Source organism: Chiloscyllium plagiosum, unplaced genomic scaffold (genome assembly GCF_037043375.1).
Source record: "Chiloscyllium plagiosum isolate Xiang-an unplaced genomic scaffold, Cpla_swu_hap1 HiC_scaffold_29, whole genome shotgun sequence".
NCBI classification, from domain to species: domain Eukaryota; kingdom Metazoa; phylum Chordata; class Chondrichthyes; order Orectolobiformes; family Hemiscylliidae; genus Chiloscyllium; species Chiloscyllium plagiosum.
In genome coordinates, this window is record NW_028270167.1 from 18,303,035 (window position 1) to 18,375,123 (window position 72,089).

At 38.6% G+C, this 72,089-nt stretch overlaps 1 long non-coding RNA gene across 1 annotated transcript; it reads left to right on the forward strand.

Annotated features, from left to right (window-relative positions):
• The first annotated feature begins 25,444 nt into the window (after positions 1-25,444).
• On the forward strand, positions 25,445-44,749 carry LOC148142259 (uncharacterized). The gene is made up of 4 exons (XR_015752045.1): positions 25,445-25,554; positions 27,146-27,209; positions 41,828-41,929; positions 44,412-44,749. It is a non-coding gene; the product is annotated as an uncharacterized LOC148142259 (long non-coding RNA).
• Positions 44,750-72,089: the final 27,340 nt, after the last annotated feature.

Here is a 72,089-nt window from a genome sequence, read left to right on the forward strand (position 1 = left end):
CCTGGCTTTCTTAGGATTAATTTCTTTTAATAAATAAACTCAGTCATTGAGGCTGTCTTGTTCTTATCGTGAACATAAAATTGATAAACTAATAGAAAATATTGTCCAAATAATTTAATCAAATTGTGTGTATATAGACAACTGTTTGACACTAGTTTGAAAAGGATAGAGAAGGACAAGATTTAGAGAAGCCGGTGTCAGACTCGGGTTGGCAAGTTAAAAAACACACAATACCAGGTTATAGTCCAACAGGTTTATTTGGAAGCACTAGCTTTCAGAGCACTGATCCTTCATCAGGTGGTTGTGGAGTTATATTATACTCTATAACCATCTGAAGAAAGAGTAGTGCTCCAAAAGCTAGTGCTTCCAAATAAACCCACTGGACTATAACCTGGTGCTGTGTGATTTTTAACTTTGTACACTGCAGTCCAAAGCCAGCATCTCCAAATGATGACTTTACCTAAGCAGCTGAAAATTAAAGTCATTGTCTGTCCATTAGCAATAGCACAGGAGAACAGATAATTTGCTATATGTGTACCAGCTTTATCTTAATGTACGCTGCACATGCCTTCTAAACTATTTTATGAAACAAAAAGTCTCCACCTTTCTGAAAGGAGATTCCAGTCAGAGCTCCTTCAGAAATGTGGAGTTTTTTTTGTTTCAAAGAAAGAATTAGAAGGCAATTGGATGCAATTGCCAACATTTGGAAATCCCTGCCTAATTTTTTTTCTAATCACTCATGGGGCATGATCATTGCTGACTGTGGAGTGGTTATTGCCCATTCTGAGTTGCCCTTGAGAAAGGGCTGGTGAGCTGTATTGTTGAATTGCTACAGTTGGCATGCTGTATGTTGACCCATAATGCCTTTAGGAGGGAATTCCAGGATATTAACCAACAACAGTGAAGAACGATAACACATCATTTTTCACATCGACAGTTAACATAGTATTTAATTTAAATATTAGGCACCACAGGCCTTTGACAGTTCCTATGACAGAGTCTGCATGTAAGCATAAGATTAGGGTGTTGGGACATTTGGGTACCAGATGGATAGGGTATGGGGTTCCAGGTAAACAAGATGACAGGTAGGAAGGTATAGGGAGCTATGTGGGTAATGTCTCAAGTGCTGGGATGGTACAGTGCCAGGTACATCAGATACAAGGGGGCCAGTTAAATGATGGAGTATTTATGGTAGGTCAGAGTAAATGAGAGATCCGAAGCATTGTGAAAGCGGAGCAAGAAAGGAGGTATATTGTTAATGTTTGTCATGGGTCATGAAGTTGTTGAGTTCAGACTTTGGGAAAGAAGAGTTAGGCCAGAGGGTGAGGCAAGAGAGGGTCAAATTCGGAGTGGAGAAAGATTGATCAGGACCGGTAGGAGAAGGTGAGGTCAGCTCTGGAGGTGTTGTAGGAGGTATACAGCCTGGTGGCAGGGGATGGAGAGTCAAGTTGAGTTGTCATTGGGTGTCAGGAATGTATGATGCCAGGTAAGTAGTGTACAAAGTAGCAGGGGAGCTGGTATGGGTGAGTCATCAGGTGCAGGGGGCTGTAGTAGTGGGTGGGGTATGGAAGTGGGGTGATTATTGGGGTCTTGAGGTTGGACGATGTTCATGTCTGGCACAAGTGGAGCTGATGTTGAGAAGAAGGAGTTGGATCTGGCAGCAAGGGAAGTGTGTATTGGGTCTGGAACTGGGTTATGAGTGACCAGGTCCGACAGCAGGGTAGGTGAAGATGTCTCTGGAGTGGGAGATGGGTGGGGGGAGGGGGCTTCAGACCCACAGCAGGGGAACCAATCAAGCCGCAGGCATAGGAGGCCAGGTACGAGGGAGAAAGGAGGATGTCATGTCCATTTGGTGGAATGGGCAGTGTCATATATCAGGACAGAATAGACTGTTGAATCTGGGATGTGGACTCTCAGGTTTGGTGACAGCAAGTGTTGGGTTCTGGGGGTACAGTGTGAGAATCAGATCAGAGGCTAGAAGTTTTTCTGGTTTGCAAGAGATGCAGTTGAGGATGTATTATAAACTGGGGATTGGTTTAGTAGTTATTTGGATGTTAGATGAGGTATTTAATATTCTAACTTTTCCTGAGTAACAATTAACTGCAACAAAGTAATCCAAACTTGCTAATTTAAACAGATACTTTAGGGGAGGGTCCAGGCACTGAGGAATTCTCCAGCACAAACTTCAATTTCATGAGCGATTCCTTTGGAGTCTGCTGTGATGGAACTCCACAGGGTCCCCATTCACTACTCCTATCTACTCTGCAGAAATGATTATCTAGCAATCAAAACATCTGGGCATTATCATCAAGCTAGATCATTACAACTGATGTATACTTCCAATATCTGGACATCTCATAAAAGTGCAAATTAAACCAGACAGGCAACCTTCATCGTTGACTGGTTTCAGTCTATTTGATAAAAATATTGATTTTAGTTCAGACTGTTCTCTTCATTGATGACTTCATGAAGCTTGGCTCATCCTGAGGTCAGATGATTACTGCAGCCATTTTAAGAGAATGTTAATTCTCTTTGAAATTACTTCAGTGCATGAAAATTCATGTAGTAAAAATTATCTTCCTGATGGACATTGAAAATTGATAGTCCATACTATAATAACAAAACAACACTCTGTGATCATCAATATTTGTTTATATAACAGGATACACCTGTCTTTGGAGAGTCATTGATCTCAATGCTCAGATGTTTTCCCCAGTGACTGTGGAGCAATAGGAAATACAGCCAACATGGCTCCAAGATAACTATATACGACATATGTGATGTTAATTACCTCAAATGCAAAGGGTATTAGTGTACTGCATCCTTTTGATTATGTGACTGTACACATAGGATCTGTGCAACCTATAGTTAATGTTCTGACTGTATAAAGCTTCATACTTGCATTTTTTGTCAACTTCAAGAAAGCTAATACGAAGATTGTTTATAATGTAGTTTCTGTATTAATTTCAAAGCATCTTGCAGATCTTTCTTGCATGTTAAAGAACGATCGAAACTTCATATGATCCATGTTGCTGCTCCTGAGACCAAATACACTTAGAGCAATAAAAGTAAATCATAAGGTCAAAGCATTAATGGAGGTGATGTGTGACTGGTCTTTAAATCAGCACTAATCCTGTAAAGTACATTGTAAAACGAGTTAGACATATCTGTCCTTTACAATCTATATGCCTGCAATTTCAAATTGGCTGTGTCCTTTTCACCCAGGGCAGCTCAGTTTTAATTTTATTCCTTTATGTTACATCACACTGTTAACAGAGAGCTAATAGAACATTAAACTTCACTAGTAGCTACCAATAGGAGGAAACTACACAGCATTTCACATTTAATGAAGATGTCAAAAACAGCAACATGTGGAATATCTAGTAATTACATTCAATATTCTGAAAACAAATGGATTTAATCAGTTAATCAGTTACAATTTGAAACAGATACTGTGATGTAAAACAATGCCATTTGCAACTACCAAAAGCAATTATGTGAAACAGCAGTTAAATTACAAAATAATGTTAATTAAAAACAAAATGCATATTTCTAGTTATTACTTATTTTATAATAGTCTTCCTGTGGTGCTGCTCTCTACTCGGTCTGGAGCACTGTTCTATTCTTAGTTAAAGGATGTTTCTCCAAAGCCACTATGGTTCTTATAATAAAACATGAAGTTCCCACATATCAATAGGTTAATGGCGCAAAACAATTTGCACTATTGTCAATTTCAAAGTTGTTTTGCTAGTTTTTTAAAGCAGAAACAGATGTCGAGTAAGTAGCTTTCATCTCATTGAGATGTCTGTGCTTATGAAAACTGAGGGCCTTCTTAGCTCATTTGCCTCATGCACTAGCATGTGGATAGGGCTAACATCAACAGCAGAGGATTCATGCCCCCATTCTGGCTAAAGCAGACTTGAGTGTTTTTTATTCATTCATGGGATGAGGGCATCATGAGTTAGGCCAGCATTTATTGCCCATCCCTAATTGCCCAGAGGGTACTTAAGGGTCAACCACATTTCTATGGGCTGAGGAGTGGCAGATGGAATTTAATTTGGATAAATGTAAAGTATTGCATTTTGGCAAAACAAACAAGGGCAGGACTGATACAGTTAATGGTAGGACTCTGGGTAGTGTTGTACAATAGACAGGTCAAGGGTTTCAGGCACATAGTTCTTTGAAAGTTGCATCACAGATAAACAGGATGGGTAAGAAGGTGTTTAGCAAACTTGCCTTCATTGCTCAGACTGTTGAGTATAGGAGTTGGACTGTCATGTTGAGGTTGTACAGGACATTGCTGAGGCCACTTTTGGATTTCTGTATATAGTTCTGGTCGCCCAGCTACAGGAAGGATAATATTAAATTAGAAATTGGTCAGAAAAGATTTACCAGGATGTTGCTGGAACTAGAGAATTTGAGTTATAAAGGTAGATTGGATAGGGTGGGACACTTTTCACTGGAGTGAACGAGTTTGAGGGGTGACTCATAGAGGTTCATAAAATTGTGAAGGGCATAGATAATGTGAACAGCAATTATCTTTTCCCCAGGAAAAAGGGATCTGGGGGGCAATTTTTACACAAAGAGGGCGGTTCATGTGTGGAATGAACTGCCAAAGGAAGTGGTAGATGCAGGTATCATTACAACATTTAAAAAAGACTTTGGACAGGTATGTGAATAGAAGGGTCTAGAGGGACATGGGCCAAATACAGGCAAGTGGGACTAGTTAGGTTTGGGAAACTTGGTCATTGTGGACTAGTTCAAACCAAAAAAGAAGTGAATTGCTGCAGATGAGGAATCTGTACTGAAAACAAAAAAATGATGGAGATCGCAGCAGGTCAGGCAGCTTCCATGGAGAGGTAAAAGCAATGACTGCAGATGCTGGAAACACGTCGATTTTCCTGCTCCTTGGGTGCTGCCTGATCTGCTGTGCTGTTCCAGCACCACTAATCCAGCTTCCATGGAGAGAAAGGTGACTCTTTATCAAAACTAAAAGATCTTTTTCTATGCTGTGTGACTCTGTGACATTGCATGTAGGCCAGATCAGGTAAGGATGGTAGCTTCCTTCCCTAAAGGACTTCAGTAAAGTAGATAGGTTTTACCATAATAATTGGCAATGGATTCATATTCATCATTAGATTCGTAAATCTACCATCTGCCATGTCAGGTTTTCAACCCCAGTTCCCAGAGCATGGATTTCTGATTAACAGGCTGGTGATAATACCACTGGGTCATTGCATCCCCTTTGTCCTGCTTTCTCATTGTAATAGCAGTAAAATATCACAGCTTTTTGCTATGGATCAGTGAATGATCACCATGGACTACTTTTTGGCAGGGAACTCAAGAAGGAAATGACTAGGACAATGACAAAGCAGTTCAGGTGCTGCTAATCCAATTAGCTTTTAATAATAGATTTTTAAAAAATCGTCTTTTAGACCATAAGATGTAAGATTAGAATAGGCCATTCACCCCATCAAGTATGTTCTATCATTTGATGAGACCAAGACTGATCTGATAATCCTCAACTCTACCTTCCTGCCTTTTCCCCATAACCTTTGATTTACTTACTGATTAAAAAAATCTGTCTGTCTCAGCCTTGAATATGCTTAATGGCTTCGTTGTTTCTCTAAAGTTAAAAATTCTACAGATTCTGAGAGAAGAAACTCCTCTTTAACTCTGTCCGAACTGGGTGACAATTTCCTCTGACATTATGCCCACTAGTTCTGGTTCTCCCAGAATAACATCTCCCTAAGTACCCTGTCAAATCTCATTCTATAAACTCCATGAGTACAGGCCCAACCCAATTAACCTTACTTCATATGACAGCTTGTTCATATCCAGGATCAACATTGTGAACCTTATCTGCACTGTCTCCAAAGCAAGTATATCTTTCCTTAGGTAAGGGGGCTAAGATGTTCCAGGTGTGATATAACATTTTTGATGGTTGTTTATCATGTGTTTACCCCGCCAGCTTTCAATAAACTTAATGCTCCTCTGCTACTGCTGCTGCTGCTACTACCTTTATTGTTTATATGCAGGCAATTAATAGGAGAGAGTGGAGAGTGTGGTGCAGGAAAAGTACAGCAGGTCAGGCAGCATCCGAGAAGTAGGAGAATCGACGTTTCAGGCGTAAGCCCTTCATTGGGAATGAGGGAGATAGGAGAGAGGCAAATTATGGCAAACAAGCAAAGCAGGTTATATCAGAATATGCCCTTTCTCTGTCAGTGGACATTTTCATGGGTTTACTTGTAGGAGTTTCCTTTGTTCATTTTAAATAATGACAGAACTTACTGATTGTGTAACCATCCAACAAACAGACAGGATAAAGCATGTTTATTCCTGATTGTAATTGAGGACAACAGATGTAGATTGTAAATTCCTGGCTCCCTGTAAATCATTGCACTGGTTCTCTTTTTTAATAGAGTCATTTTGTACCTGTAACAATTCAGAACACTTTCAAATGCGATGTTTGCTGTGTTCGGGATATGGAACAGATGAAAGCATTTAATAGGAGAAAGCGAGGACTGCAGATGCTGGAGATCAGAGTCAAGAGTTGGGTGCTGGAAAAGCATTCAATATACTGGCAGCACTCTTGTGAAGTTGTTTTCAATGGAGTTGGAGAATGTACGTTTTCTTAACAAAATGAATATTGGCTATGTCATGCATGATGTTTTCTCAGAACTACTCATATGTGATGACCAAATAAGTGAAGGTTTGTTCTGTCAACATCAAGGCATGATGGACAAAATGTTGGAGGAAATACATGTATGCTACACATTAATTCCCATGAAAAGATAATTGTAATGATCATTGCAAGATGTTTAAACAGCACTTTTATAATCAATATACGAGCTATTTGATTACACAATAATGCAGTAATAATGTTTTAGATACAGACGCTCCATATTACATTGACAAAATGACACAAGTTATTACTGGTGCATAAAGTATGGGGCTCTGAAAAGGTTAATGCTGAGGACAACGTTAAGTACCATCCAAAATGATGAGATCACTCGGACTGGAGTAAGAGAACAGCTCTTGATTTTGAAGGTGATGTATTTTCGATCTGCATATCCCATATATTAGTGGTAATAATTTTTCTCATAAAAAGGTAACTTGTGCCTCATTGTTATTGGTGTCACAACCCAGTTGGGAAGAGTGTGCTGATAATTGAGCCCCTCTATTCCACAAGACATGACAAATGTGTATGAATCTAATGAAACCATGAATATTAATTAACCTAACTGACTGCAATTCGGAATCAAAAAATTATGTGCACCAAGTTTTATCATGAACAGGATCACTAATTCCATGCATTACAAATTCTTTTTATTATTTGCACTTTGATGAAATGAGAAAAGAAAACAGATTATTAATAACGAATCCACTATTATTAAACTTTAGCTTATGCCATTTTACCTGAAATGCACACTCATTCATGAATAACAAAAAAGACATCAGTTTGACACAAATATTATGGGTAGGAAATAATATATACAGTCAGGGAAAAGACAGGCTAATATCATAAGTTCAACCCACAAAAGTAGAATAAGCTTTTCTTGCAATCTTCTTGATTCTAATTGATGTTATTATAGTGTTTAATTTACGCATTAATTGCTTGGACTTTAGTAGTTCCTTTCCCATTTATGTTTTAAAATTATTTCTTTCAGTGTCTCTGAATGTAATTTCTCCTGCTGTTTTGATAGAGTGAGAGACATCAAACTACAGAGGAAGGGGACAGAGAGATGGTGTTGTCAGTCTTTGATGAAGATTTCTGTTCATTTCACTCACTGAATCAACATTAAACTAAAGCTGGATCAATCCAAAAGTTGTTGCCATGCTGAAATCCCCTGAACCTACTACAGATGGTACCAACTTGTCCAGTCTCATGGTATCAAAAAATAACATTGGGCTGAATCTTACATGTTTTGGCTATGTCAGTTGCACAGACTCCCATGGAGGGGTTCTCTCCTTGAGTTCAAAAGGGTTTTCTTTGCCACCATATGTGGCCATTTTCCTTCTCGTTGTGCATTTTTGATTTCCAGCATGAAGGCTTTGAGACATGCTGCCAGCTTGCTGCACATGCAGTGAGTTTGCTGCATAAACTGCGAGCATATGGTTGAAAAGTGTGGTGTAGGAATGATGAAGGGCTTATGCTCAAAACGTCAACTCTCCTGCTCCTCGGATGCTGCCTGACCATCTGTGCTTTTCTAGCACCACGTTTTTTGACTCTGATCTTCAGCAGCTGCAGTCCTCACTTTCTCCTTCCAACACATGGTGCATTTGTGAGATTAACATACCATGGTGCCTAAGAACAAGATGTCCTGCCACTTGTTTGAAGACTGCTGACCACAAAGCAAGCTGTCTGCTTTTCTCCAGCTTTGACAAAGGGTCACTTAGACTTGAAACGTCAGCTCTTTTCTCTCCTTACAGATGCTGCCAGACCTGCTGAGGTTTTCCAGCATTTTCTCTTTTGGTGCCTGGTTTTGTCACTGTCCCAATAGGCATCCAAAAGTGAGGCAAACTGAAACAAGGAGACAATAGGTGTGCAGATAGGTGTTAAGTGAGCAAGTGCTTAGAGAGCAAGTGAACAGCCCTGAGATGCAGTCTGGTCCAGTCCATGAACTGTGTGTGCATCCAGGAGTATGAATCGTCTGTGCTGCAATCTTTCAATGATAGTTACCAGTTTGCCCTGAAGAACCAGCCTTAACTTCGTAAACATCCTGCAAGTGAACTGGAAGATCCTGAGATGAAGGCAATTATTGGATGCTCATGCCCATACAGTTGGTGTCCATGGATTGTATCCTGAGATGCCATGTCATGATGACAAACATGGAAGCTTCTTCAGAGTCAGTGGAGATCTGAAATCACCAGGTATCCGCTATGGTTTCCATGAAGCAAATTTCCAGTGTCTAGTTTGCTTTTGGCGGATGGTAGGATAGAAAGTTGCATATTAATGAGGTAAGATTTGCATTTACTAAGGTTGTTAATAAACAATAATTCTTCTTAAGACCAATTTACCTCTGCCTGATGAGAATCTGTCCTCAACAGATCGAACCTAGTTCTGTAATGCGGTGAGTTGTTTCCATCATTGAGATTGGCCTTGCTGAACTTTACCTGTGATTCTCCCAGATTTATCAACATAACTGATGCCATTCAGGCCCCCATAAGTTTTACTGTTGTCTCAAAATCATCACTTAGCTTCATTTAGTTTTTTTCTGAGTTGCAAACTAACTCCTTGCAAACTTTGGAATATTCATCAGCGCTGAACAATCTGGGCATTCAAGAGGAAGTTCAAAACGTCCTGTGAGATGGCCCAGCGAGGAGTTGCTCTACATTGAAAGAAAAATGTCCCATTTTCCATCCAAGTGTTGAACGGTAGGATAAGATTTTTGGTTGTCAGTGATGAGTGGGCTATTTGCATGCATTAAAATCCTCATTAATATGTCACATCTCCTGATTGATATGTAATTTCCCGTTCTCCCTGCCACCGGGTAGAACAAGACGGCAATAATTCTCAGCAGGTAAATCAGAGCAGTAACCTGATGACTCTAGCTAACCAGATCAGTCACAAACATCTCAGGGCTCAATCCACAGGCAGTGGCCACGCAAACCCCACCCACCAGGACCTCCAGATCCCTATTAGCAGTGGAGAGTTAAAACTTCCCTCTGTCTAACATGCCTGGGGCAATTGATGGGAATTGTACAGGGAGGTTGCAGACTGACAGCACCAGGCATACAGCTGAGCTTTAAAGATGGTGCTGGTGCTAGGAATCTCAGGCCAATACATCCTCTGTGAAGGCTGGGAGAATACAATAGACAGGATGCCATAGGGGCGTGGTTATAGGTAATGAAGTCGATTTTTGAAGCTAGGATGAGAAAACCTGCTAGACTTGCAGAAAGAAATCCTCTGTGAATCTCAACAAAATTGACACTTAGTCGATTTTGAGTAAGATGCTACCCTTATATTTTTCCTTTTTTAGCAGTATTTATTTTATTCCCATTTTCTTTCTACAGAGTAAAATAAAAATGTGATCTTTACACCGTGCAAGAGCCACATCTTGTTTAAAATAAGAGTCTTTTCTCGTTAGACTACCAAGTAATTGTCCTCCATCACACCAGATCAATCAGGCTCTTTAGATCCTATGAGGACAATGACCGTGAAAGTACTTGGTGCATTTTTAAACAAGGTGACTGTGGTGAGGATCCATTGGACAAAAAATCCATATAAAGTCCACATAAAATTTCCTCAATTCTCTTCAGTAACTGCAGCTTAATTATGAGTTGACAAGAAACAACACATTCTGACTATGATGCATATGAGTTGTTTGTGAATAAAACATAATCGAATCATCAGAAGTCTATTGTTCTGTTAGAATTGAGCATTTAGAATTGACTTATTGGAGACATCATTTTGTAATAAGACACAAAGCTTCCATTTCATTTATAATATTAATTTCAAATGACATAAGTAACTCCTGAAGCACAAATTCAATGTAACTGAATAAAAACAAGCATGGCATTGTCATTCTGGCTATTTATTAAAGGGATGGTACAAAGTCAGTTAAATAAACACAAACAAATTTATTCAACAAAAGTATAACAATTGCACAAATCAATATTTTGGAATGATCTCTGGGATTTTTTTTATAACGAATACTTGTGCACAAATACCTCTTTTTATAACCCAGAGCAATACAAATGACAAAATACAGCAGTTTTATGGAATTTAGCAAAACATATTAGTAAGACACTATCAAATATCCAATACAGTATAAAATTATTTGCTTCCCATCAAGAATTTTTAAATTTAGTGGTTGAATTAACGTATTTGTGGGAGTGTTAAAAGGTTAATGTTAAGTTGAAGTAAGAGTAAAATTAAGCAGGATTTATAACTAGCTTAGTACTTGATCCCATGAGTTTCCTGATTGATGCGTTAGGATTAAGTTGGTATGCCCACTCCACTGAACCCCTAATGTCAGGTTAATCCAAAGTAGAGGGGTTGGACTTGTCTGTAAGAAACCAAGAACATTGGAATGAATGTGTAGACAGTATTCTAGAAATAAGCTTCCCATTCTCTCCAGCTGCATAGACCAAAGCAAGATGGCCGGTGTAACACATTAAGCAACAGTTTCCAAAGAAAAGAATTACTCCTTTATACCCAAACTAATCTACAAATTTTACATTACACAACATTATTTTTGACATTACATTCCAGTATACAGTTGTTTGACTTGGTAATGGGAAAATTGACCCTATTGAAAGAAAAATATAGCTGGTCTACCACCACTAGTGCTAAATGCAGGAAATCTGCAGATTTTTGTGGTCAAGTAATTGCAATTAATTTGTGAATGAGGTCAGATCTCTTTCAATTATTGAAACCAAAAGTATTTTTAGATTTTTTTTTATTCACAGGTTATTCATTGTAAGAGATTGTATCTTACATTGTTGGATTGGGCTTTTTGCAGCATTTTAAAGCTATGATAGTTTGCCGATTTAAGTTCTGATCTTTGTCAATTTTTTCACATTTTATGCCGGTATTTAGTGAGTAAAAACAGAATGTTAAGGACCACTTTGCAACATCTTAGCTTTAAACCACATGGTCATTCAATGTTAAAAAATTACCAAGAACTGATAGAGATAAGCACACGTTTGGGTTCTGTAGAGCATCTTAGAGCCATCCTCATATAAAGTGTTTTTGCAATTATCACAAAACCCAAAAAATACTGTCATTGTGTAAGTAAGGTCAAGGTTTTTGTGTCCCAGCCTGAAGTGATTCAGGCTCAACATTCGGATGAAAATGTAGAAAATGTTTTAGATCATATTGGAATACAGTTAATCAAGAATACATTTTAAGTTTACTAATGTTCCTTGGAACAAATCTGGTCAGTTTCTGAGATTTGTTTGAATATGTACTTGATGCTATGAGTCAAATTGTAATGAACATTGTTCAATCTGTCAGGTTCTAATTACATTGTCCAACTCAAACTAGAGGACAACAGTAGCTGTGTAATCATATGGAGAAAAACTCACCTAGACATGGACTCAAAAAACTAGGCCTGAGAAAACAAATCTCATGTAAAATCCTAAACACACACCTTATTCACAGTTCATTCAAAGTGACAAGTGGAAAATCCACATGTGTGCACAAGCTAACCATTTACTTGATTTTCCATTCATCTTGTGTTATCCGAGAAGAATATTTCACCTCTGTTCAGTATCTCTCTTGATGGCACTGAGATTAAAAATTCAACTCTTTGAAAATAGTGAGTACAATTCATAACTTATCATGTGCAGCATTTTGGAAGCCTGATGTACTTTCTCAAGACCCTGGTAAGCAATTTATCTGCTGTTATTATGGTTACCTTTTTTTTTCTGCATTAAATCTATATGGGCCAGAGTTTAATGAGGAAAAATAGAGACAAAACAACCTATTCCAAATAAATTTATGTCTGGCATAATTTATGCCATCAGCAGTTTAACAACATTCAATACCATAAATTTTGCTATGTCTCAACAAAGGACGGAAACAAATAATAAGAAGTGCTTACTGCAGCATGTGGAGTTTAGAAAAGGAGTGTCATTACATTGTTTTACTTCATACTATTAAATACTGTCAATTAAATAAATAGGTAGTTTACGTAACTGCTTGTTAATACTTTCAATTTCCTGGAATGAAAATAAGCTGGAATAATAGAAGCCTTGTAGTGGAGCAATTAGAATTGCCTGAATCGTAACATGTGTAGTGAGTGATAATGAAATGTAATAAGCAGGAGGGAGTGCTATGTGTATGGATAGAAAATTGCTTAGGAGTTTTCAATATCTATTATTTGATCAGAAATACTCATTGAATATTGACGAAAGTATTTTTACACCGTTAAACCTGATCACCTTCACGACAAAGCAGTAAGTTATCATCTTTAATATATATCTTATCTAACTGCTATGCTATCTCTTGGGTTATAAGCAGCTGTTACATTCTGGAAACAGCCACTAGCCAGCTCTAATCATCCTAATAATTCAATTCCTACCAACATTTTCTCGGTCAGGAGGGAAGACATATTCTTAGATCCTAATATTAAAGTTGTTGATTGACAATGTCTGGATGTAGAATAGCCAAGTGAGTTGTGCAATGTTTAGCCAAAATGTGGTTAGCAAATTGAAAGGAACAAAATGTTCTAGACTACTTTAATAATCAATTTTCTGCTACACTAAAGAAATTGTGCTGGTTGAAATAAATGGAAGTGTGAGCTTTTGAGGTTGGATGTTGTTGTTCCAAACAAATTAAGGAAATGCAGATTTTTCAGTTCTGTAATCTGTTTCTTAATTATTTCATTTCATTCCCATCAAGCCGGCTAAATAGTGGCAGTAATGGGCTTCTTCCTGATAAGATAATTAACAATGGACAATTTGGACTAATGAGGAAGACAATTGATGTCATCATATCATCATAACAATGACATGATTTTTCCACTGGAGATTCATTTGCTTTTCTGTATAGTTAATTGTTTTTGGCTTGTAATTTTTATGAAGTGACCCTATAATGTTTTATGAAGTGTGTTTATAATAACCAGTTCCCACTAATAGGTTTAGAAGTTGAACTGAGTTAGATTTTAACCACTGCTCCCATTCTCAGGCAGCTGGAAGATGTTGTGCTCGTCCTAAAAGGACTGGGCGGGAGCTTGTGCACTGAATCTTCAGGTGGGGATTGCTAATCAGGTGATCCTCACCCTGGGGTTTTTCTCCCTATTGGTGGTTTTTGTTTCCTTGCTCAGTTTTTCATGATTTCTATGTCCCACCTCCACTCTTTTGATGTAACCGTTTATACCATATTAGTTCATTCACTTGCTCTGTTTCCCTTTTGACATGCTATCACTCCAACTATAGTTGTTTTTCTTCTGCTTGACTTCACTCCCCTTTGTCCCCATGCTCTGGAAATGTTCAAAAACTTGAACATATTCCAGTTCTAGTGTAATGAAACAAAGGAATGCGAATGCTCGAGATCTGAAACAAAATCAGTAATTGTTGGAGAAACCCTGCAAGTCTGGCAGTGCCAGTGAGAAGAAAGCATTGGACTTGAAACATTGACTCTACTTCCTTCCTACAGCAGCTACCAGACCTTTTGGGTTTCTCTAGCAATTTTGTTTTTTATTCCAGTTCTAGTGAATGGCCATCGAGCTGAAATGTTATTTTTGTTTTTCACTGCACCAATGCTGCATGGTGCATGAGTTTTCCAGGATTCTATCTTCTGGCCTGACAAATGAAAGATGATTAAATCAAAACCCATACATTTTTTAGGGGCTTTACAGGGTAAATAATGAGAGAATATTTCCCATGGGGACATAGTCTAAGAAATAGGGCCAGACTATTTAAGAGAGATGCTAAGAAGTACTTTTACACACAAAAGGTGGGACAGGTTTAAAACTCTCTTCTGCACATAGCAGTTAATGCTGGATTAGTTGTTATTTTAAATCTGAGATGTGGATTTTTTTTTATTCAGCAAAGATATTAAGGATATGGCCCAAAGGCAAGTATAAGGAGATAGGCCATGGATCACTCATGATCTAATTGAAGGCAGAAGAGGCTCAAGATGCTGAATGGTCTACTCCTATACCTATATTCCTACTGTTCCAGTCTATCTGAGTCAGGGAGCCAATTATTTACTTGACGATTGCAACTTTCATCCTTGGGATGCTGGAAATGGCTGCTCATCACTTGTAACTTAACCATGTTCAACAGCAAGACTTTTACCAGAGTAGACATTATAACACTGACCATGTAATTACAAATGTGTAATGCAATGATGTGTCACATGCCACCTATGTGTTCTTGGTTTCTTTTCTACTTCTGTTCCCCACTACATTTAAGTCCAACCCCAACACCTGCCCTGAGGTTATAATTGTTGGCTTCAAGAGTTTGGGCAATCATCCTCACCCAGAGTCGGCTGAGAGTTTCCTGCCCAAATGCAGGCTGCCCCTCCTCAGTTTAGACTGCTGCAGGTTTTGGGATCACAGGTGGAGAGGGCCAATGGAAGTCTGGATACTTCGGAAGTATTCTGGGACTCTGGGGGTCCTGTGTGTGGTGCCTCCTATGTATGGGTGTCTATTGGCACCACTTATCTCCCTGAGAGAAAGGATTAAATGAAGTGAAGATCCCTCATCCCTCTTGTGGCCTATCATTGATAATAAGCATCTATAACTGCTATAATCTCCTGAAGAAGGGCTTATGCCCGAATCGTCGATTCTCCTGTTCCTTGGATGCTGCCTAACCTATTGCGCTTTTCCAGCAACACATTTTTAGCTCTGATCTCCAGCATCTGCAGTCCTCACTTTCTCCATCTATAACTGCACACCAATCTTCTTACACCATTGAGCATTCCACTTCACTTGGAATAAGCATTGACCTGGGCTGCAATATGAGTCCAAGCTGGCTTGGTCAGGTGGTGTGGTCTCTTGTGGGTGTCAGCTGGATAAAGGTCTGCATGTATGTCAAGCAGTCTTAGTGTACTGGTCATATCTCTGCATGTTAGCCCATGCTATTGAAAAATATTGATGGACTACTCCATCCACTGGTCTAGCTCATCCAGTCACTCTGACAAACCTGCATGATGTCCATGAGTCTATCTATGCAGTTTAACAAAGTTATCAATGGACAAGAACCTGGACTCACCTCTTGCTGGGGCTGAGTAAATGTCTTGTCTCTGGCAGTCCTCTAAGTGCCAGAGACCTCAATCATTTCTTCCGGCTGCAGAGATATGTCAATTATGTGCTCACTGGATTGTGCTCATAAGTCTAATTTAGATAAGATTGAGGTGAAAGTCTCTGAGCTGGTGGGGTTGCAGGTGAAAGCCTTGCTGATGTATCCTGTTAAGGTTCAGTGGCTTCTTCCTGGGAGACAGAGGTGAAGCTGAGGGTCTCCAGGACTGGCCTCTTTATAATGGCTCACTGAGAGCTGCATGTTGTTGCATAAAAGAGGGAATTGGTTGTCTAGGAGGGATAAAAACTGGTGCTGGTTAAGAATGAGTGAGCACTGGTGTTAATGGGAGAGCATTCTAGCACAGTATAATGAATGTCATTGGCTTAGATAGCCACTGAGATCTCTGCATCCTCGCATGAGCAATAGTCCTCTTCTCCATGGCTTACTCCACGGTTTTGTGAATGCGAGAATCAGCTTCACTCTGCTCTCGGACTATCCCCATTCACAGGCCCCGCCAACTATCTCTACATTTCTGCATGGATTTCATTTAATTGGATAAAACAGTGCTGTTTAAATCTTGATTCGCATTTTTCTTCAAAAGCATATATTTTTTCGCAGAAAATGTTTGATGTTGCTCTCAGATGTAGCTGCAATCACAAACTGCTTTTAATCACACACCATTTGGATTTTGGGAGACTACCTTTCATAAAATGTTGCATTGCATATAAACCATTAAATCTCCTACTTAGCTTTGAAGTGAGATCAAAGGCCCATCCAAAGGCCCATCCAAAGCTGTCTATGGGATTCACCTGTATTATGTGTTTGTGGATGGAGTAGTTGGGCTTCTTCTAAGTTGATTGCCCATGACCTTTGGCCAATGTGGATGAGTAAACATTGAAATGTTGTCACCTTAGCCTTGTCAGAGCTGAAAGATACACCATTTCCAGGTTGGCTGTTCCTGGTCGGGAAATCCTAGTAAAGAATAACGCTTCTGAATCATAGATTTTGAAAGGTCAAGTGATGAAGTTCTTAAATGATAAATCCATAACTTTAGAAATTGCACAGAAACAGTCACTGGATCTGAAATTGTCCAGCCATGTAGTTAGCAGTGAAACATAAGGAGCAAACTCACGAACACTAACCATCAGTGCAGAAGTCTGGGTTCACTTCCACCTGTTCCAGAGTTGTATCACAACATCTCTGAACAGGTAGAGTAGAAAATATCAAGAAGCAGCTCCATATGGTTTGTCATTTGAGATATTATATTTTGCAGTAATTGATTTTTTCTGCAGATTACTGTTTAAAATGGCAGTTCTAACTTTATTACACTGATGCATGCCTTTCTACACTGTTATGTGGAATGCTAACCTCCCTGAGTTTCCATTGTTCAGATATAAATAGCATTCAGTTCAGAATAGAATGCATTGTTAATAAAGAAAACCTTAATAACAAGAGCCGATCTCATTTATTTATTCCAGTTTTGTGCCAAATGTAATCCTGACAGCTGGTATGGCCATGTTGCATAGCAATAAGAGCACACAATAAAGAGGAAAGGAAGTGTCAGTGGCTGAAAATTCTTAAAGATAAATCTGATAAAGAAGCCAAACTACACAGTACAGAACACCTCTACAAAAGAAGTTAAATCTGAAGACAAGATAAACCAGAAAGTTTTAACTAGGCTATGTCAAGTTTGGGCTAAAAAACCTAACATTTGCAGGCCACAAATCATGAGTTGGTCAGAAATTCCACAGTTCTAAGACCTGCAGTGATTAATAAAGAGAAGGCTAGAGCAGAACTCTTTGTGATGAATTCTATTTTAGTTTATGGCCTGCAGATACGTGGACCCTGGGTCATGTATCTGCAACCACATCTTATCGATAAGAGCACTAGCGTCTTGTATGGGATTCTCCTCCATAGTATTGGCACACTGTGGTCAATCAAAGAGTTTATGAATGCTACAGGACCACCCTTGGGGGAGTCTTTTGTGCCTCTACTAACATAGTGTTCATTCCAAATTGATAGGAGATTCAATCAGACCTTGGATGTCCATTCTCCAGTACATTTGTGGAGTAAAATAGCACAAGGGTCAGTCATACAATGCGTATGAAGTGCATTATCAACTCATAAGAAATTAATGCACATGTACCTTCAACATCCCCATAACCAGAAAGCTATGCACAGGAGCATATCCTTGCAGCTACATTCTGCTGCTACATTCTCAGGCATGGGCTTCAAGAACAGTTTTCTTAGAGAGGGGCTTGAAGAGAAATGTGGATTTCTTACCTGCGATCTACAGACTCTGAGGAGTGTAAGGTTTCCTGTAATCATGTCTCCTATTAACTGAGGTCCCTGTAGTTCCAGCTCCATTCCCTCCTTCTCCTCTTGCTATTTAAGTTTTCAGAACATTATTCAACCACAGCTTAAAAACCTTTACAAAGCTGAATATGAAAAGTTAACATAAATTGTCAGCAAAATTATTCCCATATTTGTGAGTATTCTATGTGCGCGCCCTTTATCCAGAAATGGAAATGACCAGCTTCTGTTTATTATTGTACACAATACACAAAAGGTTTTGGTAAGTAAGTATGGCAGCACTACTTTACACATAAATCTCACTGGGGTCTTAATAGTGGCAGCTGAGCCCCAGTTCAATAATTTCATTAACAGTCCCCATTCCTCGCCTGCTTTTGGCCAGTGCACTGACCAAACTAAATTAAGGTCTTCTTCAAATTTAGGATGAATGCAGCATTGCCAATGAAACTTTATAATTGTACTTTTTGTTCCATTGCTCTCCAAATTAAAGCCATAAATTAAGAACAGTAAGACAATACAGTCTGTTTTATTCAACTTTGAACAAAAAAGAGAGAATATTTCAAAGGATCTGTGATGTAAGTGGTATTGAGACATGGCAGTTACTTGATTAATTGCATGTTGCAAAGAGGGTTCATTAAAGGACAAAACACACGTAGCTGAATGTGTTTGATCATCTGTTATATTAACAGTGCATGGGATAAATCTTATAAGGTACATTGACTGCTACCCTACATTGGCCTAAATTACAGCTTTCTTTTCATCGCCTCAGTCAGAGCTGCATCATTATAAGGTTATGATAGTAAACCTGGAGACCCAAATGGGTTGTTCTGAAATAAATTTGGCACATTGCCTCAAGATGCCTATGATGGTTCCAGTAGCTGCAGAGGTCAATTGATGTCTATAGACTGCTTGAGGATTTTGGGAATTGAGGAACCATGTGGCACAACATCGTGGGCTGAAGGACCTGTTCTGTGCTGTACTGTTCTATGCTCTATGTCTTGAGTCCATTGTTGAGTTATCCTTCAAAAAAAAGTGATAAAAATCAGTAACTTAGAATGATAACAATATAACTATTACCTATGTGCCTGACAGAAACCTGCAAGAATAATGAACATTAATAGTCAATAGTGCATTGATCAATTGAAATTCTTTGATGACTTAATAGCTATAGGGACACCAATGATCTATTACTCCTCGCTGAACCTTGATATTGACATTCTGTAGCTTTTCCAGGTCAGTAGGAAATTTAATGAAAATATTGATTTTCTCAATGACCAATATGATATATCATTCTGTTGTAATTGCTCTGTATTGTGGATATCCCATGAGATAGACTTGAAGTCTTACTTTAGGAAATCCCTTGCATTTATTATTGTTATTGACTGTCCTTTAATTCCACTCAGGATTGGGTTTCTGTTGTATGTCTTCATGTGGTTGAATAAGGCAATTCTTGATCCATAGCTCCTTGAGCACATCGAATAGGAGAGTCCTAATGTGGTTGATTTAACAGAGTTTTGACAGAATGTTTGCAAAGCTGGTATCAAGATGTACAGTTGGCATTTATCTATTGATCTTCCAGAACTGAACTAAAGTTTCAACGAAAAAATGATTGCACGGTTTGTACATATTATAACTTGCGGATTTTCCAAATTAGCAGACTTTCGACTGATGAGCTTTGAACTCTAATGAGATTGTTAGCATTATGCGCAAGAACAAGGAATGCTAGTTGTTAAGTCCACAGTTTCTAACAATAAAACCAGAAAATTCTGGAAAATCTCAGCCTCAGGCAGCACCTATCTACAGGATTAACATTTCAGGATGGTGGCATTGGGCATTTCTAACATTTTTGTTTTTTATTTCAGAGTTCCAACAACCATAATATTCTGCTTTTTCAATAACATTTTATGATGAATTATGGAATCAGCTGAATTCCTTAGCATCCAAAATTCTTATTGAATTTTCTCACTTTACATCAGTGGATCCATTTCTACCAACTGGAATTTTACCATTAGAAATAAGAGATAAATCAGATATTCAAGGGTGAATTTCTCATTGTGTCCAATGTTATAAGATTGTATTAGAATGGTCTCCCTAGGTATTGAGGGAGCATTTGATGGTATCATGTAAACTTGCCTTTGAATTTTATTTGATCGCCAGAGACAGCTTTCACACAATATTCTACTATTTATTGACCTTGAACAAATATTCCTTTACCACAACTCATAACAGGTGTGGGATATGTTAAATTCCACTTAAAGATGGCTTTCATTGTACTCTCTTTATTAGAATATGGAATTGCTCTTTTGAATCATAGAATCTCTTCAGGGTGGAAACATTCAGCCCATTCAGTTCATACCAACCTTCTAAAGACCATTCCACTCAGACCCACCCCATTCCTGTAACCCTGCATTTCATTTAGCCTACACATCCCTGGACACTATGGGCAATTTAACATGGCCAATCCACCTAACCTGCACATCTTTGGACTGTGGGAGGAAACTAAAGCACCTGAAGGAAATCTGTGCAGACACGGAGAAAATGTGCAAACTCCGCACAGACAATCACCTGAGGCTGGAATTGAACCTGGATCCTTGTCGCTATGAGACAGCAATGCTAAACACTAAGCCACCGTGCCATCCCACGATGCATCTTTGGCAAGGCATTGTGTTGTTACCTAATTAAAGGCAAGTGCTCATTTCTATCCTGTAAGTTTTTAAATTCTTCTATTTTACGAAGCAAACATTTTAGTCAGTTACACCACAATTGAATCTTTTACATCTGTTGCATTTTACACTGGTTTTTGTGGTGTTAATCAAAGATTAGTTCGTCTATCATGTTTACTAGTCATTTAAATGACACACCAAACAACCTGCTTCCATGGTTTGTTAATTCTCTTTTATACCTGGAGGATAGTTTGCCTTGTGCAACTTGAGTCTGCATTATAGAGAAAAGAACTACATGCCCAGTGACCTAGGGAACTCTCTTTATGGCACCCTTAAACATGTGTCTCAAATTCCATGGTACAGTGTGTTACGGTTGACCTGATATTCTAAGAGGTTATCTGGCAAAATGCATAGTTTAAAATGAAATGGAAGGACAGTTAAAGGCACACATTTCCATGAGGAGTTTGTTAAAAATTCCTTTAATTTCTTAGTTCCTGCAGAGAATTGAAATCTTAATTGCAATTCCATATGTTTTTGAGAAGTGTATGATTTTAACATAGATCTTGTAATGTTTTAGATTGAATTACAGATTGTGTTATATAATTACTCAACATATTTTCTTTAAAAAAATGCTATTTTCACTTCCTCAAGGGATACCTCCTTCATGCTAAGGATCCATATTAGCACCAATTAAGGTAATTAATCATGCAGCATCTTTGAAAACAATTCTAAATTGCTGTACACAGTAGGAACCAGCTATCCTGGAGTAACATACTATTAGTTGGAATATTAAATTTATCAAGATATACAATGATAGCATGTAAAATCTTCAGGCTTAGCACCTCATTGTTCGATTTACCAGATTGTAGCCTTTTAGCCTCAGTATTAAGTTCAGTCATCATAACCACTGGATCTCCTAAAATAATACACACTTCCTCTTGATGCATCTTTTGCATCTTTATTTTTGCAGGAACGCATTTTTGCTTTGCAGTATGTTGATTGTGTCATTAGTTTCTGCTGCCCTCCATGTAGACACTGATTTCCTTGTCATTCTTTATTCACGTCACCAGCTCAAAGTTTAAGAATTATTTGTGATTAAACTGGCTGATGTCACAAGTTTCAGATGCTCAGGGTTTTTTTTCTGAATAAAGACAGAAAGTTTACTGAAAGACAAATATATTGAGGTAAATTGGAATGCGAATGGGGCAAGAGTTACCTTCATAATCATTTTTTTAAAAATGTAACCTATTTTTCCAATCATCCTGTTCACAGGTACTATTACACACCTCAGGACCTGGTGAGACTTGAATGCTGGCCTCCTGGTCAGGGGCAAAGACACTACGATTGCACCACAAAACCATCTCCGTAATCATATTATTAACAGTCATGCAGAATGTATGCTGTTCACATGCTAATAGATTACACATCCTTGAAATATAACAATTCATACACGCTTGAAAATGGCTCTGTTTATATTAATATAATATATTAATATATAAAATGGCAAAACCCACCATGATGTCACAATTATGTGGTTTAATTTAAAGAATAAAATGAGCACATTTTATGGTATTTAAAATGTAAAATGTTTTGACAAACTACTGGGAGATAATCCAGGAGGGCTGGAAAGATATTATCATGAAGGAGGCTCCATCAGGATTCATGCTGACATAGTAGAATGAATTAGCTGAGTTGTCACTTTAGCATTGACTGCTTACCTTCTGTCATCACTGGCTCAGCTGAAATGGATATTGGTTGAGGAGAGCTTCAAGTTGTTAGTTTGTCAACAATCATTGCTTATGGTAAAACATTAAAATAGGGGAGGCAAGGAACTGTGCCTAAATAAATGCCTTCAAGAGAGGAGAGTAAGTTGCGTAAAAAAAAGGGAAAATTTGCAAATTCTTTTGCCATATCTATAAATGAAAGAAGACAGAAATATTGTGGTTTCAAAAAAAAAAACAAAAATGGTTTTAAGAACTGACAGGGTGACTGAAGTTTTACGTCTGTACAGATAAATCAACTAGATTCTGATCAAAAGCTGGAATCCAGGATTTGTATTTACAATGGCAATTGCACACAATTCTTTGGCCTAAACAGCTCAAACCCAGTGGGAGTCTTGGAACTCAACAGGAGGTCTAATTTCATAAATATGGGACAACATCTAACTGGAGGAAGCAGCATTTTGGAATGTTTTAAATCAACAAAACTTTTGTAACCCAGAAACCAAGATAAATGTTAGCAATTGTTAATTTGTCTCTTGTATTTAAAAATAAATTGAAATGTTACACAGTGGGATAGCTTCCATTGTAGTCAGTCTGAAGTGAGCAGAATTGGATTTAGGCATTGAGGCAAAGCACATATAGTACAATGGATACATATCTTCGAAAGTCTCTACTTTGTCTAGTTTGGACATAATGCCCAAGACCATTATAACCACATTTCTTAGAAGACTGAACCTGCAATGTTGAAGTAACTATTACTGTGAGATTATTCAGATCTGAATGGTTGGAGAATGTCTTTATTTAATTTTAATTTAGTCATTTCAAAACAATTTCATGAATTTATGTTGTATCAGTAACAGGAAAATGCATTGTATACATCAGTCCTTAAACATTATATAGGGTGGCTTCTCCACATTGGGAAATTGTACTCGAAACACACAGGTTGCATATGGTTGCAATCTAAACTTTTTGATAAAAAATTACTTGTATATTCAAAATCTGTAAAGCTTCCCCAAACCTGAACAAGAATATAAATCATTTTACATTATGTTCTTTAAATCAATATGTTAAAAAGTAGTAACCTGGTCCAATTTTGCTGAGACAGCTGAAAATGAATTTATCATAAAATAAACATTTTAATAAAATATTGTGGTCCTCCCCTGTAAATAACATGATTCAAAATCATTACAAGTAACTTGGAAACAATGTATATTGCATTATTTACTTTTTAATTAATGTATGATAGTCATTTTTTTCAGTAAATTGATTTTTTTTATTTGGAATCTGAAGACTTTTTCTCAGCCAACATAATCTGCAAGGTACCATTGCCAAGAGGACATTGGCAAGTTGGGTCGGTGGAGTCTGACCTGAATCTTAATACAACACAAATATACAATAAGGCAAAAAATTGATACAGGTTATTTCAAGTGTAGTACACTTAGATAACAAACTTCCTGAAATAAAGGTGAAATACTGTGGTTGCTGGGAATCAAAAACTAACAAAGTACTGGAGAAACTCAGCATATCTGGCATCATGTGGAGAAAGAAATAGAGTTAATGTTGTGAATCAGAACTGAGAATGATTGAAATAAGTTATACTGGACTTGGAAAGTTAACTGCTTCTCACACCGCGGATGCTGCTGAGTTTATACAACATTTTGTGTGTTTATTCAAATTTCCTGATCTTCTGAGCCATATTTGGAATTAAGGATCATTGTTGAAAAATGAGAGGTCACTCATTTTAAACAGAGATGTGGCAACAGAGGGTCATGAGTCTTTGGGTCTCTTCTGAAAGGCTGTTGAACCACTGGACTATTTTTAACTCTTGATGAGCAAGGGAGAAAAAGATCATCCGGGTTATACAGGAATGGGGTGCAGTCAGATTTGCCTAGATCTTATTAAATAGCAAAGCAGGCTTGAGAGGCTGTGTGTACTACTCCTGTTCCTTGTTTGTACAGATATTTCTGGTATACCGCGATGGTTGTATTCCTGTGCAGCCTTGCCCTATAGAAAATTGCTCCAGAAAATCGCTATACCTGTGCAGTAAAAAGATTGTGCCATCCAAACAGTGTGCACTATTCGTCAATTGTGCTACAGCCAGTTCGCATTGACGAAACACACAAGAAACACTTGTATGTTCATATATTTCACCCATTCTATCCACTTTGTTCTGGTTAACTTTATGCCAGAAATAAGCAAAAAAATGTTGTTTCCCTTACAATTTGTCACACTGGTTGTATACTGTAATTTATACAACACAATTTCCCTCAGCCATGTACCAGTCTAGCCCAGTTAACCTTTGCAGATGCATTGGCTCTCTATTCTTTAGGTGCAGGTTTTCAACATATAATCATTTTTCAACAACTGATAATAGCCATTCCACAAATATATAGATTATGAACATGTCACAAACAAATATTCAGATTCGAGGAGGATCGTTATATCATAGCATCATAGCGACCCAGGGATTTCTCAAATATTTCATTTGGTCCTAAGCTCAGGTCAACTAATGCTCAAGAATAATTCAGGTTTTAGCTGTTAATATGTTAAAGAAGTTTTATGCACAATAGGAGCGGAATTGGCCTTCATCCAAACTGCTCCAACAAATTTATCCTAATGATGGACTCTTGTAGCATGTAGAAAATGGTTGTGGTCTTATAGGAGTGGGGATCATTATACTTCAAAAGTTAAATGATTCTTTAAAAATTAAAAATCAATAAATCAAAGCATTTGTATTTATTTTGCTATACTTGTTCCCCCAGAATATGGCTAATTCAATAGAAACAACACCTATTTAATTTTGCTGTTGTATGAATGCTTCATATGGTGGTTATAGATCACCTGAGTATGTTTACTTTAAGATTACTGACTTGGCAATATTTAGCGTATGACTCATTCGATTTCCAATCACATGTTTGGATAACAAACAAGAGAAATTGCTGGGGAAACCAAATTCTGGCAGCATCTGTTGAGAGATAAACAGAGTTAACATTGAGTCCAGGATGACCCTTCTTCAGAACTGACAACAGTGAGGAAAAAGTGAATTTCGTATTGATGACAGGGGTGGAGAAGAAAGAGAGGTTTATGTCAATGGGGATTATGAACAGTTGAAAATGTGTTCTGAAAACAACTCATTTTATCCCAGGATCTGGAGTTGAGGGGTAAGTAATAAACAAAGAAGGAGGTTTTTTGATCTGAAATTGTGGAATGCCAATGTTGAGTCCTGAAGGGTGTCAGGTATCTAAAGGGGGAGGAGACATTGTAACTTTTCATGGAAATCTTCTCGTTCACTCTGCCCTCATTTTTCATTCTTCTTTATCTATTGTACTTAGTTTGGATCTCAACATCCTGTTCGTAATGCATGCCTTGGCAAATTCTGATATCTAGACAACCAAGGGATTGCAGCTAACATTTTATTTCTACTGTTGAACCTCAGAAGCCCTCTTTGAGAGCCAATTGCCACGGTCGTCATAGCAATTTTCAAACTCCAGCGTAAACATCTAGTGAGGTACTGGAAGAGTTCAGCATCCACCATCAATCTATCTTATCTTCTTTCAGTGTTAGGGAGTCTAAAGCTACAGATAACATATTGCATAATGGGTATATTGCATAAAAAAAGGTGGAAGACACTGATGTAAGTAACATTTACGGCCATAAGCAATTTATTGCTTGCATAGTTTCTGGAAATTATCATTGACCTTTTCTTGTGATAATTTATCTAAGGAATAAGGACAGAAGGTGCTGGAGATTCACAGCAGGCTCAGATAAAATCTGAAAAGAGAAGCAACAGGTTATGTCATTTTCTGTGTACACTCTTTAATCTCAGAGCCTCTTCTGTTCAGATGAAGGGTAGACATGTGAAACTCTTTTTGTTTATGGATTCTTCTGACCTGCTCTATAACTGTAACACGGATTGTTTTACATTTTTATAGTCAATTAATCCTCTGTGCTTTAATGTTTAATTCGTGGTCTCATCCATCTCCCGATTCCATATCCAAAATACAGTATTAATTTACTGTGATGATATCGACATAAAATTCTCTGGCGTTTAAGGATTTTTGCCTTTTGAGTCATGATTTTTAAAATGAGTTTATGCTACTTTAAATCCTAGAAACGAGATTGGCCAGATGTTTTGCCAGACCCACAACTGGACATTACAATTTGGACATTTTTTTCAAGATAAGTCATTTTGCAGAATGGGTGTACAGGGAGTACTGATTGTGTTTAGGATTTGTGTGACCATTGTTTAGAACTTTTTATTTCTTGATCTGAGGCTTGCAACATCTAATAAGAATAATAAAGTTTGAATACTATAGGATATATTGAGCCAAAGATAATAGTTCAAGCACAAACAGTACCATTCACTTAGCAATCTCTATATTTGATCTGGTGAACTGTGAGACCGGTAATGAATATGGAGAAGCATTTGGATTAGAAAAAGCACAAAAGCCGTGGCTTTTCCTTGTAGTCCAAAGCAACACTGGCACTGACTTTGTGGGAAACACCGAAGAAAGTCTGTAAAACCAGTTTTTCTGTACTAATCGGCCAAAGTTACCTCAGGGATATTGGATAAACTCAACTTTTAGTGTTTTGCTTTGATTCAGAGGAGATGATATTTGCCAACATTTGAATATGATAGCCCAGATCTTACAATCTGTAGCAAAGCAAGGGATCTTGCTGCTAACCTTAAAGTGAACTTTCTGCAACAATCTAGTAATTTTGGTGATGCATGTTTCCTTTTTCTGATGACAGTTTAATTCTGGGTCCAAGTAAAGGGAATGCCATGGTGTGCAGCAGCAATGATTTAAGTAAGCAGGTAAGAACCAATCACATTGACATACTCAAGCACAATAAGGCAGGAATTTGATGAAAATTCAATCTCTTCACTTTTAACTTATCTCTACAAACAGTGAAAAGAAATGATAATGATTCGAATTAAAATGGAAGTAAAATAAAATTTTTAAAAGTAAAAGTTTATCATGAGGAATTTGACATCAAAAATCCAAAACAAAGATTGGGATCTGGATATTTAATGGGAACATAACATTTAGGAAGGATAGGAAATAAGCAAAAGGTAGAAGTGAAATTCTGCTAACAAAAAGTATTAGACTAGTACGGTGGGGTGTGAGTGTAGAATCATTTGGTTTCAGAAGGGAAATAGTAAAGTTGGAAAGTTGCCTTTTGGAGTGACATGTTAGCCCTGAAATAATAGTTTCATGACAGGAAAGGACATGCAAGATGAAATAGTGAGAGTTTATGGAAAAGGTATGACAATAATCGCTGGTAATTTTAATTTGTATGTAAATTGGATGAATTGAATTGTGAAAGGTAGGTTGGACAATGAGTTTGTGGAGCATTTTTGGGACAAAGTTAAAACACCAGGTTATAGTCCAACAGGTTTAATTGGAAGCACTAGCTTTTGGAGCGCCGCTCCTTCATCAGGTGGTTGTGGGACAGTTTCTTAGAACAGCATATCCTGGAGTCAACCAGGGAGCTGGCTATATTGATTGTGATAATGTTCAATAGGATGAGATTAACTAATGATCTCATAGTAAAAGCACCCCTGGGTAGCAGTGATGATGGAATGATTAAAATAACATAAAATTTCAGGGGAGGTAAAAGGGTGGATCTAAAATGAGTGTTTAAACTTAAATGATGGCAATTATGGAGGGATGATGGTAGAACTGGCTTTAGTAAATTGTTAGATCATGGTAGATCAGTAAATATTAAACACTTAAAGGAGATATTTCAGAATACTCAGAAGCATACTCTCATAAGAAAGAAGAACTTGAAAGAAAAAAAATTACAATTTGTCACTGAAGAATTCAAAGATAGCATCAAAAACAAAACATGTGCTGCAAAAGGTCACAGTTGAGAAGCAGTCCGCTCATCACCCCTATGTTATAGGTAATAGATTCTCTTAGAATCATAGAGATGCACAGCACAGAAATAGACCCTTTGGTCCAACTCGTCCATGCTGACCAGATATCCCAACCTAATTTAGTCCCAGTTGCCAGCACCCAGTCCATATCCGTCCAAACCCTTTCTATTCATAGATCCATCCAGATGCCTTTTAAATGTTGGATTTGTACCAACGTCCACCACTTCCTCTGACAGCTCATTCCATACGCGTACCACCCTCTACATGAAAATGTTGCCCCTTAGGTCTCTTTTAAATCTTTCCCCTCTCACCCTAAATCTATGCCTTCGAGTTATGGACTCCCCCACCCCAGGGAAAGACTTTGTCTATTTATCCTATCCATGCCCCTCATGATTTTATAAACCACTATAAGGTGACCCCTCAGCCTCCAGCACTCCAGGGCCAACACCCCAGCCTATAGCTCAAATCCTCCAACGTTGGCAACATCCTTGGAAATCTTTTCTGAACCATTTCAAGTTTCACAATATCCTTCCGATAGGAAGGAGACCAGAATTGCATGCAATATTCCAAAATTAGCCTAACCAACATCCTGTACAGCTGCAACATGACCACCCAACCCCTATGCTCAATAGTCTGAACAATAAAGGAAAGCATATCAAATGCCTTCTTCAGTATCCTACCTACCTGCAACGCTACTTTCAAGGAGCTATGAACCTGCACTCCAAGGTATCTTTGTTCAACAACACTCCAGAGGGTGGTAGTGGAGGGCTGTTTTTCAGATTGGAGGTGTGTGACCAGTGGAATGCTACAAGGATCAGTGCTGGGTCCACTACTTTTCATCATTTATATAAATGATTTGGATGTGAACGTAAGAAGTATTGTTTAAGTTTGCAGATGACACCAAAATTGGAAGTGTAGTGGACAGCGAAGAGGGTTACCTCATACTACAAGAGCATCTTTATCAGATGAGGCTGAGGAGTGGCAGATAGAATTTAATTTAGATAAATGTGAGGTGCTGCATTTTGGGAAAGTAAACCCAGCAGGACTTGCGCACTTAATGATAAGTTCCTAGGGGGTGTTGCTGAACAAAGAGATCTAGGGGTGCAGGTTCATAGCTCCTTGAAAATAGAGTCGAAGGTAGATAGGATATTGAAGAAGATGCTTGGTATGCTTTCCTTTATTGGTCGGAGTATTGAGTACAGGAGTTGGGAGGTCATGTTGCGGCTGTACAGCATGTTGGTTATGTTACTTTTGGAATATTGCATGCAGTTCTGGTCTCCTTCCTATTGGAAGGATGTTGTGAAACTTGAAAGGGCTCAGAAAATATTTACAAGAATGTTGCCAGGGTTGGAGGATTTGAGCTATAGAGAGAGGTTGAATGGGCTGGGGTTGTTTTTCCTGGAGTGTCGGAGGCTGAGGACGGACCTTACAGAGGTTTATAAAATAATGAAGGGCATGGATAGGGTAAATAGACAAAATCTTTTCCCCAAGGTGGGTGAGTCTAGAACTAGAGGACATAGGTTTAGGGTGAGAGGGGAAAGATATAAAAGAGGCCTAAGGGGCAACTTTTTCATGCAGAGGGTTGTGTGTTTATGTAATGTGTGTATATGCCAGAGGAAGTGATGGAGGCTAGCACAATTGCAACACTTAAAAGGCATCTGGATGGGTATATGAATAGGAAGGATTTGGAGGGATATGGGCCGGGTGCTGGCAACTGGGACTAGATTAAGTTGGGATATCTGGTCAGCATGAACGAGTTGGACTGACGGGTCTGTTTCCGTGCTGTGCATCTCTATGACTCTATGACTCCCTTGGACCTTACCATTAAGTGTATAAGTCCTGCTAAGATTTGCTTTCCCAAAATGCAGCACCTCACATTTATCTCAATATCTAAATTACTGTGTGTTGGAAGCCAACTAGCTAGTCAAATGGAGACAGAAAAAGCGAAAATCAAACTTTCATTCTGCGTACTTTCCGTGAATCACCATCAAAAATGAAACAAGTCCCCCTGTAAGAATTTCCATTATCCTGCCAAGTCCAAAAATCTGATACAACAGTTTAACTAACAATATCTTTATTACCTTCCCGAACAATACAGACTGACCTATGTATCTTGTAGTTTTAACTTTCTTTTGAACTAAATTTTGATTTCTAATCTGTGCAGGTGTTGCACTATTATTTAGAAACAAATAAACTTACTCATTGGTTAACTCAAGAAAGCCTGGTTTGATTAAATCCTTTTGAAACAAATTGATTTGGTCTTGAAACAAATATGAACAATGAAGGGATTATCTTCTAAATTAACTTTGAGACATTGAAAAGCCAAATTCTTAAGTGAGTAAAAGACCACACATCAGTGTGCAAACAACTTTATGTCAATATTGAAGACTCAAAAAGAAGCAAGAGAAAACAATTCAAAATCCTGTGGATCAGACCAGTGCAATATAATTGTGTTTTTCCCTCACTTTCCCCCAACTCTGAATATTCTTCTTTATCTCCAGGTGTCAATTTGTGGAGGGGGATATTTAAAAGGGGTAGAGTTTAAGTTATTAGTTAGAAATTGGAATTCATATTTCCTTTTTCCCATTGCTTAAAAAAATGTTCACAATGAACAGTTATTTTCTTGTCAGGTGCAAATACTGGTAAGCATATTCTTTTGCCTGACTTTATCAGACAAGTAAAGTGGGGGCATTAGATAGTTTACTAAATTCTTTTTCATTTGTGATGACTTTGGGAATGACTGTACACATTGCCAGATCACAAAGAAAAGGTTCTTATTAAAACGCAAATGGATTACTGCAGTCATTTAAGAAATAATCACCTCTTATCATCCTAAATTGAAAATGAAACAATATTAATTACTTTTTGTGTCCCCAGTTGAATTAACTTCATCATCAATATTTCTTTTTCATTTTCCATTCTTCCACTCAATCTGGGGCAGCACGGTGGCACAGTGGTTAGCACTGTTACCTCACTGCACCAGAGACCCGGGTTCAATTCCCGCCTCTGTGTGGAGTTTACACATTCTCCCCGTGTCTGCGTGGGTTTCCTCCAGGTTCTTTAGTTTCCTCCCACCATCCAAAAATGTGCAGGTTAGGTGAATTGGCCAATGCTAAATTGCCCGTAGTGTTAGGTGTAGGGGAATGGGTCTGGGCGGGTTGTGGTCGGTGTGGACTTGTTGGGCCGAACGGCCTGTTTCCACACTCTAAGTAATCTAACTGTGGATTAAGTTGTTCCCAATGTTCACTACTTTTAATTTGCTTTATCTGTTATCCGGAATGAAATCAAATATTTCATGGTGGCTGACTAACATATCGATAAATCTAAGTGACTTGAGCTCATTAAGGATGATTGTCAATTTAGACAAACAATTAATAGTAGACACTAAGAAATGTCATTATAGTGGGAGTTAATCAATCTGATTTCCCCATGCAAATGATTCATGCCAAGATGTACAGAAGTTAAGCTCAAGAAAGGCAGTAAAATTGATTGGTTTAGTCGACAGGGCAACTATACATGTGCGCTTTTAAATATACATTTTAAAATTAGCTTCTATATTAGACTTGTTGCTGTATCAAACTTATCACCTGAAATTGACTCATGGTATGTTTAATATCAAAGTACAATTTAATCTAGGATTGGATTTTCTTTTTCCTTTCATTACCCATGTAAGCCTGAAATATAGTCATAAATTAGAAAGTAAACAAGCCAAAATTGTGCAACAAGGAAGAATTCTATCTATCATTCTGAGTCAAATATTATATAATGTGCAGGCACTTAACTTGAGGCCCATAGGAAATAAATGCATTAATATTGACAAACCATGCATGTTTAAGTTAACCATTTGTCAATGATCAATTGATAGAGTTTGATTTTATTACAAATTAAATAGACGTGGATGTAGATGAATTTAAAAGCCTATGGTTTTTCTTAGATATATGTCTAGGCCATCCTACTTTAGACATTGAAAAATAGTGCATCACTTCAAAGAAAATAGCAGCATGCTCAATTATGGAAGTTTTTTTTACAAATAGTGAACTTCAAAGGAAATCATGCAGATGTGTTGCAAGTTTGAATAGTAGACTGTTTCTTTTGAAGTAGACAGTTAGACCTTACTGCTCAGTTTCCTGAAGAATAAGTACTATTTGTTTTGTCTCTGTGTAGGGATTCTCACTGTTCTGTCTGTTATTTGTTCTGACAAGGAAGTATTACTCAACAGGTTATAATTAAGTGTTCTTTTTTAGGAATCTCTTTCCCTTGCAGATAAAAGTGCCAATCACCTGAACCCCCAGATGTTCCATTCCACTGAAATCTCTGATCTATTGTCTTTCTGTTAAAGGTCAGGACCTATATTATTGAGGCTTTAAAATCAGCTAGTTGAACCTTTGAAATGAAGCTCCAATAGATTCCTGTTGCTACCAAGGTAGACTGTGGTTACACTGGTACTTTCCTATCAGTCACATAAGATTAGACTAGATTACTTACAGTGTGGAAACAGGCCCTTCGGCCCAACAAGTCCACACCAACACGCAACCCACCCAGACTCATTCCCCTACACCTAACACTATGGGCAATTTAGCATGACCAATTCACCTAACCTGCACATTTTTGGATTGTAGGAGGAAACCCACACAGAGAGAATGTGCAAACTCCACACAGTCAGTTGCCTGAGGCAGGAATTGAACCCAGGTCTCTGGCACTGTGAGGCAGCAGTGCTAACCACTGTGCCACCGCGCCATCCAATGAGAGTGGTAATGTCATTCAGAATCTTCCTGAATAGAGAGAATATAAGTTATTGAAACTTTTCCCAGAGGGTAGTTTTAGTCTGGGTTTCACATTTTTAGAGTTATAGAGTCATACAGCACGGAAACAGACCTTTTGGACCAATAGGTCTATGTCAACCAAGTTTCTCAAACTAAACTTAGTCTCACTTGCCTGCTTTTGGCCCAATATGCCTGTAAACCTTTCCAATTCATGTACCTATCCAAATGGCTTTTAAAATGTTGTAACTATACCTGCATCTACTACTTCCTCTGACAGTTCATTCCATGTACTACCCCTCAGGTCCCTTTTAAATCTAAATTTTAAACCTGATGGAATATAATTCAAGTACAGTTTCATCCAGCTATACAAGAACATAGATGTCTACCAGACTACTAACAGCTGTGCCTGGACTAGCTGACTCAAAACAATTCCACTGATTTCAGGGAATTTTTAGATATCCAAGTGACATACTTATATGTGCCATTATCTGGCTGGTCATTATGTTGTTACAGCATGGAAAAAGACACATCAGCCATTAGGTTTGTGTCAACCATCAAACATCTATCTATTCTAAATCCATTTTCCCAGTACTTGGCCCGTGGCCTTGTATGCTATGGAATTCCAAGTGCTCATCTAAATAGCGCTTAGATAGCACTCAGACAACAAACTCCAGGAACCCACAGCACTCGAGTGAAAAATAGTTTCCTCAAAGCCCCTATAATCTCCTTCACTTTACCCAGTCATTATTGACTCCTCTACTAAGGAAATGTTTTTGCCTATCTACCCTGTCTCTGCCACTCAGAACTTTATACAATTCAATAAGATTTGTTGCTAGAGTTGGAGGGTTTGAGCTACAAGGAGAGGCTGAATAGACTGGGGCTGTTTCCCTTGGAGCATCAGAGGCTGAGGGGTGACCTTATAGAGGGTAATAAAATCATGAAGAGATTGGATAGAGTAAACAGTCAGGGTCTTTTCCCTGGGGTAGGGGAGTTCAGAACGAGAGGGCATAGGTTTACGGTGAGATGGGAAGGATTTAAAAGGGACCTATTTGGCACCTTTTTCATCCAGAGATTATTGCATGTATGGAATGAGCTGCCAGACAAAGTGTTGGAGGCTGATACAATGACCGTATTTAAAATGCATTGGATGGGTAGACGAGTAGGAAGGGTTTAGAAGGATATGGGCCAAATGCTAGCAAATGGATCTAGATTCTGGATGAGTTGGACCAAAGGGTCTGATTCTGTACTGTACATCTCTATGACTCTATGACTCATCCTTCTTTGCCCTAAGGAAAGAAAAAGCAGCCTGTCCTGTCTCTCTTTACAGTTAAAATGCTCTAGCCTCAGCATCATTCTCGTGAATTACCTTTGTACCTTCTCTCGTGTAATCCCATCATTCCTATAATACGATGACCAGAACTATGCACTGTACTCCTGCTATGACCTAATGTGATATATACAGCTCCATTATACTCTTCTTGTTCTTGTATTTATTACCTTGACTAACAAATATCTGTATCCCATATGCCCTCCTAACCATCTTATCAATGCTTTTGCTGCCTTCAAAGTTCAATTAACAAGCATGCCAAGGACTCTCTGATCCTGTGTACATCCTAAGCTGCCACCATTCAATGTGTACTCCCTTGCCACTTTAGCCCTGGCAAAATGCATCCACTTCACACTTTTCAGGATTACAGAGAGGTATACAATCCTAACTTATAAAAAGGGCCTTGTGGCACTGCGGTAGAATCCCTACCTCAGGACCAGGAAGACCAAGCTTTACCTGCACAGGAGTTGTGTCATAACAAGGCTATCAGCCAAGTGCTGGAAAATGAGATTAGAATAATTAGGTGGCTGTTTTTGACTGGTGTAGGCTCAATGGGCTGAATGGCCTTTTTTGTGCCGTAGATCTCAATGAACAAGTCAATTAAAACCAACTATAATTCTAACCTCTGTAGTTTCTCTCTGCATAAGTTATATAGTCAGCATTCTACATTACTTGAACATGCATGTATGTAGTTAACAGTATGGGGTATGAAATGTGCCGTTAGAAGAACTTGAATTAAGCTAAAGACTAAAAATTGTTAGAATTTAGCATCAAGAACGCTACCTAATTGAACCTTCATGTTCAAAGAAATCTACTGAATCCTAATGAGGTTGATATGTATGTTCAAAGAGTTCAAATTCTTTTATTATCAATCCACTCGCTTAGCTCTGTTTTTACCCTAATGACCTTCAAAACAATTCATCACCTAACACTTAAGCATGCCAGGTTACACATTTACTTACTAGACTCTTAGTAATTTATTAACCAAGGGGTTGCACATGAAGCCTGTTAATGTGGGGTTTATTTAAAGTACATTGTTAGAGATTTTTGTTCTTGGGGTCTTGAATTCTTGTTTGCTACACTGCAGAAGGACTGTTCTGTTAATTTATTATCGTGTGGAAGCAGGCCATTTGGCCCATCAAGTCCACAACAACCCTCGGAAGAGCATCCCACCTGGACCTACCCTATTCCTGTAACTCTACATTTCCCATAGCGAATCCATCTAGCCTACACATCCCTGGACACTATGGGTAATTTGGCATGGCCAATCCACCTAACCTGCACGTCTTTGGACTGTGGAAGGAAACCAGAGCACCTGGAGGAATATCACACAGACACAGGGAGAACATGCAAACTCCAGACTGACAGTTGCCTGAGGCTGGAATTGAACTAAGGTCCCCAGCGCTGTGAGGCAGCAGTGCTAGCCATTGTGCCGTCCTGTTTTACTGTCCTAGCAGTCAGTTTGACAAAGTCAATTTTGAGAATTCATCTTAGGCTATTCTTATAGCATTTCTCCTCTATACCTCTCTGCAATACAGATGGCAAATGTACTGTCTTTTCCAAACAAAGTCAGAGTCATTTAATGAATCTGTGGCAGATGACAGACTGCTTTGATGCATGCTGTGCATTTTGATGCATTGCAATGTTCATGGCCATAGTTAAATCATCCCTATGAAACATCATGTCCTTTAGAGACAGATATGATAAAGCTGCTGACATACCCAGTAACAATCCAAATCCAAAGATGTGCAAGTTAGTTGAATTGGCCATGCTAAATTGCCCATCGTGTTCAGGGATGTGTAGGTTAGGTGCATTAGTCAGGGTTAAAGAAAGAATATTAGGGTAGGGGAATGGAGCTGGGTGGGTTAATCTTTGGAGCATCAGTGTGGATTTGTTGGACTAAATAGCCTATTTCCACACTGTGGGAATCTATAATGATTCTATGAACAGTCTGAAACAATGTACATTAAGGACAAGTTTTTTTTATATAAAAATGAGTTCATGGGATGTGAACATCTCTGGTTAGGCTAGCATTTATTGCCCATTCTTATTTGAGCAATGGGAAGTTAAGATTCAACCACACTGCTGTGGATCTGTAGCCATATGAAGGCCAGGCTGGGTAAGGAAAGCAGATTTCCTTCCCTTAAGTCCATTAATGAAGCAGATGCATCTTTACAACAATTGAAAGTAGCCTAATGATGACAACGAAATGCCATACTTCTAATTAATTCAAATTTCACCATATATCCATGGTGGAATTATGATAGATTATGATATCCTCCAGAATGTTGGCCCAGGTCACAGATCTATAATTGAGAACATTTCCACGACATACCATCTGCCCCATACACAAGGCATTTTTACCCCAGCCTTTGCTATCCTGTCAAGAGTTCTTCTTTCCTTCCTAAAGGAAACTGAGAATTTTTTATCCTGCTCATTTGGTTGTGACAAGTACAATGAAACTGGAATCAAAATATGAAAATGAAAATAAACTAATAGAACAATGTAGTCTAAAAGTAATAGGCATAGGAGCACAGTCACATGCTTTCTTAGCAATTAGGTATTTCAGTTACTGTCCAGATGACCTGACACTTAAAAAAAAACTTCACTGTGCTAGGGGTGGCAAGGTGGCTCACTAGTTAGCACTGCTGCCTCACAGTGCCGAGTCTCTGGGTTCAATTCCACCCTTAGGCCACTGTCTGTGTGGAATTTGCAAATTCTCCCTGTGTCTGCATGAGCTTCCTCCGCTATTCTGGTTTTCTCCCACAATCCAAAGGTGTGCAGGTTAAGTGAATTGGTCATGTTAAATTGCCCATAGTGCTTAGGGATGTGTAGATGAGGTGCATTAGTCAGGGGAATGGGTCTGGTTAGGTTATTCTTCAAAGGATTGGTGTGGATTTGTTGGTCCAAGTGGCCTGTTTCCACACTGTAGGAATTCTAATTCATAGAATCCTGCCTCTATTTTACAATGCAACTTTTAAAAATGTTAATATATGTGTTGTACACTTTTCAACACAATTTAGTGGATGAACATTTGCCATATTTGAGTTTCATTCTTCCCTTTAGTATTTCAATAAGAAATTATTTCATTCATTTCAAAATAGCAGAGAGGAAGAAAGTGCGAAATGTGTTAAATATTTGTCTGCCAGTATTACTAACAGTAACTTTTAAGCTAAAAAGGTAATCAAAAGGCTTCAAAGAACAATCTTATATTTCTTTTGAATTAGTACTAAAGTACTCTGCCAAGAAAAACCCTTTTTTTCAACATTGTACTTTCAATTTTAATTCAGCAATGAATAGTCTCAGTTTTATATTTGGTTTTGGATCAAAAGTCACAAGACGCAATGATTTCTGACAGTCCAGATTCAGTTCCTAGTTGACATGGGTTAACAGCGAGAACTGTTCCAGATTTGGCACAATGCACACATGACTAGAATTATCATTTTCAATGTGAAAAACCTGAAGGATCACAAGTGAGGACCAATAGGCAGTATGGAGTTTGTGGAACATCTGGCTACCACTGTAAGCTCAGTGACACTGGCCCTTTGCTTTCTAAGATAACTTCCTTGGCATATAAAATCATACAGCCCTGCAAGAAAACCTGATGAGAGATCAAGGCCCTTGTTTTGACAGCACATCCTTGTGAGAAAACAGATGTCTGAAACTTAAAGGCAAAAAGCATCTGTGCCACCCTGACGTTTTAAACATATTTGAGAGATCAAAGACAAGTTTGACATCATTGGGCACAAGTAATTTAGTTGCGTCTGATAATAATTCATCAGTACATTTTTTTTTGACTCCGATTGCTCATCTTTTCCCTTTCTCAATTTCTAAATTGGTATTGTTCTTAATACAACATTATGACAAGCAATATTTTAGACTTGTACAAGAGTGAGAGAGGTTACATTTTTTGGGAATGGGAGTGAATCTAGCCTTACAAGTCCACTGAAATATAGTTACATGGACTCATTCAGACATGTTTTTACACAATTCTGAAGCTAGTGGAACTTAAACAGGGACTTTTTGGCCACATTGTACCACAACAGCCCAACTTCATCAAATATCTTACAGAACCCATCATTTGAATCGCTTGTGGTTATCGCAGTCAAGCATTTATAGCGGCCAACCGACATTCACCATCTACCATTCCCAACAGTGTCAATGGCAAAGACACCACTTATTCCTTTAAATGCTTCATTTGCTTTGTTCTTTTACTTTTGTTTTTCCTAAATGTCTTCAGTTTCCAGGAATCTATTCTTACTCTACCACAGGAGAAGCTGGTTAATTGGTGAGTATCTGGTAAGTGGATAGGCAAGGATTAGAAGGACATGGGACAAGTGCAGGGAAATAGATGGACATTTTGATCAGCATGGACCAGTTTGGGCCAAAGGGCCTATTTCTGTGTCATAGGACTCCATGACTCTATAAGTGACTAAGGTCTATTTTATTGCTAATATACAACAGAGCAGCAACTAGTAGTAAGGTGAATAAAATCTACAAAAACAAAACTAAATATAAATACAAGTAGTTAATTAGAAGCCATTAAAGATGGCAAGATGGATGATGCGTCAAATATGCTGGAATGCAGCAAACATGCCTGCAAACAATATTTACAGTTTGAGAAGCTTTGGATCAGAGTTTGAGTTGGAAGTTGAATTACTGCAGTGCACAGGAAGGGGGGACACTACGTAGATTCTTTGAAACAAGAGGCTTTTACACCTCTTAGGTTTTGGGTGTCTGATTTGGTCAATGCTTGGGGACAAGTGAGTGTGCCTGTAAAACAGGCAAGTCAAGAACTCAGATGGCAACAGCATAGGACATTTAGCTTTTTCAAATGTCAACAGGCTTGACTTTTCTTCGGATAGTCTGAATGTGAGTGAGGCTGCAGTTTGGGGAGCAAAATGACCATGGCACTGCACAGGTCGTTCTATTATAATATGCATTTCGTCAACACAAATTCGCTATAATGCGATTGACAAATTGGTGATGCTGTTTCGACAGCACAAACTGTATTGGCTGTAATGCGATTATGGCACCAACACTTTAAGCGTTGATTCTGCATCACATTTTCTTCTGTACCACAGGGTTGCACAAGAACACAACCATCGTGTCATCGAAGAATTGACTGTAGTACAGGAAGCTATTCAAGAGGGACAATAAGAAGAAATGTAACAATAGTAGGGAACAGAATAGTGAGGGAGATTGATACTAGTCTGTGCAACAATGAGTAGGAGATCAAATACTGTGCTGTTTGCCTGGTGCCAGATTTTGGGATATCTATTCATGGCTGGAGGGGAATATGCAATGAGAGGGGGAGTGATCTAATTATTGTGGTCTACATAAGTACTAATAACACAGGCTGTTCAAAGAAGGAAGCTCTGCATAGTCAGTGTGAGAAGCAAATAACCAAATTTTTAATCTCTGGATTATCGCCTGATCCACATACAAATTGGCATACGATAAATTAGAACAAAGAGATGAATCATTCAAAGACTGGTGTAAGAGAAATGATACCAGATCATGTGATAGAAACACCAGTATTGGAGAAATTAGGATTTGTACTGATAGGACAATCTCCGCCTGAACCACGCTGGGGCTGGTTCCTTGCCAAATACATAATTGGTAACACTGGTGGCAAGGCATCAAATTGTGAAGATTTGGTAAATCAAATAGTCAAGGTCAAAGAGGAAGGTATTAGTAAGGAAAATGATGAACAGACCATGACAGGAAGGGATAGTGAGTACCAATCTACCAGTCAATTAAAAATAAGATGAAAATTTACAAGAAGAGTAACCAGCTAAAATGCAAAACTCTGTATCCGAATGTATGCAACGTTCAAAACAAAACAGAACAGATGAACTGAGAGAGTAAATGGAAAAAAGTAAGTACAGTCTGTTAGCCATTACAGGGACATGGCTGCAGGATGACATGGGTTGGTACTTGAATCCTGAAGGATGTAACACCTTTTGGAAGGATGGGAAAAGGTGGAGGGCTGACTGTTAGCTAATGACGGTATTGATGTAATAGAAGGTGAATGACCTACATTCAAGAGAACAAGCTGTGGAAACCATTTGGGTAGAGATGAAAATCACTTGTGGGAGTAGTGTACAGGACCCCTAATAGTAGCCACATAGTAGGTCAATCATAAAGGAAGAAATAATGAGTTTGTCAAAAGGGCACACCGATATTCATAGGAGATTTTAATCTACATATTGATTGGAAATGTCACAATGGCCAATGGCAGCCTAGATAATGAGTTCATAGAATGCTTGCAGGGTAATTTCTTAAAACAGCATGTTCTGGAGCTAACCAGAGAGCAAGGTACACGAGACTGTAATAATCTCACAGTGAGGGTGCTGCTTACGATACAGTGGCCAGAATCCTGTTGAACTTTATATTCAGTTTTAGGGCTCAAATAAGGGCTAAGTTAAAAATCACACATCACCAGGTTATAGCCCAACCGGTTTATTTGGAATTACTAGCTTTCAGAGCACTGCTCCTTCATCAGATAACTAGTTCACTAATAACTGATGAAGGAGCAGGTCTCTCAAAGCTAGTGCTTCCAAATAAACCTGGTGGACTATAACCTGGTGTTGTGTGATTTTTAACTTTGTCCACCTCAGACCAACACCAGCACCTCCACATCAAATAGGGGTAATTATGGGGGAATGCAAGTAGAATTGACTGAAGTGAATTAGCAAATTAAGTTAAAGGCTAGGTCAATAGAGAGGCAGAGCTAGACATCCGAGGCAGTATTTCAGAATACAGAAATACAAAATGGGAATTTTGCTTGATATCAGGAATCTCCTCATTGTTGATCTCATGCAATTCCCTCACCAATACCCAAGTCATTCAGAATCTGAGACGGTTCTGGCGCCTTGATGAAGGGACCTGCCCAGAAAGTTGATTCTCCTGCTCCTCAGGTGGGCTGCCTGACCTGTTGTGCATTTTTTCCATCGCCACACTCTATCTGCTATGATTTCACCTTATTCTTGTAACTGAATGATATGTTAAAAGTTAGATGTCGTTTTGCAATCTATTTACACCTCAAATTCCAGTTGAACATGAAACTGTTCAAAACAAATACTTAAGGAGATCAATTACGACAGCTAAATGAAGAACTGAAACCAAAGCTACTAATGGAAATTAACTTACAAGAGCTAGTTTTCTTAATGCGTTACAGGATATTGGTCTGATATTGATATTTTATGTGATGGGAGAAGAACACAATAGAAATCAGAGATCCACATCTGTTTCGAATGTTATTAGAACTATTTATAATCCCCATTTAAAGTTGGAAACAAAATGTTTTTGATTCACTATTAGTCAGAATGTGACAAATACTACGCATCTAAAACCACAGAAATGAAGCTTAAAATGACAGAATGATTAGTTCCTTAAGTTTCATTGGATTAATTTAAGTAAAGTAAAAGTCATGTTCAATTTTGTGTTGCCTTTTGAAGCAGTCCTTCAGGGTTGAGAACAATTTGCTTCCCCTCTGGAGGATGGTTTCTGCAGTGGCTGAATCGTCCAATCCTGCAGCCCCAGACTGTGCCATAAATGGGGTAGGTGATGTTTGCCGAGACGGGTGGGTGGGAGGTTCTTGACTCTGTGCGCTCTTTCCACTGCTTGCGGTTAGCCTCCATGTGCTCCACTCGGTGATACTCAAAGGGGTTGGTGCCTTCATGATTAGATTAGATTACATTACAGTGTGGAAACAGGCCCTTTGGTCCAACATGTCCACACCGATCCGCCAAAGCGCAACCCACCCATACCCCTACATTTACCCCTTACCTAACACTACAGGCAATTTAGCATGGCCAATTCACCTGACCTGCATATCTTTTGGACTGTGGGAGGAAACCGGAGCACCCGGAGGAAACCCACGCAGACACGGGGAGAACGTGCAAACTCCACACAGTCAGTCGCCTGAGTCGGGAATTGAACCCAGGTCTCTGGCGCTGTGAGGCAGCAGTGCTAACCACTGTGCCACCGTGCCGCCCATGGATATTACTTTTCCAGCTTGTTCTTCCAAGTGGTTCTCATGTATCAGTGGAGATGTTGTTCTTGTCTAGGAGGTTTTTAGGGTGTCCTTGTTGCATAGCCTCTGTCCTCCTTGTGATTATTTACCACTGTAGAGTTCAGAATGGAGCAATTGTTTAGTGAGGTGAAAGTGAGGACTGAAGATGCTGGAGATTACAGTCAAGGTTAGAGTGGTTCTGGAAATGCACAGCAGGTCAGGCAGCATCTGAGGAGCAGGAAAATCAACATTTCAGGCTGGAGCCCTTCATCAGAAATAAGTCTTGTGTCAGGTTTGCGCACAATGTAGCCAGGCCATTGCAGCCGTTTATGTGTCACCAGAGCCTCAATACTGGAGATATTAGCCTGGGACAGGATGCTCACATTGGTATGCCTACTGTGGATTTGCAGAATTTAGTGAAGACAGTGCTAATGATAACTCTCCAAGAATTTGAGAAGAAATCATGAACTATGTTCCATGTTTCTGATACATACATGAGGATGGGAACCAAGGCACTCAGAGCAAATTGAACACCTTTAAAGTAATTATCATCATCCTCTTTATCTAATCTTCAAGAGAGCTGAAAATATGAGGGAATAAAGGTGGAAGAGATGTAAAAGAAGTGTTTGTCATGAGGAATGGTTAAGGACTCTGAGTCTACTTCATACAGTTTAGGAGGATTTGGGGACACCTCAGTGAAATTATAGAATACTGAGGGGCTAGGATAAAGTGGGCCTTAATGAGTTGTTTCCACTAATAGGAGAAACCAGGACTGACGGGCACAGCCTCAGAGTAAAGGGACGACCCTTTAGAACTGAGATGATGAGTAATTTCTTCAGCCAGAAGTGGGTGAATCATTGCCACAGAAGGCTGTGGAGGCCAAATTATTGAGTGTTTTTAAGGCAGAGATAGTTAGGCTCAAGATTAATAAAGGGATCAAGGGTTATTGGGAGGGAGGAGGGAGAACAGGGGTGAGAAACATATCAACCATGATTGAATGGTAGAGCAGACTAGATGAGCTGAATGCCCTAACTCTGCTCCTATATCTAATGGCTTTATGTTACAATAAAGAATCTGAAAAATTTATAAGCTCATAAAAGTCCAATGAAAAACAAGGACATTAAATAATATTCATGTTAGTATAATGCTTGGAATTCTGAATAATTTTTGCATATATGATCATCTATTTTGATCAAAGCTTCTTTTAAAAGTTACTCAATAAATTGTTAGCTATTGCATAAACTCAGCCGCTGACTGATATCGCTCCAACCAACAGTCAAATCTGTCAGCATTTCATAGGTCTGAGTCATGACAATGATTAATCTGTGCTGTAAAATCAAACAAACAAAGGACAAGCAAAGGGGAGTTGGAGGGAAAATGAGTAGCCGTTTAGTAAAAAAGGAAAGGTTTGTCCTGAAAAGGGAATCTAAAAATTCCAGGACTGGACACCTGAGTTCTATGAGGTGAAGGAGAGGGATCGTGGAACAACCAGTATCAGAGTTATACTTAGCTCAGCATAGCCTGATGCTGGAGAAGTCTAGAGGATGTAGTAATGGAGGATGGAGGTCATGGAGGATTTAAATACAAATATGAGTGCTTGAAATTTGAGGAGCACGAGAGACTGGGAGGCACCAAGTTTATTTCCAGTTTGCAACCAACTTCAGGACACTTGTGTATCAAGAGCCAGAATCAATGGCAAAGGTTCCAGTACAGTACAACAGCTTACAATGATCCAAAGTGTACTTAATAAGAACATGTCTGGGAAATAATCAGGCACTGCATTAGCTGCAGATAATATTAAATGAACTTGAAATAGATGCAGCAAAAGCTTGGAGACTGGAGGTTAATTGCAAAGCTTTTTAGCTGTTAATAACATAATGACATTCCGGCATTAAAATTCATTTTGCACTGATGCCTTTGACCAAAATACAAGATCAGGTAACCACCTTGACTGGTATATGAATGTGAAAGTAGGCAACAGTGAAAATTATGTCTGTCTTATTCATTGTTTTCTAAAAAATCATCAGTTTTAGGTTAGTCCCATTGTACTACAACAAAAGAATGGAACAGAAGAACATTGGAAAAACAGGACGAGGAGTAGATCAATTGGTCCATTGAGTCTTCTCTGCTTTCAATGCCATCACAACTATTTTTTTGTTCTCAATTCCACTTCTTGCCCACTCTCCAAATTCCTCAATTCCATTTCATATGAGAGATGTTGATTGTTTTAATTGGATAATACTGTACATGATTAGCTAGACTGTACCTACATAAATTGTGACTGCATTTTAAGAATAATTCATTGATCATGAAGTGCTTTGAGATGTCCCGAGAGCAAAGAAAAACACGATGTAAATAACAATGATGATTTCCTGATGGTGTTACATAGATACAGAAATTAACAAACTGAAATATTTTACTGTAATCAGAAATGTATTTCATCTAGAAAATAAATCTAACTTATTTGTTTGAAAAGATACAAGTCTTTCCAATGTTATTTTTGGAACAAAATGCATTTAGCCAGGCTGGCAGGAAATAAACTATTATCTTAAGCTGACATAATGATCCTGTATTATTCAAAAAATACCAAGCACTGTGAGAGACTGTAAGCGTAATGTAATATTCACTTGGCACACTGCGCACCAGTCTGGAACACCATTTACATTAACTGAATCCACAAGTTTCACAAATCTGAAAAGACTTTCTTGAAGTTTTCATTCTGTCCTACTCACTCTCTGGAATTTATGGGAACTATCCAGTAATGCATCCCAACTGTGTCCACATTATAACCGATGAATTTTGAGGTTTGCACAATTTTCCCCAGAGATGCTTCAAAAAGAAATTATTTCTTTCCCACCCTATTGCAGCCATATCAGAATGTTGAAATTGTTTCAGAACTGTCTATGTAAGCAAGTTTGGGTAATGCTTAGATTCCCAAGTTAGATTCCCAACAGTGACCAGTTCAGATGTACAAAACGTCAGGGCCATTTTGTTTTTGCACCTGAACGTTACCCACATGTAATTCAAAAGTAAATTATTATTGAAGATGTAATAAGATGATACATAAATGTATGTATTTCTTTGCATTAATTTCAATAGTATTACCTGTTTCTTAAAGAGCAAAATTAAAGCCTAAAGTCTATTTGAACTGATAATTGCTCAAACCTTTACCTGCACAAAATCTGGATATCCATTCCTCTTAACAAAAGTCCCAGCTATATAAATGGGTTTCCATGGGCACAGCGGAGTATAGCATCCATAAAAATGTGAATGCAGTAAATAGTGATCCCAGCAAGATGCTCCTACGAATGACCCAAAGTTGAAGACATTAAATGCTACATTAGCCTCAAGGTCACACGTATGAGATGGCCACTCCCCACTTAATGAAACATTATCTAGCCCAAAAACATGCCACAATGTAGATGCGTGTGGCTACAATGAGAAACAGCCACCCGAGCCAATAAGAAGAGTCTTCATCTACCTCTACCTCTGTGGTTTTTATTTTGAACATCCTTCTTCATAGGCATTGCTTACCCCATGTTACCCCTGTCCCTATCAGGCTGCACTCCTCCATTTCTTTCTCCTTCTCATTGGGAAAGGAGTCTTCAATGGAAGTAACAATTCCCAAGGGGAATGCAGTTTACAGCTCAAATGCTGCAGTACTCAGTACGAATTGGAGTACTAAAGTAAAACTGTGGATGTTGAAAATCTGAAACGAAAACAAAATTGCTGGAGAAACTCAACAGGTCTGGCAGCATCTATGCAGTAAAATTAGAATTAACATTTCGAGTCTATTGATTCTTCATCAGAACTGCTAGCAGCTAGAAAAATGTGGTGTATGTGCTGAAGCCAGGGACTGCGGGGGGGGGGGGGGGGATAAAAAGAAATGAAACAGAGAGGCAGAGGTGCAGCCCAGAGAGAGAGAGAGAGAGAGAGAAAGAGAGAGAGAGGGAGGGAGAGAACAATAGGTAAGGAGACAAAAAAGGGATGGATAAAAGTAAGCCAGGACGAAAACCTGATAATGGGGACCGTAGGTAGAGGAAAATGGGTTTGCTGTGCTGAATCATCCCATGTCATGACAGAGCCTGGAGTGTGGGAGTGATTAAGCACATGGAAGGTGACGTTCAGGCTCTAAAATTATTAAAGTATTGAATCCTGAAGAATCCAGACTCCCCAATCAGAAAATGAGTTGATGTTGTCTTCCAGCTGAAGACCTGAAGGAGGCCTTGGACAGAAATGTTGGCCAGGGAACACTGTGGTATGTTGAAGTTGAAACAACTGAAGCTTGGAATCATTCCTGTGTACAGAACATAGGTGTTCAGTCACAAATATCAAATGGAATACTTTCATTCTGATCCCTCCCTGAGCAAATGTCATGGATTTGAGAGCTACTGAAGATGCCTTGGTGAGTTACTGGAGTGAGTCTTGTGGATGGTACACTATGCAGTCATGTTGTCCTGTGATGCAGTGAATCACTAAGGCATTTTCAATGGTAGCTCCCAAATCCATATCTTCTATCGTCTAAAAGGATAAGAATTACAGATATATGGGAATGTAATAGCTCCTCCAAATCACATATCAACTTGACATGGGGATTGATCACTTTTGCTCATCACTGTGACAAATCATGGAACATCCTACTTCACATCACTCAATGGACTACAGCAGTTCGAAAAAGTGAATCAATTAAAATTGGAACATTGTGAATAACAGAGGTATAGGATAGGTTATAAAATAACAATGCTGTCTAATGTATTGCGAACTGCAGAAACTAACATTTTCAGAAGTTAAGGGGTTTGTCATGAACTTGCAGCAATTCGCATTTGTAATGAAATATTCATAAGCTTCAATTGAAAAGATAAATTAGAAAGTGAAATAATTTAAGCAAGTTACCACATTAAAGTACTTTCTTCCCATATCAGGGAAAATAATGAAAGGGTTTCACAATGAGAGTTGACAGGCTTCAGTGTTCTTTGGAATAATCCAGATGGTGAATCTGTTCAGCAATTTTGTTTGCTAAAAGAATTGCTGTAATTATTTGGTTGCAAGAGCATAAAGTAGGATTGAGCCCAGAAGAAAAATAGTTACCAATGTTTGAAGAACAATATCAAGAAATGGAATACAAGAATGCACACAAAATGAATTAAAGGGAGGAAAATACAACAGTAGTACCGATAATATAATTCAAAATATCATTTTTCAGGTTATGGGTTACTTTAGTGCAGTCACTATTGTATAAACAAATGTACAACAAGGTATCACATAAGTAATTGAATCAGGTAATCAGATTCTTGGAATGTTAGTTGAGAAAAAATATATAGCTAGGACTTCATGATTACTCCTGGCGAATCTTTGAAAAATGCTTTATTTATTTTTCAATATCCATCCGCACTTGAGTATCTCATCCAAAAGATGGCACCTTCAATAAAACATGTGGTTTTGAAAAAAAAGTAGTAAAGATTTACATCTTTCGTGACCAGCAAAATTCCCAAAACACTTTACAGCCAACAAAGAGATTTTGAAATGAAACACGGCTGCAGTGATTCAACAAAGCAGCTCACCATCACCTTCTCAAGGGCAACTAAGGGTGGGCAATAAATGTTTGTCCAGCCACTGATGCCCACATCCCACCAGTGCATCAGACAAAAGTTACTATTGTATGAAGGAAATATGGCAATGAATTTGCTCAGAGAAAGCTCCCACTAACATGAATGTGACAATGGCAGGATCTGTTTTGTGTTAGTGATTAAGGCATACAAATTGGCAAGAACATCTTGAATAATGCCTCTGTTCTTTAGTACAGAGTCATGGGTTCCAAGTGAGGGAGTGACAGAACCTCGTTTCAACATAGCATCCAAAAGATGATTATTTAATGATGCACCAAATAATTTAGACTAAAGTGATTATATTTGTAGTGAGTCTTGAGCTGTTAACTTACTCACTCAAATATGAGATCCACTAATTCAGTGGAATAACCTGAAACAGCGGAATTATGCATCATCAATACTAAAGAATGTATCTGCATTATTTACATGATACTTTTCACATCCTGTAAAAGTACTGTCACATCTTACAAGCAATGAACAAATCTTTGAAGCAGTCAGTTATGTCATCTTGGCAAATGCAAGAGCTAATCCTCACAATATATGGTACCAAAACAGCAATGAGATGAATTATATAACGATCTACTATGTTTGTCGGTTGAGGGAAAGTGTGGGCCACATCACTGCTACTTCAAATAGTACCATGACAACTTTTACATCCACTGCACAAGCAGTCTGAGTTACAGTGCAGTATTGAGCTGCTGTATTACAAAGAGACATTCGATTGAAGTGACAGCTTAGATCTTGCACTTAAACACCAGGAGACAGACTTGACTTCTGTACTTCCAACTTTAGAAGTAAAAGAGCTACAAATAAGCTAAACCTAATATCCTGTTTACAAGCTAATAAGTGGAAGTGAAATCTAGCACTCTTGTGGAATTTAGAAATAGAAACAAAAACTAATTTGATGGTGTTAAATCATTTTTCATACAATTTGGTTCTATTCATTTCTTTTTTTTCCATTTTGCTACATCACAGTAATTGATAGAGAGATTACATAAGTGTCACTGAATGATTATACCAACTCATATCTAGTCATTTAGACTGTCATCCAGATTTGTTAAAGATGTTAAGAAAATGCAGGATCAAATATTTGCAATTTGAATAGAATGTAGAGTAAGTGAGTAAAAGAAGTTGATTTAAGTAGTTAATTGTGGCATGATAAAGACTGCAGCTGACAGTTTCATCTTGTGTTTTACTTGACTCAGCCATTATGTGCCAGGCCTAACTTATCTGAATTTTAGTACTGTAGCGTAAGGGGTTATCCACTGATGCTAATAGCTAGAATTCATCATTAGTGAAATCAGATCACATGATGTCCTACTGGATCATATCTCTATCCATAAGTAATGAGATTACATAGGTTATCACTTAGCACTTCCATGGTTTCCAAACCTCATCTGTCAAAGTTAACCAGAACCAAATTGTGATATTTTTAGTTGATGGTTTCATTTGTTTCATTTGACTCTGCCATTTTGTACATGGTAGGTTCTCACATATCTACATTTCTATATAGTTGTGCAATTGCAATTGCTGCCTTATTTCCCCCTTCCCTCATACACTTCAAGGCTTAAGCTAAATAAAATTCTGAATTTTCAACTGAATTATCTTCAAGACAATGTCAGAAAATGACTCCCCCTCAAATCTCCTTCCCTCCCTCCCTCCCTCCCATTTTTGGCACCAGTTCTATCCCTCCTTCCCATTTTTGGCACCAGTCAATAAGCATCTAACAAATTTTGATCACAATCTTTGGAGATAGTGAAAGGATTGAGAGCGATTTATCTAATGCTTGCACACTTGTCATATTTCAGCGCGTTTCTAGTTTGGGACATTAGTCAGATGAATGACCTTGTTATGATTTTGCTCTTCAACAAACAATATTCATAGTTTTGAAAATCAGAAAGCTAGTACATCAAATTCCATTAATGGTGCATAGACTTTGGTTGTCTGACAATCCTTTTTAAAGGCAGCTATATATTTGTGCTTTCAAGTACATTGTGTGGCATTCTTAACATTCTTAGTAAAACCTCCTCCATCTTTTGAAACTTAAAGCATTGAAAAGGGAGTCAGCAAATTGGCAAACACAGATTACTTTTGTCCTTGATGTTGTCTGTTATTCTTCAGACTAAATGTGGCATACACTTCAGGGAGTTGAGCCAATTGCAGTATCCATGACTAAATGTGTTGTAGAAGTAAAACAATGCACTTAGCGAGAGACAGAAAGAAAATGCTAAACTTCATCAAACCTTATCATTTTACGTTCCAGCAAAAACAGACACCAGATCACAGGGAAGGAAATTATTGTCAGATCTGATTAAAAGGGCTTTCCTGTTCAATTTTTTTAAAAAGAAAGACATATATAATAAACCCTCCCTCATAAACTGAGTCTCAAATCCAGAACAGCTTGTTTTTTAATTTCCAAGATGACAAAAAACACATGGAATTCTTCATTGGTTTTACAACATTAGCTCAATTTTAATGAAAAAACATATTTTTGAAGATCACATTGAGGTTAATTATGGTGCTTTTACTATAGCAATGACAATGCATTTAATTTACTTATTACTTTCATTCGCAGCTTCTTCAGCGAAAAAGATTGGCCTTAAAAGCAAAAAGCTCTTCTCATTGCTTGCAAACAAAGTTATTTGTAATGATTTAAGCCTAGAATTTCTGGCCTGCAATTGATCCATGTGCTTGAATAGTGAGGTATGAGGTTCCGCCAATATTTCAAATGAACCAATGAGCTTTGGACAGCAATGGACATCATTCTGCAAAGTGTGGCTAACTATCTGTAAAGTAGGATTGAACATTAGGCAGCTACAGACATACCTTAAAAAGTGTAAAGAGTTCATGTAAACTCATTCACAATTTAACATCATCAGTGGACTGCTATAAAGTCCTATCCAGCAGACTTGTATAAAATATTCAGAGTCAAGATTAGAGTGGTGCTGGAAAAGCACAGCAGGTCAGACAGCTTCCGAGGAGCAGGAAAATCGATATTCCGGCAGGAGCCCTTCATCAGGAAGGCTGATTCCTGATGAAGGGCTCTTGCTCGAAATGTCGATTTTCCTGCTCCTCGGATGCTGCCTGACCTGCTGTGCTTTTCCAGCACCACTCTAATCTTGACTCTGATCTCCAGCATCTGCAGTCCTCACTTTCACCTAAAATATTGCCCAGTGTATAGTTCAAATACAATACTCAACAAAAAAAAGATACACCAAGTCATTGTTTTAGGTTGCCTGCTTATGGCTCATTTAACTTTTATTGTGCTTTGGGCTCCATTTTCCCATTTGCAGTGCCATTTTCTTTTTTACCTCAATTGTATGCATTATCGGTGGAGCAATTGTGCATTCACATTGGTACACCGTGTTGGTGGGGTTGTGTATTGGAATCTCACGTTGTCATCACAGATCAGCATAAAGTGCATAAAAATCTTATTGACTTGAACCTGTGGAAATTCGGGAAAAGAATACTGCACACCTTCCTGTTAGGTGACTGATGGGTTTTAATAGGTTTCTGAGACAAAAAAATGAAATTTTGTTTTCAGAAAGTGAAGAGTGCTCAGATAGAAAATCTCTGTGACAACTGGACACAATGTTCAGAGATAAAAGCAGATGTGAAAACATAATACAGTATTTCTAACTGAAAGATTCAAAATATACTTTTTCTTAATTTAGCTGGAAGACGGAGAGAGCTGCAGAATTAAATCACTTAGGTGACAAGGTTTTTGAACCTTAGAGAAAAATATGGCTTACATTTTCTGTGGAGTGCAGGGAAAAGGTCAGAGGACTGGACTTATAGACTTTTCCACAGTTTTTTTTAAACTTGAGAATGATCAAACTAAAGCACAGCAGGAAGCCATTTGGTCCATCATGTTTGTGCTGGTTCTTTGAAACAACTATCATGTAAAATAGATAAATGCAGTCCAACTCCTCTGCTCTTTTTCTATTTCCCTGAAATGTTTTCTTTTCAACTAATATGGTATTTATGCATATTTAGTGACTGATTTTATTTTGCATATTTAATTGAGAATGCACCGTGCTGCATATGGATGGTACAATATTTTTACCTTGTGCATTGTTTTAACTTTCAGGCAAGAAGTGGCGAAAGGAATCTAACTGTGGCTTTCACATTAATTCTTACGAGAGCCTGTGATTTACTTGAAGTTATTGAACTTAAAGTCACAGTTTTCAGAAGCGCAAGCAGGACTTGCTGTAACATTTACGATAGTTTTACCTCCTGCAGGTTCCATCAATTCCCATCCTGGACATAACTGAACAACAATCACAGATGATGATTACTAATGTACAATGAATAAAAGGATAACATTGGATAGTATAATAATGTAGAAGAACTAACCAGCAACAAAGAAAAAACATGTGAAGCATGACTACAGTAAAGCAAAGCAATATAGAGAAAACCTTGCCATTAACAAAATGCAACAAGATCTGGACAATATCCAAGCTTGGGCTGACAAGTGGCAGGTAACATTTGTGCCACAGGCAATAACCATCTAATCACTATCCTTTGACATTCAATAGTGATATCATCACTGAAACCCCCATTATTAACATCCTTGTGGTTAGCAATAACCAAAAACTTAACTGGACTCACCACATAAACATGGGGCTACATGAGCAGATCAGAGGTTAGGAAAACTGCGATGATTAACTCACTGCCTGACTCCCCAAAGCCTGTCCACCATCTGCAAGGCACAAGTCAGGAATGCGATGGAATACTCCCCACTTGCCTGGATGGGGGCAGCTCCAACAACACTCAAGAAGCTTGACACCATCCAGGAGAAAGCAGCCCACTTGATTGGCACCACATCCACATAAATCCACTCTCTCCACCATCGGCGCCCTGTGGCAGCAGTGTGTACTATCAACAAGATGGATTGCAGAAATTTACTCAAAATTCTCAGACAGCACCTTCCAAACCCACGATCAGTAGAAGGACAAGGGTAGCAGATATATGGGAACATCACCTACTGCGAGTTCCCTTTCAAGTCACTTATTATCCTGACTTAGAAATGTGTTACTGTTCCTTCAGTGTTATTGGGTCAAAATCCTGGAATTCCCTCTCTAAGGGCATAGTGAGTCAACCTACAGCACATAGACTGCAGCAGTTCAAGAAGGCAGCTCACCACCACATTCAGGGGGAAAATCAGGATGGGAAATGAAAAATGATTAAATTCATACTTCAGCCATAGGAGGAACAGGAGCATAGAGTGGGTGAAGTTTAATGGGCATACCCACTGACTGGGAAAGAGCATAGATTCTTTTTAGCTATTTATGTCAGATAGCTGAGAATTGCAAATATGGATATAAATCTCAATTGTCAATAGTTAAAGTCAATTTATCCATAATTAACTGTTGAATTGGTTCTCTCATGAAATCTTGTGTTAAGTCTTGTCCTGTATATAGTTAGAAAACAATATTTAATGAAATATACTATTTATGACAGTCTTGATCAACTCTGATGCCAGGCAAAACTGGATTGTAATCACAAATAGTAATAACAGATCCTTTTGGTTAAGTGTGGTTATTGGATAATCTGAAAGGAAAGTTTTAAGTCAGAAGAAGCAATCAGGTTGGGAGATAGCAGCAATGGGAAAAGAGTATAACAGTGAACTGAGAAGGTAGCTATCACAGGGGAGGGAGGCAATGGTTTGAGAAGCAGCAACTGATCATTGATGACAGCAGATAGAAACAAAGGAACAGGAGTAAGCCATTCAGCCCTTAGAGCCTGTTCCACCATTCAATGAGATCATGATTGATCTCTGGCCTAACACTATATATCTGCCTTTGGGCCCTTTCCCTTAATACCTTTGCTTAACAAAAACAAAACTCTCAGATTTAAACTTAACAATTAATCTAGCATCCTCTGCCGCTTGTGGAAGAGAATTCCAAACATCTCCTACCCTATGTGTAGAAGTGCTTCCTAACATCTCCCCAATCATCCATGATTTTCAAAAGTAGCAGCTTTATCAGTCCTGCTTGTCCCTGCTCCATAAATTAGAAACATATAATTAAATGTTTTGTTCATTGTGGAGTGCAGCAATTCCTTTAAGGGCCACATATTAGACCTGTTTTTCTTGAGCTGTTAGTATATGCAAATATTGGGCTTAACACCCATTTCTAGTGTGGACACAAGTTGATATTTCTACGCAATGATTCAGATGGTAATCACTGAATTCTCCTGAAGCCCGTCATGTCAGAATGTTCTGAAAAATGAAGAAGAATGGGAGCTCCCTGACTGAATTTATAGGTTACAAGCCTTTTACTTCTGCCTTCACTGCTGTGGTTCTGTTCACCGAGCTGGAAGTTTTTGTTGCAAACGTTTCGTCCCCTGGCTAGGCGACATCATCAGTGCTTGGGAGCCTCCTGCGAAGCGCTTCTTTGATGTATCCTCCGGTGTTTATAGTGGTCTGTCCCTGCCGCTTCCGGTTGTCAGTTTCAGCTGTCCGCTGTAGTGGTTGGTATATTGGGTCCAGGTCGATGTGTTTGTTGATGGAGTTTGTGGATGAATGCCATGCCTCTAGGAATTCCCTGGCTGTTCTCTGTCTGGCTTGCCCTATGATAGTAGTGTTGTCCCAGTCGAATTCATGTTGCTTGTTGTCTGCGTGTGTGGCTACTATCATAGGGCAAGCCAGACAGAGAACAGCCAGGGAATTCCTAGAGGCATGGCATTCATCCACAAACTCCATCAACAAACACATTGACCTGGACCCAATATACCAACCACTACAGCGGACAGCTGAAACTGACAACCGGAAGCGGCAGGGACAGACCACTATAAACACCGGAGGAAACATCAAAGAAGTGCTTCGCAGGAGGCTCCCAAGCACTGATGATGTCGCCTAGCCAGGGGACGAAACGTTTGCAACAAAAACTTCCAGCTCGGCGAACAGAACCACAGCAACAAGCACCCAAGCTACAAATCTTCGCACAAACTCTGCCTTCACTCTTTAAATTATCAATATTGAGAAAAATTACCATTCTATGATATAAATATCTGAAAATATTTGTTAAAAATGGCCAAGTACTTCTACAAGTGGAGACTACAACCAAACTGAGCCAAGTCCTTCACTTCTGCATTTTATCCTGAAAATTGCAAGGCACACAGCACTATTCTGTGGAGAAAAGAAACTAAAAAAAATGACATGGCGCCCACCTACCTTGGAGTGAATCTTGATCATTCCCTGGCTGACCTCCTCTGCCATTAGTTTTAATAAGTGTTCAGCTTTAGGAGAACAAGGAGATCATGAGTTCTAACACAGCTTTATCATTTGTCAGGTCCATCTGTATCTTTTAGGAATCAAAATATAAGACTGCCCAATCTAATGGAAGCTTGAGGGTCAATGTAATGCCTAATTATGATCTGCTAAACATTCTTCTTGTCGAAGAGAACGTTCTGTTAATCTGAATGTCCATCCCTAGCTATCTGAACTTACCAGAAGCTCAATTCAATAATAGAGAAATAAAATCTTTCCTCACTGGACTTTAAAAGATGTGGCTTGTCGTTTAAGTCTGTTTGATGCTAGTAAAATGCAATTTTATTGTGGCTTTTAACGAGTGGTGTCTGACTGTTGTAATGTTTGGATTTTTGGGGGTCAGTGTGAGAATAAAGATTCATCTTAATTTAAACCCACAAGTATCTGCTGCTGTGACTTTTAAACTGACCACACACTGAACAGAGATTTAAGAACATACATATCAACATTTACAAAATGACTCATTCTGATTATGGACAGAAGGAAAGGGAATTGGGGGGCTTCAGTCTATCTCTCCTACTCTGTAACAAATCGTATCTAGTTTAAATAAATTATTGGGTTGTTTGTAGGAGCTTTTCTTTGTTAGCTCTTTTATAAGAATTATAGATTCCCTATAGTGTGGAATCAGGCCCTTCAGCCCACACCAACCCTCAGAAGAGTAACCCACCCAGGCCCACTCCTCTAACTAATAAACTGGACCTACACATCCCTGAACACTATGGACAATTTAGCATGGTCAATTCACCTAACATACACATCTTTGGATTGTGGGAAGAAATCAGAACACCCAGAAGAAACCCGCACAGACATGTGGAGAATACGCAAATTCCACACAGACAGTCACCCAAGGCTGGAATCAAACCTGGGTCCTTAGTGCTGTGCGACAGCAGTGTTAACCACTGAGCCACCATGCCACCCCAAGCTGCTGTGTACCTGAGCTAGGAGCATCAGCTGCCACTATTCCTCAGCAGTGAGACCCAGCCTATATGCCTGTCCAAACCTTATGGAAAAATTATGTACAGGTAGTTCTTGAATAACACGCGTTCCAGCAGTGTGATTTGGCTATAACATCGCTGAAGAATTAGGGAATGGTATTTTCGAGAATGCTTAGCTCCGTTCACAATAGCACGATTCCAACAGAGATCGGTTCGCATGCTTCTTTCTGCACATGCACCAATGTTAGCTGCCAACAGAGCAGCTTTCTGTGAGAGGTGACAGCATCTTTCTTACATTTTTTAAATGTACTGTGTTAAATTTACTTCTGTTTCATTAATAAATATGATTTCAACCTTCATTCAGGCTGTGTTGTACTTTGTTTTCAATTTTTGGGTGCTTTTTGAGCAATTGTGAGTGATATTTTTTGCTGGTCTGCCCCAACTCCATTTTCCCCATAGGTCCCATTATTTATTTTAAACGATTTTCTGTGAAGCAAAGTTTCACTGGAATGCAACTATACGTTATAGGAGAACCACCTGTAGTATATGAATCTGGGAGTTTATTGCAGCATTAACCATCAAGAGGTTCAGTTGATGTCACCAATCATGAGTCAATCGCACGTACCCTAATAATTATATAAATATCTTACAGATTATGATTATTTCCAAACATACTTTTGTGAAATTATTAGTATAATTATCTCAGCATAGGCTTTACGTTACAGTTGAATATTGTCACAAATACCATTGTTTGATAAATTGCTTCAATCTCAGTGCTTTGCTAAATAATGTCCATAGGGGAGTATTAATATTATAGCTTTTCCCCCTCAGGAATTTATTAGGGAAAATAATTAGCACTACATTGCTAGAAATTAAACACAATGTTAAACCTATGCATTAAATTTAGGGTCATTATTCAACTATAATTAATGGGTTAGCGTTCTAAAATTGCACTTATTTCCTTTTAGCTTAGTTTTAAATAAGATTGTTTTCTGAATACCTGACCTCACTTTTTAATTGAGCCTAACTGGCTCCAGCAAAAGCCTTAAGTACTAAAATAGTGGAAAAGCACAAGTCTTCAAACTGCATTTCAACTTTGTTTTGTTTTCCTGTCTTTCAGAATCTCTATTGCTTAGCTTTGCTCTCTCTCTCTAGCCTCCTAGTTACCTTAGGGTTATAACTCTTTAGCCATCACATGCTTTTCATGTTATTAAAGAGTAACATGGGTTTTGATGCAGAGCAGAAGTGGAATGACATTCACTTTTGTCTGTGTCACAATCAGATCACCCAAACATTAGCAGCTCAAGTGCCTGAGGCAGTGATCCATGGGCCTAAACAGGAAATCTAAGATCTTTCTCAGTAAAATTTTTTTAACACCACAGTTGGCAATGTTCAATGATTGTTTAACGATGAGAACACGTAGTCTGCTCAGGTTTTGAATTAGACCTGAGAGTATGTGAGGCAGTCACTATATTTTATTACTAACATGAAATACACCAAAAATGGACAAAAACTATCTTTGCAAGGACCCAACAAGAGAGACTGAAACAAAATGTTTTGTAATTAATATGCAAACCTCAATTTGTAAAACTCATCCTGTTGAACCTGACCCTCCCACTTGAGATGAAAACTGAAGTGGATGTTTAGCCTCGTCAAGCTGGTGAATGTAACTTGCATTTTTGCAAAATTCTGAAAATCTCCAGGTAGGATAGATGTACCAACGTGAGCGCCCTCTCCCAGGCCAATATCCATAGTGTTAAGGATTTAGTCATGCATGACAAGCTGTGATGGACATTCAAAAATTGAGATACTGGAAAAGCACAGCCAGCCAGGCAACACGCCTAGGACTTTGATCTCCAGCATCTGCAGTCCTCACTTTCTCCCGGCTATGATGGGCAGGCTACATTGCATACCGAACAAGTCTCACTAACTAAAAGTACTCTAGTCAGTGTTCTGTAATGCTAAATGATCATTAGGGGGGAAGAGCACATGCTACCCTGAAAGCCTCCCTAAGTAACTACAATATCCACACTGATACGTGTAAATCACTTGCCCTATAATGCACAAACTGGTGAAAAAGCATCTAAAGACACCAACCACTTCACACTTCCCATTTACCAACCTCCTCAACTACCTGTAGCAGTCTGCCAATGCAGGATTGGAAAATTCAGCCACCACAGAGTCCACTCCCCACTTGTGCAAACAAGTTATTCTGCCACAGATGTATCCCATAATATTTTGTTGAAATGGCTTTGGATTTACAATTTGGAATTAACTCCTTAAATACTTTGGCTGGAGAAGACTTCACAGTAGCGTTTGAGAGGATGTCAAATAAATATTGGAACAGGAAGGTTTTCTGGTTCTGTGGGAACAAGTAGGGGAGAAGATCTTATCAGATAGCTCTTTCAAGCAGTAAATGTGCGTACAAGGGGATAACTAGCCTCCTATTAATGAATGTGATGCAGAATACAATCCAGCACATTTAATATCATTATACTTTGTCATTTTGTATCTCAGCAAAACCTTCCAAAACCTCTTTGTAATCCACCTAAAACTAATGATTAGAACCTTGTCTATTCAGTCCCAGCTTATTCAAATCCAAAGCTGCACACAGTGCCAAAGCATTAGAATTCAAACAGCTTGGACTTATTACTGCACAATAGCAAGTCAACTGCAGTGCATTGACCCAGGTTGCCCACTACATCAGCAAAAAAACCATTCCGACTCAGCAGTAATGAGATTACTGCTCTTTATTCAGATTATTATTGACCAGTAACAAGTGCTGACTCAAAAGGCTAAACATCTACTTCGGTTTGCTTGTGTTTCTGTAAGGGTCTAAGGTTCAATGGGACTAGAATTGCAATTGATATGTTTTGTAGCATTTTTAAAGGTGTTTGGGGCCATCTTTACGTGTTTGAAAAGATTGGACATTCAACAACCAATGCGTGTGCAAGAGTATTTCATAGTTGGAAATGTATTTACACACTTTCTTCTTGATACGTATTTAATGTTTGCTAATTAAAATAATCCCATTAGAGTTGTTGCATTTTGCTGGAAGTTCTTTGATGCTAGAGAGTTGATTTATTTGTGTAATTTACAGACATATAACTTGTTTCCTGCACCAGAGCTGTGCTGGATTCTGTCATTGGGCTCATTTGAATTTTTTTTAGCGCGGTGCACCAGAAAAACCACAATCTCACACAACATGTCAACTTAATAGAAATGTACGTTAACTGGGCGATGGTTTGTCTGTGGTCGCAGTTTGATGCAAACACAGTGAGTGTGCTTCAGAAGAGAAAACTCTTCCCCAAAGTAAAGCCAGCGATCAAGAATTCCAATTCAGAATGGTGTTTGCTATGAAGCATCCTAATGGTTATATGGTCAAATTTCCTGAATGAAAATACATCCGTAATACTATTACCTACAAATCATCTGTTCACTTAGCAGAAGTAAATTTTTTTCCCAAAAAGGAAACCTGTCTACTCTGTCTTACGTTGATACAGTGCCAAGTTTGGTATGGAGGTACAGTAAATATTGTTGCATTATCTGCTATCGTTGGAAACCTGCAAAGGCAAAGAAGCTCATTTACATTTGATTTGCCCCAAAGAAGTACAATAATGGCAGATTAATAATATGCTATTGCGAACTGTCTGGCTATACTATTTGTGATCTATACTATTTGTAATCTATACTATTTGTGATCTATACTGCATTAATGTCACAAAGCAGCTGCTATGGAGACACTCAGTTTCAGACCATTCTATAACATGACTTTATTGTTTGAAGTATTGCACTTAACCTGTTATTCTTTCTCAGTATTTGAAATCCTACATCCTTATTAGTGATTGAATTAACTTGCAAAAGAACCGACCTGATTTATGTTGAAAAGGTATCAAGAGAATTAGGTTCCGACTGGTCAGTAAAATAATAAGTGCTATGAAACACAGATGCTGAATAACTGAGAAATGGAAATAGTATGAGTATATGTAAAAATGAAATAAAATTCATTTCAAATTCACATGAAAATTGGCAAATACAACAATCATAGAATCCTCACATTGTGGATGCAGGCCATTTGGCCCATCAAGTCCACACCAATGCTCCAATGAACATTCCACCCAGAATCAAGCTCCCTACCCTGTAATCCTACATTTCCTAAAGCTAACCCACCTGGCCTGCATATTATGGGGAAATGTAGCATTGCTATATTCATATCTTTGGCTATGGAAGGAAACCAGAACACTTAGAGCAAGCCAATGCAGACACAGGGAGAACATTCAAACTCCAAACAGACAATCACCCAAGGCCAGAAGTGAACCCAGATCCCTGGCACTCTGAGGCAGCAGTGCTAACCACTGAGCCACTGTACCACCCCAGTTAAATTAATTAAACTTAAGCTCTCAGTTCAGGCACTAGGAAGTCTGTTTGTCATGGATGTAGGTTTGCTGACTGAGCTGGAAGGTTCATTTCCAGACATTTCATCACCCTACTAAGTAACATCTTCAATGGGCCTCAGGCGAAGCACTGCTGATAACTCCTGCATTATATTTATATACTTGGGTTTCTTTGGGTTGGTGATGTCATTTTCTGTGGTGAAGTCACTTCCTGTTCTTTTTCTCAGGAAGTGGTAGATGGGATCTAACTCGGTTTGTTGATAGAGTTCCAGTTGGAATGCCATGCTTCTAGGAATTCTCGTGCGTGTCTCTATTTGGATTGACCTCGGATGGATATGTTGTCCCAGTTGAAGTGGTGTCCTTCCTTATCTATACGTAAGGATACTAGTGAGAAAGGGTCATGTCGTTTTGTGGCTAGTTGGTGTTCATGTATTCTGGTGTCTAGTTTTCTGCCTGTTTGTCCAATGTAGTGTTTGTTACAGTCCTTGCATGATATTTTGTAAATTACATTAGTTTTGCTTGTTGTCTGTATAGGGTCTTTCAAGTTTATTAGCTGCTGTTTTAGTCTTTCGGTGGGTTTGTGGGCCACCATGATGCCAAGGGGTCTCAAAACTCACTAAGTCTGTTTGTCAATGTGGTGGTATTCTCTATTCTAGTGACATGTCGGTATAATGATGTTGTGGATCTTTATGAGCTATGTTATATTTTAAAAAGACTGGAAGTCAAGGTAGTTTCTAAAGGCCGGAGAGTTTTGTGGTTTAAATTGTGTCGTATTTCAAGAAAATACCTTTGACTGTGACTCCCTGTGGGTATAGCTAGGTGATAGATGATGATTCATGGCATCTTTGTTTTAAACTTGACAAACTGCTTTTTCAAACAAAAGGTTTTGGTCAATTCAAACCAAACGAAGGCAGAGCATTCAGACTGATTGAATTATTCTAGTACATTACCTGAACCAAGACCTGACACTTCATGTGAAGTCTCATGATAGAGTGGCAATCTTTGCTACCTGCTAAAAAGATGTAGTAAAAATGCAAACTGACATCTAGTCAGGATTCTATCAGAGAGAGACAGAAAGTTAATTCTGCCAAAAAAAGGCATCATGTTGCTGCTGGCAGTTAAGTAGCCAAGTAACTATTTACTATAAACTTTAACGATGAAAAAAGGGCCATGTCTCCTCTAACCTGTTCCACCTTAAAGTTCACCTGAGAAATCCACCTCTGGACAGATCAATTACAAGAACTTTAACAGCTACTGATTAATCTTACATTTTTAAATACGTTCACGTTTGTCAACTCAATTAAGAAGCATCATGCCAATATAGAGAGTGTTTTAAAAACTCTATTTAGGATTAAAAGCTATTTTTCCCTTATTTATCTTTAATGTTATGCGTATTTTAAAACAATGTTGTATATCTCCATTTTCCATTGCAGATTCAGACTAGTTCCTATAGCAAATAGCTTATTCTCTTCAAAAACATAGAGAGCTATATCACCGTGGAAATTCATTCAGTAGTTCAGTAATGCTGAACTCCCACCTTTTTGATTGTTTGTCAGTTCTTTCATGTCATTCACCAAATATTAGAATCTTTCTGGTAAAATTCTTAATTGTTGTTAAAACAGGTTTTCAAGTACAGAGCAACTATCAGTGCACAATGTTGTTAAAGTTTGAATGAGTCAATTAGAGCAAAAAGAGGCCATTTCTAAACACAATGTGTGATTAAAAGTGGAGATCAAATTGGGTGCCTTCATTTTGCCTAACTCCTCCAGAAGTGTCTCCTGACGTATACCTTGCTAAAAGACTCTATGGGGAAACACAGAAGAATGCAGGAAGTTGATTCTACCCACGGTCAACCCATTAAAAAGTGAGAAAGTGAGTCTTGGCTATTCCTATGTAAACAATTTTTGTTAGGACATACTAAGTCTTAATTACTATGAAACAATCGCTCTAGTGGTGCATATTGGATCAATGTGAAAAATTGTCTGATATTTAAAAGATATATAATTTTTTACCTTTCAAACCTCTTTTATTCCATCTGTCATTTCTCTTCTTGATTTTACATTCTGTACATGACAACGTTGAGTTCTGTCTATGCTACAGTTCCAGAGTTAGATTCTACACCACTCAAAAGTTCTTAATTGTGAATAGATAAAGTGATGAACACTGTTTGAACAGTGCCTGGTCCCCTGTAGGTGATTCATACCATTAATTTTATAGGTCTCATGTGGTGTGGTGGTAATATCACTGTCTCTGAGCTTGGAGAGCTGGGTTCAAATCCCACCTGTTACAGAGGAGTGTTGTTATATTCCAGAGCAGGTTGATTAGGAAAATATAAAATAAATTATCTAACCATTGCAAAGTCTAGCCCAAAACCCCCTGGAGAGTCTGCAAGTAAATGTTAGTGGAATGTGCAGTCAGCACCATCCATTTGTTGCTGACTGGAAAATATGAACAAACTTTTTTTCTATTTAAAAAAAGCGGTTTTCTGACTCTTTAAAGTAGGTCAGACATACCAGCAAGTACTGGGACACTTGTAGTTGAATAGTAAGATTATTGTAGTGTCTAGGAAGCATTTTTGAGTTGATTTGCTCTTGATTAATTTTGAAGGCAGCTCTAACATTTTTAAGTCATAATACATATTATCAAGCGTATGTTCTTATATCCAGAACATTCTTTGCAAATACTTTTCAAATCTCTGTGGATAATGACACACAGATCATTTTGGCAAAGAAACAAGATCATCTCAGTTGGACCATCTTTTTTGAGAACTGAAAGTTAATTGTGCCTTCATCCTGCTCTTTCACTTCTGCTCAGCAACATTAGGAGTTTTAGACCATCCTGTACAAACACATGTTAAATATCCAGTTTAAGCCCAGATTTCATTAAAGAGACAGGAATGGCAAGCACCTTAGCATGGTAGATTCAGTTGACAAAGTGTTCAATTTAATTCACAAAGCTAGTAAACAACTTGAACCATCTGCACTAAATAAAGTCACCACAGCTCTATCAGAACATGGATACAACTGGTGGTTTAACAGAAGGGGCATCAGACCTTAACCAGGCCTTAACACTCTCTGCTCATTCCTGAAGAAGGGCCTGTGTCCGAAACATCGAATCTCCTGTTCCCTGGATGCTGCCTGACCTGCTGTGCTGTTCCAGCAATAAAGTTTCAACTTTGATCTCCAGCATCTGCAGACCTCACTTTCTCCTTAACCAGACCTTAACCAGTGTAGGAATTACTGTTGATATCATTTTGAATAGCAAACCAACTGTTCAACCAAATGAGCTAATTGACATATCCTCCACAACCTCCCAACCCCAACCAGATGCATTGGGTTGTAAGAAGGTTCCAGAGATGAGACACTTCAGGTATAAAGAAATATTGAGGAAGTTGGCATTATTTTCCTGGAGGGGAGATGGCTTGGAGGAGATTTGATCATGTTCTCAAAAATCATAAGAGGTCTGGACAGAGTGGGGAGAAACTGGTCCCATTTATTCAATGATCTGGAACACAGTTTTAAAGTGTTCTGTCAAAAAAAAAGCAAATGTGAAGTCAGGGAATAAACAACCTTTTCTCACAGCAAGTAAATGGAATACACTCCCTACGTGGGTGGTAGAGGTAAGTTCAACTGAGGCATTCAAGGGGGCTCTGGATGTTTAATTAAACAGAAATAGTGTGCAGCATTCCAGGGCAAAAAAAAACAGGAGAGTTAAAAATGTTCAGGGGGCTAGTATCAATCCAATGGGACAAATGGTTTCATTCTGTATGTGGATCATTGGTGCTGGAAGAGCACAGCAATTCAGGCAGCATCCGAGCCTGTCCTTGGATGCTGCCAGAATTGATGTGCTCTTCCAGCACCACTGATCCAGAATCTGGTTTCCAGCATCTGCAGTCATTGTTTTTACTTCATTCTGTATGTGACAATTCTGTGATTCTGCGATACACAATGAGCTGACATTGGTTGGTTGTGAAAGAAATTCTGACCCGTCCTAACAGGAAGAAATGCTCATTTCTACACCCAACACTAAACTTCCAGTTTCTAACAGAAAAACATTTGTGGGGAGCTTCTGTTCCATTAAGAAAAAGGAAAAATATTTGCATTAGTGCCTTTCACAACTGCAAGATTTATCAAAACATTTTACAGCATGCAAGTATTTTTGGAGTATAATGAAGCAGATTTGCCAACCAACCCATACACAACAAACTCTCACAAACAACAAAGTAATAGTGACGAGATATGGGATAAGTATTGGCCAGAATGCCTGAGATAATTCTCAGATCTTCTTCAAAAATAGTACCAAAAGATCTTTTACCCCAGCTGAAAGAACAAACCGGCACAGAGTTTAACATTTCCCCAAAAATTGCTGTGCCCTACTTGGAATAACTAACTTTACATTTTTCAACCATCACTTACAAGAGTATTTTCACAATTATTGACTTCCTCAAGTCAGAACTGCTTTCAAAAAGCATAATTAAAAGCCCAATCATGGGTACTGAACTGAATTTAATGGTAACATTTCATGTTAGCATTTGGTTTAATTCTACATCTGGTTATTTCTGCATACTTAATATATCTGCAAATATAGATGCTTACACTTTAGTGGAAAATTATGCATGCTCTTCTAGAGTTGACCTTCGTAAAATGACTGAGTACAGGTTAACAAACTACATAGGCTTGTTCTGGGGCAATTCCTGAGTTGCACTACTTGTGAAAATGAGGCACTAAATGAGGATTATTTATCAAAAAAGATAACATTTTAATTGGTTCCAGCTCATCAAATGCAAAGCCTGCAGTATTTGCTACTGGAAATGTAATTTTTTGAGTAAAGGCCAAATCAATTTAGTGATGACTGAGCTCATGCAATAAATTGCACCATTACACCAGGCACAGTAAGATATATAATAGTTTAAAGGCTACCTTAGATTTGGACAAATATTAATTGTAACATCGCAGATCTAACAGTCTACCTTCCCTCTTGTCTTTAAATTGTAAGGAACTACCAATAATAATTTCACCTGGCTGCTGTGGAACATAGTAGATCTGACTTTATGCCTGTGTTATTTTAAGATTTCTGTTTTTACCTGCATTCTGTAGTACACTGCACTGCCTTTCAGTCAGAAATTGTTCACTGCATGGAATAACCATGTTTCAGGCCTGCACAGGCTATAGATCATGCATTTTTCTTTGTGGCATTTTCATTTAAATAAATTAACAGGTGAATGACGATCAGCAAATTGTCAGATTGCCAGAAAAACCCATCTGGTTCTCTGTTGTCCTTTTGAGAAGGAAATCTGGCATCTTTACTCTGTCTGGCCCACATGTGACTCCAGACCCACAGCAAAGTGGTTGACTCTCACTTGTCCTCTAGGCAATTAAGGATGGGCAGTAAATACTGACCTGGCCAGCAACATCTGCAAAACATGACTGAATATATTAAAACATTTCTTCAGTTTGTGCTGCTGTTCCATTGCAGGATAACCAGTCAAAGAATCTCCTGTTCAGAGCTTTTGTGTAGGTGATGGAAACATTGAAAAATAGGAGCAGAAAAAGGCCATTCGGCCCATCAGTTCCATTCCGCCATTCGCAATGATTATAGTTGATCTTCTAACTCAATGTCATACTCCCACACTCCTTTCATAACCCTTGCAATATTTAGCCTTGAGATTTATTTATTTAATCTATCCAGTGAATTGGCCTTCAAAGGTAGAGAATTCTATGGGTTCATTGAGTGAAGAAATTGCTCATCTTCATCCAAAATTGGCCCACCGCATATTATGAGACCACACAATTCATAGAAGCATAATATAATCCCTCCAGTATGGAAACAGGCCATTGGGCCCAACAAGTCCACACCAACCCTCTGGAAAGTAACCCACCTAGACCCATTCCCCTATCCTATTACTCTACATTTACCCCTGACTAATGCACCTAACCTGCACACTATGGGCAATTTAGCTTGGCCAATTCACCTAACCTGCACATCTTTGGACAGTGGGATGAAACCAGAGCACCCAGAGAAAACCCACGCAGACACAGGGAGAATGTGTAAACTCCACACAGACAGTCCCCCGAGGCTGGAATCATACCAAGATCCCTGGCACTGTAAGGCAGCAGTGCTAACCACTGAGCCACTGTGCCACCCACTTGGACGTCATGATGATACTATGAATTTAAGAGGTGTGTTTTGTCCCTTTTTATGAAGAAAGATTGAGACAGAAGTGTCAATCAGTCTGCTTAAAGCCATTAAACAGCTTGTGAGGTATTGTTTTTTTAAAAGATGGAATAATAGAAGCAGCCTGAATGGGGGGAGTTAAACTCCCACAAAACTAGGGTTTTTAGTTTTAGCCCAGGACCAGTTGCTGGGGTCTTGAAGCTGGATATGGAAGCTCTTATTCCTCTGTCTGTTACAGCTAAAAGCTGGGGTTTTCTTCCTGCTGCTGGAACTACATGTGAGAAAATCTATTTTATTGAATTTGCCTTTGCCGGGGTGTGTTTATGGGAATTATAATAGAGTTAGAGTTAAGCCAATTCTTTTATTTTTATTTTGTCTGCATTTTAACTGTAGAGTAAGAATAAAGCCTGTTTTGCTTAAAGTCGAGTAGTTTGACCGATTGAATTGCATCTGGAATTCAAAACCTTCTACTTACCTTTCAAATAAGAAAATGTGAGGGGCTACACTATCTTCTTAATTTATTTTGAGGGGGTTTGGTCTGGTCCATAACACATGACCACTTGTTAGATCTTCTGACCAGGGGAAACACCATCCTTGTGTCCGGTCTGGCAAGCCTATTAGGATTTTATGTTTCAATGAGACCTCCTCTCATTCTTCTAAAAATCCAGTTAGTACAGGCCCATTGGAACATATCTCTCCTCACATGACAGAATGCTATTCCAGAAATAGTGAGCCTTAGCTGCTCTATGATTTATTTCATCGCGATAAGGTGCATGGCCTGTATCAAGATTCTTGTTTTGTTTTAGAAATTTACATTAAAATAACAACATTTTCCAGCAAAATACTGCTTCAGTACAACAAGACAGTGAAAACTGTTATATGGAAATGTATATCGTCATGGCATTTGGAAAGTACAGCTGTCACATTAATACATTTATTAGGTTGACGTGCAGTATGGTACACAGTCGAAGTTTTTCGTTCAAATGCACCTCCCACTCTCTCCTGTTCAAGTGACTTTCCATATTATATATTACATAGCACTCAAATGATGTATTCTCAGGCCATCAAAAGAAAAAAACTGAACTGGCTTCAAGGATTGTTGCCCCAAGGAAAGCAATAAGGTGGACAAACCGTATTAGTGTTCTCATGAAATGTACCGCGTAAACCAAAACTTGCTCGACATCAAGAGTTCAAGACAATCTGAACTGGACTAGATATCCAGGGAAAAAAAATTATTTCATGTGAACGATATTGGGAGCAAGTTTCCTTTTTAAGAATATTAAAAAAAACTGTCCTGTTCTGCATTTCTGTTATTACATTGTTTGTGCCATGATTATGTGATTGTGAATTTTTAATGAATGCCATCTGTAACTGTAGATTTGGTAATGAAGTTTAGAAATTTAAGTATAACAAGACTCTATATTTACAGTGCATTTTTGGTTGAACAGCCAAGGGACTTGTATTCTGTACTAATCAGTCCTCCACTTGATCCTTACTCATACAGTCAGAGGATGGTTGATGGTCACAGAGCATTGCTGTACTTCTACAATTCTGAATAGTATCGTGCAGATGATTGATTCTGTCAGCTGGATGGTTGTTTTGCAATGCAGAGTAATATCAATGATATAGAGTCAATTCTTGCACTGGTTAAGGTTACCATGGAGAATTCATCTTCAACTTAAAAATGTGTTGCTGGAAAAGCGCAGCAGGTCAGGCAGCATCAAAGGAGAAGGAGAATCGACGTTTCAGGCATAAGCCCTTCTTCAGAAAACCCTTCTTCAGAATTCATCTTCACTAATTTTCCCCTTGCCTCGAGGTATACTAACCCTCAGGTTAAACCACCACCAGTCTTCTCTCTCTGAAAGCAACCAGTAAAGACTATAAAGGTAAGATAATAATGATTTTTTTTTTGAAAATGCATTCACATCTTCATATAATTCAGCATTTAGCAGTATTCACAATACTCTAGCTAAAATTTAACCAGTGTCATGGATCAGTTCACCATAACCACCTTGCTCTTATACTCTATGACCCTGTTAACGAAGCTTAGAATACTATTTGCTTTATTCACAGCTCTCTCTACCTATCCTGCAATCTTTAGGATCAGAGATATTTTGCTACAATTATAAAAGGCCTTGGTGATACCACAGTTGGAATATTGTATTCGGTTTTGCATTGGGTTAGAGTTCAGGTTATTGAAAAGAGGGGTTTCCTTGCTATAGAAGGAGTGTAGCGAAGGTTTGCCAATTGATGTTTACATGGCAGACTGATGTATGAAGAGAGGTTGAATCGGGAAGGTTAATATTTACTGAAGTTGAGAAGAATTAAGTGGGGGGGGAAGGGAGTATTGAATCTCTTAGAAACAATAAAATTCTAACATCACTAGACAAGCTAGAAGCAGAAAAGGCATTCCAAATGGTGGGGGCATTCCAGAAGCAAGGGTGACAGCCTAAGTTTACCGGCAGGACATTTAGGACTGAGATAAGGAAACATTCCTTCATTCAGAGAGCGGTGAGCCTGTGGAACTCACTTTCACAGAAAACACAGTTGAAGCTAAACGGTGTATGATGATTTCAAAAAAGGTTTAGATATAGCACTTGAGGCCAAAGAAATCAAAGTTTATGGGGGGTGCAACAGGAACAGGTTGAGTTGGATGATCAACTATGACCATAATGAATGATGGAGAAGCTCAAAAAGGGGCAAGTGGCCTATTGCTATTCCTATTTTCTATGTTACTATGTTTCTCTGTACATATAGATCCAGGTTCCTCTGTTCCTGCACAGCTTTCATTTTACCCGTCCCTCATGTCCTTTGCACAAAAACTTTCTCCATATTGAATTTCATCTGCCACCTCTCCATCCACTCCTTTTGAGGTTTTACACTGTCCTGCTCACCGTTTACAATTCTTCCAATTTATTTGTCCTGTGCAAAACATTAAAATTGTATCCTTCACACAAAATCAAGATCTAGATCAATTATAAATCTCAGGAACAGTCAAATTCCCAATACAGAAATCTGGGGAATTTCACCACTCACCTTATCTAACCTGAGCATTCCATTAACCATTGTTCTGTTTTCTATCCCTCAGCCAATGTTGTACCCATGGCGAAACTGTCTCTTTTATGATGTGACCTATTATTTTCCTCAAAGGTTCATTGTATGGCACTGAATTAATCCTTTGGAAGTCCATGTACATTACATCAGTCTTGCCCTCTGTTACCTCTTCCAAAAACTTAAAAGTTAGCTCGACTCGGTTTTCCCTTATCAGATCCATGCTGACACTTCCAGAAAAGTCATATTTTTCCAATGGTTCTTAATTTTAAGCCAAAGAACTGTTTCTTGGAAATCCCCACCAACAAAGTTAAGCTGGGATCACTCTAATTGCTAAGCCAATCTAGGGGAAAGGATTTTGAGTTTGCTGAGCCAGCCTTTTAATGAGCATGCACATGTATGCAATTGTATGTAAAAAGGGTTCCTGAGTCTCTCATTTGAGAAACTTGGCTTGCCTTTAAAAGTTTGACGAACTTTATTGAAAACTTTTAACATTCCATTGATCTTTGACTTCTCTCCCAATTGTTTCACTGCCCAACTTGGTTTCTACTCCCAGGAACAGCAATAGAATTCTACCTACAGTTACAGTTACCTACTATTTAGTGGTGTGCCATAGTAAAATCCTGACATGAGATTCAAGGATATATCTGAGATAGGAAAAGTAGAAAATTTTAAAATGTCCTATATTCCTGTTAGGAAAAGAAAGGCTGGTAGGTATAGGGAATAGTGGATGACTAAAGAAATTGAGGGTTTAGTTAAGAAAAAGAAGGAAGCATATGTCAGATAGAGACAGGATAAATCGAGTGAATTTTTAGAAGAGTACAAAGGCAGTAGGAGTATACTTAAGAGGGAGATCAGGAGGGCCAAAAGGAGACATGAGATAGTTTTGGCAAATAGAATTAAGGAGAATCCAAAGGGTTTTTACAAATACATTAAGGACAAAAAGGTAACTAGGGAGAGAATAGGGCCCTTCAAAGATCAGCAAGGCAGCCTTTGTGTGGAGCCGCAGAAAATGGGGGAGATATTAAATGAGTATTTTGCATCAGTATTTACTGTGGAAAAGGATATGGAAGATATAGAATGTAGGGAAAAAGATGGTTACACCTTGCAAAATGTCCATAATACAGAGGAGGAAGTGTTGGATGTCTTGAAACGCATAAAGGTGGATAAATCCCCAGGACCTGATCAGGTGTACCCTAGAGCTCTGTGGGAAGCTAGAGAAGTGATTGATGGGCCTCTTGCTGAGATATTTGTATCATCGATAGTCACAGGTGAGGTGCCGGAAGACTGGAGGTTGGCTAACGTGGTGCCACTGTTTAAGAAGGGTGGTAAGGGCAAGCCAGGGAACATAGACCAGTGAGCCTGACATTGGTGGTGGGCAAGTTGTTGGAGGGAATCCTGAGGGACAGGAGGTACATGTATTTGGAAAGGCAAGGACTGATTAGGGATAGTCAACATGGCTTTGTGCGTGGGAAATCATGTCTCACAAACTTGATTGAGTTTTTTGAAGAAGTAACAAAGAGGATAGATGAGGGCAAAGCAGTAGATGTGATCTATATGGACTACAGTAAGGCATTCGACATAGTTCCCCATGGGAGACTGATTAGCAAGGTTAGATCTCATGGAATACAGGGAGAACTAGCCATTTGGATACAGAACTGGCTCAAAGGTAGAAGACAAATGGTGGTGGTGGAGGGTTGTTTTTCAGACTGGAGGCCTGTGATCAATGGAGTGCCACAAGGATCGGTGCTGGGTCCAATACTTTTTGTCATTTACATAAATGATTTGGATGTGAGCATTAGAGGTACAGTTAGTAAATTTGCAGATGACACCAAAATTGGAGTGTAGTGGACAGCGAAGGAGGTTACCTCAGATTACAAAAGGAACTTGACCAGGTGGGCCAATGGGCTGAGAAGTGGCAGTTGGAGTTTAATTCAGATAAATGCGAGGTGCTGCATTTTGGGAAAGCAAATCTTAGCAGGACTTATACACTTAATGGGAAGGTCCTAGGGATTGTTGCTGAACAAAGAGACCTTGGAGTGCAGGTTTGTAGCTCCTTGAAAGTAGAGTCACAGGTAGATAGGATAGTGAAGAAGGCATTTGGTATGCTTTCTTTTATTGGTCAGAGTATTTAGTACAGGAGTTGGTGGGTCATGTTGCGGTTGGTTAGGCCACTGTTAGAATATTGCATGAAATTCTGGTCTCCTTCCCATCGGAAAGATGTTGTGAAACTTGAAAGGGTTCAGAAAAGATTTACAATGATGTTGCCAGG